The sequence below is a fragment of the Nansenia antarctica genome (genome assembly GCF_963989245.1).
Source record: "Nansenia antarctica genome assembly, chromosome: 7".
Classification (NCBI taxonomy): Eukaryota; Metazoa; Chordata; class Actinopteri; order Argentiniformes; family Microstomatidae; genus Nansenia; species Nansenia antarctica.
The window spans coordinates 2303526-2364473 of NC_137677.1; the positions used below are offsets into that span (position 1 = coordinate 2303526).

Sequence of the window (60948 nt, forward strand, 5' to 3'; positions counted from 1 at the left end):
CTCCCCTGGTGCTAGGAAGAAAAAACTAAAAACAAGAAGGGAAAAGAGCTGGTTTACATAAATAAAGGCTATGTACACTATCCACTATACTATACTATACAAATAAAACACTGTGCTGTACTCTATGCTATGCTATACCTATTCTAACATTTCCTATCTCTGAACCTTATGTACCCGAGGGTTGTCATATTGCACATGAATGAATGAATGAATGGACTTTATTGTCATTGCTACAGTACAGGTACCAAACAACGAAATTTAGGAGGGGTAACTCCCCTGGTGTTAGGAAAGGGAAAAAAAAAAAAACTTTTAAAAAAATCACAAGAAGGGAAGGAGCTGGTTTACATAAATAAAGGCTATGTACACAATCCACTGTACTATACTGTACAGATAGTCGACTAGGGTTGTCATATTGCACAATAGTATTTTTTCACGTTATTTAAAGTGTCACAGTTTGCAGGCTTGAAATGTACATGTTTGTGCCTCAGCACTACACCTGATTTTTTCAGTCCAGCAGCTGCCATACAATCCGTCCAGACTGTCCAGGGCCCAGAACTTAGGTCTTTGCTGTGTTCAGGGCCTGGACGGCCCTGTGGTAGAAGCAGTTCTTCAGTCTGTTTGTCTTAGCGGCCAGGGTCCTGAACCTCCTTTTCGAGGGCAGCCTGGTAAAGTGTACGTGCCCAGGGTGGGTCGGGTCCCTGGAGATCTTTGAGGCCTTCCTGAGACAGCGTGTGTTGTACAGCTCTTCCAGAGAGGGGAGGGGGGCACATAGTGTTATTGCACATTCATTAAAGTGTCGCAGTTTGCAGGTTTGAAATGTTCACAGTTGTGTTTCAGTGTTGCACTTGATTTCAATCTAGTAGCTGCCATCAAATTGTCTAGATTGTCCAGGGCCTAGAACCTAGGTCTTTGCTGTGTTCAGGGCCTGAATGGCCCTGGGGTAGAAGCTGAGCTTCTACCCCAGAGCGCTTTTCCTGCAAACGTTGCAGCTCAAAGTGCTTTAATCATTATATAATTATATATATATATTATATAGTCATTTAAAGGCAATACTAAAAAGATGGGGTTTTATCATCTTAATTTAATTATTTTGTAATTTAAATGCAATATTAAAAGGATGGGTTTTTATAATTATAATTTAATTATTTAGTAATTTAAAGGCAATATTAAAAAGATGGGTTTTTAGTCTTGACTTGAACATATTTTGCATCCCTAATGTAAACTGGCAGTGCATTCCACAATCTGGCTGCATAAAATGAGAATGCAGCCTCACCAAATCTCTTCTTTTGTACATGTGGTACACAGAGAAAACCAGCGTCAGAAGACCTGAGAGCTCTATTGGGCTGATATGCTAGCAGAAGACCTGAGAGCTCTATTGGGCTGATATGCTAGCAGAAGACCTGAGAGCTCTATTGGGCTGATATGCTAGCAGAAGACCTGAGAGCTCTATTGGGCTGATATGCTAGCAGAAGACCTGAGAGCTCTATTGGGCTGATATGCTAGCAGAAGACCTGAGAGCTCTATTGGGCTGATATGCTAGCAGAAGACCTGAGAGCTCTATTGGGCTGATATGCTAGCAGAAGACCTGAGAGCTCTATTAGGCTGATATGCTAGCAGAAGACCTGAGAGCTCTATTGGGCTGATATGCTAGCAGAAGACCTGAGAGCTCTATTGGGCTGATATGCTAGCAGAAGACCTGAGAGCTCTATTGGGCTGATATGCTAGCAGAAGACCTGAGAGCTCTATTGGGCTGATATGCTAGCAGAAGACCTGAGAGCTCTATTGGGCTGATATGCTAGCAGAAGACCTGAGAGCTCTATTGGGCTGATATGCTAGCAGAAGACCTGAGAGCTCTATTGGGCTGATATGCTAGCAGAAGACCTGAGAGCTCTATTGGGCTGATATGCTAGCAAAAGATCTTTCAGATATTCTGGTGCTATGCCAGTGGAGAAATCTCAATTTGGAGTGTAATAATATCTCAAAATTATAACCCTGATAGCATGCATACTGTGTTAACATCATGTCATTCAATGTCTGCTTAGTGTTGCAGAAGTGATGGAACTGTTATTTCCAATTAATTGAATAGCATCACCACAGAGCTGTCTGTCACACAACAACGTATGAAATCAATCAATGTATCAGGAAAACAACAGGCTGACAGCGTTATGCAGTGTTTATTGTGCGTCAAGTCTATACAATGGACTGCACTTATATAGCGCCTTTTTTGCTGCTCCAAAGCGCTTTACAACGGCCTCTCATTCACCCATTCACACACCCATTCACACACCAATGGCGGCAAGCTACCATGCAAGGCGCCGGCCCGCTCACTGGGAGCAATTTTGGGGTTCAGTGTCTTGCCCAAGGACACTTCGACATGTGGCCAGCCGGGGCTCGAACCGCCGATCTGCCAACCTTGTGATCATTAGACGGCAGCTCTACCTCCTGCGCCACAGCCGCCCCAATGTCAGAGTAATATTTTTTACAATTGCAATAAAAAACAACAACAACAGTGTTTGTCAGTCTGTCGCTTTGATGTTCATCAGTGTACAACAGCGGCCGTCACGAAACCAAGAGATGAGACAGTTAGAGGTGGATGTTGAGAGGTTGCCAGGGTGGAGCAGAGGAGGGTGGATGATCTTCTCTGTGTTCAGCACTGCTCAAAGCCCGCCATCAGAGACAGGGCCAGGGACTCCACTGTGAGACAGACAAACAGAAAGAAAAAAAACGTAAACGCACACATCAGAAAATCACATCCTATGCTCGCCATCAAGAGGCCCGTGACTTCAGAAACAGATGGGCTCAAGGGTTCAAGGGTACTTTATTTGTCACGTGCACAGAAATACAAAGTAAAACATGCAGTGAAATGAAATGGGACTAGACACTCAACACTGTACACTGTGCCAGAGAAGAAAGAGACAATAGTAACAATAAAAGACACAGGACATAAGGGACATAAAGTACTGAACACAAAGTGCTGTGCAAGTAGCAATAGTGTCCTGCGCTAAATAAAAAGACACATTTTAAAAAGGCAGTAGCCTAGCGCAGTACAAGGGAACCAATTAAATACTAGTTAATAAATAGGTGTGCTTTAAGAGATAAATAGGTGTGCTTTAAGAGATAAATAGGTGTGCTTTAAGAGATAAATAGGTGTGCTTTAAGAGATAAATAAATAGGTGTGCTTTAATAAATAAATAAATAGGTGTGCCGCGGTCCTTCTACCTCTAATGTCTTTCGTTTAGCATGCGGACGGCCTGGGGGAAGAAACTATTTTGTTGTTCTTGCTTGAGATCAAAAGAGGCCTTCATTCTACTTACGATGGGGAAAGGAGCCACGGCAGACAGCCTTGTTCAGGATGGTCACCAGGAACATGTGGCAGTTTTTGAAATCGGATTCCATCTTATCAATGGATTCAATCCTGAAGATGAAAAGGAAAATTCCAATAGTTAGTGCCAAAACATCCATATTACATCCAAACTGAGGACTTGAACTCATAAAATAGCTTATAACATGTTTTCTGTTTATCCTCACTCACTTCCAAGCTCCAAACCCAGCTTGCCATCGATCAGAGAAGATGAGGACCAGATTGAGAACCTTCATTATCGCCTCCTTCACAAAGCTGACCTGAAGAGAAACGATCATCAATTTAAACAGGAATATGAAAGTTTTCACTTTCACTGTATTCAAGTAAATAAAAGAGGATTTATTTCTCTCTCTAAATCTCTCCTGGGGCTTCAGGAGAGAACCTCCGTCCCACTGGAGACGGCCCAAGCCCCCAGGGGAGGAGTGTCATAATGGCCTGTCCTAATCACAAGCTGTCTATTCGGTTGTTAAGTCGTGACGTGTTTCCGGGTCCAACGCAGTAATAATAATAATTCATTATATTTGTATAGCGCTTTTCCGAGGCTCAGAGACCCTGACAATATGGGGAAAACGGGAAAGTGCTGTGTCCCTTGTTGTATGAATAGATCCCAGTCTAAAAAACGATTGAACTGTCATTCTACCGCTTCAGTACACTGGTACTATGGTGCGGGGAATTTTTCTGGTTTGGACCCGGAAATTGCTAAACGTCACGTTTGACGTCAGACTTAACAACCGAATACCGCCAGTCTCAGGAGGAATTGTCCCTCTCCTAGAATAGTCAACAAGCCCTCACAAGGTAGGACTTATGTCTGAAGGGAAAGGGGCTACCCACCTTCTCCCTCAGCAGGCAGCGGTCGTGGATGGTGGACAGGTAGCGGTAGTGGATCTTGATCAGCTGGTCCAGATCTTTGGCCTCCTGTACTTGGTGCTGGAACTCCAGTCCAGTGCTGTGCAGAATCTAAACATGATGAACAAAAACGTTTACAGAGCATAACTACCACGGCTGCTTACTGTCTGTCCCATGCATGCCTGTTTGACTTCCTGTGTCTGTCCACATGTGCATACTGTATGTATTGCTAATTCTCTAATGCTGTTTGTGTGCTTTCTGTGTGCTTAATGTTGTGCAGGTTTATGTGGATGTGTGACGCTGTCCCTTTAACTTGATGCTGTGACTGTAAGTGGAGGAGGTGTGGAGATGTACGTATGTTTTTACTCTTTTAACTGTGCTGGAATGTTGGATGTGTGCCGCTGTCTGTCGTGTGTGTTCTTTGTTTTTAACATATAACCTGATTTATTGTCAGCCCCCCCACCCCCCAAGAGGCTTTTGTCTTTTGCCAGACCGCCAATGTAAATAAGAATTAGTTCTTATTGGCCTGCCTGGTTAAATAAAGGTTAAATAAAAATAAATAAAATAAAAATACCAACTATCATAAATCAATGCAAATTCATACTTATACCGAATACAGAATACACAACACAGATGAGAGATGGGGAACTTGTGGACTGAGCTACTAGTGAAGTTTCACTAATTGGCTTCTTGCTACTAATGTAGCAATACAATGAATACATCATTACATCATTACATCACTAGTCTCACCCTGGTGGTGATGTAGTTGTGTAGGCTGTTCACAAAGTGCATCAGTTTGACTCGTAGCAGGAACATGCGGTGGATCTGTTGGTTGACATCTGTTGGCTCTTTGGCCGTCACCTCTTCAGCTACCCCTCCGGTCACTCTCTTGGCAGCTACTGTCAAATCTGAAAAATACATTATAACATGCGTTGGTATAACATGCGTTTTCATGGTGTTCTGGAAACAATGACTGTCATGTCGTGAGCTTAGAATGATAAGGTTCTATCTCCGTTTAGGGCAGTTCAGAGATATTGAGCGTCAAAGTTTTACATTCCATTATGTTTTGTGAGATGGAACCTTTCTATTTTATTAATTACTAACTAAAACATTTCAACATTTTACAAATAACACCACACAGGCATTAATAAACACCTAATGGTTCAGATTATGTAAAAAACTCAATTTTGACAAAAATGGAGATAGAACCTAATTCTAACGTCACGATGTGTTGAGAGTAAAAGTAACCCTGCACACTCATACCACTGAATTTTAGCATGTCCAGACTGTATTTGGCCCATTTGATCTGCAGTAGGAGGAGAAACACCTGGTTGTAGATCTTCTGACACTCAGAGCTGATCACAATGTCAACAGGCCAGGGAACCTGGAGGACAACAGACAGAGACACGTGTGAATGACTGGTTATGCATCTCAGAGTGAATCATACAACACAAAGACAAAACATCATCAGTCATCTTTCTGGATAAATGGTAAATGGACTGCACTTATATAGCACCTTTTTTGCTGCTCCAAAGCTGCTCCAAAGCGCTTTACAACGGCCTCTCATTCACCCATTCACACACACATTCACACACCAATGGCGGCAAGCTGCCATGCAAGGCGCCGGCCCGCTCACTGGGAGCAATTTGGGGGTTCAGTGTCTTGCCCAAGGACACTTCGACATGTGGCCAGCCGGGGCTCGAACCGCCGATCTGCCAACCTTGTGATAAGAGGTTCATACCTTGTAACTGAGGGTAAGGGCATCAAGCTTATTCACAGGTTGCTTTTTCCTGGCAGGGTCGACGGCTTCCAGGAAAATTGATAATCTGTAAAAACACCAGCAAGACATAATGAAAATGAAAGCAAACAGCTTTTACAATCGACATCACAGATGTTGTTTATATTACATATGAAAGAACATGCTGTTAGATTGGCTTATTTCACTACGATTGTTCTAAATCTTTTTAGAAAATTGTGTATGCAGTACCTGCTGCTGTCCTCCGGGCAGCACTGTCCCACTGCCTCCTGCAGCTGCATGTTGAGAAAAGACAGCTGTAGCTCCTCCTCCGCCTTCTCCTTCTCGAGCACCTTGTCGAAGATGGCCGTATAGAAGTCGTACATGGTGTCTCCGGCCTCCATGAGGAAGTAGTTCCTCATTGCCTGTAGATACTCCAACAACCTGTAGAACGTACACATGAACAGAGCCTTGTTATCTGGGTTAAACAGTGAAAACCAAAAGTAAGATGTCAGAAGAGGGACGTACCTCTGGCCACCAAAACATCCCGTTTCAAAAACAGTTTTTTTCCCTCTGCTATAAGGACTCTCAACACCTGACTCACTGCACTAACCCTGCCACATGTACGGCACTTTATAAGTTGTAAATATTGACTATGTTCTTGTCTTGTGGTTATGTGTGTACATGTACATGTTGATAGTTATGTGTAATACCTACCTTTCTGCCCGATGGATATGATTTTGTTTGTGGTTTCTTTTCTCTTATTGACATGCATTAAGTGTTCCTTGATGTTTATTTGAAACATAGATATTGACGGGAGTGGAACTATGTACAAGCCTTCTGGGCTTCGTTCCCTCCTTGCACAATCTCTTGTGTGCTAAATAAATAAACTAAACTAAACTAAACTAATGTGTGTATGTTTTTGACACTGCTGTATTGAGCTGTTCCACCTGTACCGAAAACAAATTCCACCGACCTAGGTCGTGTGGTCATTAAACAATTCATTCATAAACAAATCATTAATTCATTCATACCTGTAGTCTTTCTTCAGGGTCCTCATGAGGTTCCCGCAGCACTCGATGTACCTCTTCTCTATGTGGGGGTACAGGCAGGAGCGCAGGGTCAGCTCAAACGTCTGGCAGGTCACAGACTCAGAGGAGCGGTCCACGATGACGTCACCTCCAGAGAATCTCTCATGGAAGTCACTCTGCTCCAGGTACAGCCTTAGGGGAAGAGAGGGTACAGCACGTCAATGACCAAAAAATGGGTTTGGCTCTCTCAAGCCACTAAACAGGTCCGGTTAGGGTACCAACAATGTCATTAATTAAGAAATATCACACGAGAGGGAGTGCTGTTATACTGAATATCAGCACGGCTGTGATTCGGTCGTACGAGGCCGCAATTTATTAGTTAACAGTAAAAAGTGACAACAGATTATGATTTGTTTGTTTATTTAATCATTTATTTTGGCTCCGTCCCAAAAAAATTGTTCTGCAACTGGACTGTTGCCTAGTAACCTGAACACAAACATCTGCAGGCTAGCTACTTTGTATTAACGGTCATTTCAGAGTGATACATTAGTTAGTTAAAAGTCCCAGTGCTGTTATACTGTATATCGGCACTCATGGAATGCCTCTTGTCCAATCAAATTACTTGGTCGGAACTAACTGTTGTATAAATTACAATCAAATAATTCAATGCTTGAAATTCGGACTGGCTTTTCTCAAAAGATGTCTTTTAGGCTTCCTTTGAGAAAGTATTGATCAGATCAACTTCTCAGTGCTAACATGGCTTCACTGCCTGTGGTGCACTGCTGTGCTTACCTTGCAAAGTTGATAGCCAGGAGAGGGTCGTGGATGTCGTCCATCTGCAGATGTTGAGCCACGATAGACTGCATCTTGATGATGCTCCTCTTAGTGGCCTGTTGCTCGGTGACCGTATCCACGGGCGACTCCTCTCTGCGGCGGAGACGTGACTGCACCGACTCCAGGAACAGCGTGTACAGGTTCTTCCTCTCGGCATCTGCAACATACCAGTCAGACCTGAACCCATCAGAACTCAGAGTCTTAGGGTGTGTTCTCACTAGAACATTAGGGTGTGTTCTCACTAGAACATTAGGGTGTGTTCTCACTAGAACATTAGGGGGTGTTCTCACTAGAACATTAGGGGGTGTTCTCACTAGAACATTAGGGGGTGTTCTCACTAGAACATTTGCTTCACTCGGAATCAGAGTTTAGGATGAAATTCGCTTTGCTCTGCGTCGTTTGGAGCTGTGAGAACGCGCATTCGAAGTCGCTCCCGGAGCAAAGAACCAACGGATGCTCCGCTTGAAAAGGGTGGTTTCGCTCCGGTTAGGAACGACGCATCGAGGCTGTCCATAGGAAAACAACAGTGCATAGTTGATCTGGATAAGAGCGGGACGAACGGGCAATTTAAAACATTTCTGACCAATCAACTACCACGTCTGTTGCTTCGATGGCATATGTTACTTCGTTTACATGAAGGGCTGTGAGAACGCAAAGCAGAGAAATAATTTATGCAACAATGTTGCAAAGTCATCCACTTGCTCCGGGTCTCGATTCAGACTTTCAATTGAGAACATGACCTCAATTCTACTTGCCATGTGCTAAAGGTTTTACTCAGTGCACTCAAATCATAAATAATAAATGAACAGCATAAACATATTCTCTCTCTGCGGTGGGTGAACACATAAAAAAGCCTCATATAATAGTACTCAAAACACCTCTGGCGTCAAACACACATCTTGACTGCTGCTGAGAGGAAGCTGCCCTGCTTTCCCCTTCAGGAACAATGGACACACACAGCGTGACGTTAGAATTATACGTTTTTGTCAAAATTGAGTTTTTTACATAATCTGATCCATTAGGTGTTTATTAATGCCTGTGTGGTGTTCTTTTTAAAATGTTGCATAATGGAATGTAAAAACTTTGACGCTCAATATCTCTGAACTGCCCTAAATGGAGATAGAACCTTATCATTCTAAACGGAGATAGAACCGTATCATTCTAAACGGAGATAGAACCTCATCATTCTAAACGGAGATAGAACCTTATCATTCTAAACGGAGATAGAACCTCATCATTCTAAACGGAGATAGAACCTTATCATTCTAAACGGAGATAGAACCTTATCATTCTAAACGGAGATAGAACCTCATCATTCTAAACGGAGATAGAACCTTATCGTTCTAAACAGAGATAGAACCTTATCATTCTACACGGAGATAGAACCTTATCATTCTAAACGGAGATAGAACCTTATCATTCTAAACAGAGATAGAACCTTATCATTCTAAACGGAGATAGAACCTTATCATTCTAAACGGAGATAGAACCTTCTCATTCTAAACGGAGATAGAACCGTATCATTCTAAACAGAGATAGAACCGTATCATTCTAAACGGAGATAGAACCTTATCATCATTCTAAGCTCACGACAGCTCAACACTGACCTCTAGAGGAGTTGTCTGTCTGCTCCGCCTCTTTGCAGTCCAGGTTCTTGAGCAGCTGCATAGACTTCCCCGCCATGATGATCTGCTTCAGGACGGGCTTGAGGAAGGACACCATGGTGAGCTGCTTACAGCCGGAGCCGCCCTGCTCCCCGCCAGAGCTGCCGCTGGCCGCGTCGTTCACCTTCTCCTCGTTCTCCACCGCCTCCGACACGCTGTACAGGGTGTAGGTGGCGTACCAGAAGTCCCTGTGGTTGACTGGCACGTCCTTGTTCCTAAAGCAATGGGACACAGCGAACGTTTAGTCCTGGTTAAGTCAATAACATGTAAAACAATATATGCTCTTGACAGATCATTGTTCATGCAGGGTATATACAGGAATCTTGAGGTTAATTTGAAAGTGACAGTTGGATCTAAGTGACAGTTGGATCTAAGTGACAGTTGGATCTAAGTGACAGTTGGATCTAAGTGACAGTTGACACTAGAACAGCCGTGTCTATGTTACCTACTCAGGGTATATACAGGAATCTTGAGGTTAATTTCAATACCTTTCTAAGACTTTTTAAAGACCTTGTCAATATTTTTCCAGACCTCACTGACACTTGGAGCTGTAACCGTTTACATCAGTGACACCTTTAACTTAACAGTTTTAGTTTGCGATAGACTAGACCACTAACAGAATTTCCGGTTCATCTTTGTTTTTTAATAAAACGAATAAATTCACGAACTTTTACTAACTCTTTGGACAGAGTTTAATTCAGAAACATACGTCTACAAAATTCAAGACCTCATAAAATCGTGATAATTATAATAATAATACTTATTAAGGGTCTTGATTTTCCCAAAATTGATATCAACTTTTAATACTTTTCAAGACACCGCACATACCCTGTCATGAACATTTTTGAGTCAAGATTCTAAAAGAGAATGTTCCATACCGTTGAATAATGAATTCTTTGGCAGGGTCGAACAAGTGACCGTGAACAATCCATTCATCCACTATCTCCAAGTACGGTCTGACTGTGTCTGTCCACAGCGAGAATAAAAGAGCCACCTGAGATAGAGGTCAGAATAATATTAAGATTCAAGATAGCTTTATTGTCCGTCACACAGTGACAGAAATTCTCCTTCGACAGGCAGAAGTGCAGCTCAAGAATACAGTTCCACATTAAAAACACACATAGGTCACATACATTAAATACATACAATAAAAACAGACAGACATAGCAGTGTTTATAAAATGTAGTGCCTATTTAAAAAGTCCAGTCATTTAAAGATAATAATAAGAAACAGTGTTATGGTTTAAAAAGCAAAAATGTTGTCGTTTAAAAAGAAAAACAATGCGGTTTCTACTTTAAAAATGTATTATAACTAAGCCATTTGGAGTAATACACTTTCAAAATGTAAAACAATATATGCTCTTGACTCTCAATTGTTCATGAACATTTTTGAGTCAAGATTCAAAGAGAGAATGTTCCATATTCTATAGAATAGAATAGTTCCATAGAATAGAATGTTCTATAGAATTCCATATTCTAAAGAATAGAATGTTCCATGTTCCATTTGGAGTAATAAAACACTTTCAAAAAACACTTAAGAACAAACTGAACATCCTCACCGCCTGCTCTGTTGCTTCCCCCACGCCGTCGTACTCCAGGATGGCCTTGTAGAGCGTGTTGAGCAGGTGGGAGGCCCGCACCACGTTGGGGGTCTCCGGAGGGACCTCGGCCACGCCTGTGATGAAGACCTTGTGCAGCAGTTTGATCTGGGCCAGGTGAGGGGTGAGTCTCACCAGCACGGCTGACAAGGTGACCGTCTCGTCTGGAGAGAAGTTCAATCAGAGAATTGATCAGACAACAAACAGCCAAACCAAAAACTTCTTAAGCCCAATTTATACTTCTCCGTCGAATTTACGTGCGGCTACGCCGTAGCCTACACAAGGGCTCTCCCAATTTATAGTTCTGCGTTGGTCGGTCTGCGTCGCATTGGTTGGTGTACTCATAGCAGCAGCATAATAGCGATTTTATGCTTGTTATGCTTGTTGTAAAGAAAATGTCTATAATGCATTGAAATGACATTAAACTAAGATAATAAGATGGTTATCATAATTTTTCAAATCTTTATTAATAAGTCATTACAGAAAAAGTAAATTACATTTCTGTCATGGCTTCTGCATTTAGGCCTACGAGAGTCGTAATCATGTGCTACCAAGCGGACCAATCACAGTGCTTACGGTCTGCGTAGGCACTGCCGCGTAGTTACATTTTTGGAGAGGTGCGCGTGAGCCTACGGCGTAGGCTACGGCGTAGATTTTACGCAGAATTATAAATTGGGCTTTAGACCAATCAGTTACATAACCATTTCCTTTCCAATGTACAGTACAGTACAACGACGACACTTGCCTTTGCATATGAGATCTTTCTCTATCGTAGTGAGTTCCTCTTTGAAGCTGGCAAAGTACTTGTAGAGCGCCCAGACAAAGGCCTGGTAGGTCCTGAAGGGAGGCTCAGAGCCCTTCTTGGAGGTGTAGGAGCCGCCTGAGCCCGGGGGACACGGCTCACAGCTGCACCCCGTCACCTCGTCAATAAACCTCTGCAGCCGGAACACGGCCTGGCCGTACACGGCAATGTGCTCCAGCACCGAGCGCAGGCAGGTCTGCAGCACAGGGAGACAGAGATTGGGGTCAGAGAGGCACTCAAGCAGAACTAGATCAGACTTTGTTGTATGTTAATGTTCTTAATGATCAACTTACGCCGGTCAGGTGAGTGACCACCACATCGTTCCTTACTCCGACTTTTCCATCATGATGCTGAAATATGAAGTGCTTCTTCACCCCAGAGAGAAGCCTGAAAGCAGATAACCATTAGGTCAGTTATCCTAAAATGTCTTCAGAAGCCCATGTTTTCTCTTCTGAATTTTCCACAATCCAATAAGAAGACTTATTAATTATTATTATTATTAACCTAATTGACAGGAAACATTGCCAACATACAACTCTCCAAAATCAGTAAGATATGTCCCATCTGGGGTGCTTAGGTGGCGTAGCGGACTAAGCGATAACCATGTAACCGCAGGGTTCCCGGTTCGATTCCGGTCGTGGACATATCCTGCATGTCATCCCTTCTCTCTCTCATCCATCCTTCCTGTCTAAATCTTCACTGTATCTATCAATAAAATGAAAAATATGAGTGGGACTGCCCCACTCAGAAAAAAAAAAGATATGTCCCATCTTACCACAATGTCTCCCGTATCACTTGGGTCTCTGTGACAAAGGCCTTCTCCTCAGGCAGATACAGCGGATCTGTGTTGTACAGATGTTGGTCCCTGGAGATCAAATCAAGGCTTTAATAAGCTTTCGCATTAGAATCTTCCTCTTTCTTCTTCTTTCTATCCTGTTAATCATGGTATGTGGCAATCAATTATTTAAAGCCAAAATGGCTGACCTGCACACAACTGGCCAATTAGTAACCCAGCTTGAGGGGTCTTACCCAGTGGTGTAGTCTAGTTGTTTCTAGTGGGTATACTGTGATTCTTCCCTCCCAGCCTCATATCGTTCATTTCGGAACGCCATAACAATAAATCTGCGCTCCCTGTCTAACGTTATATATAAATTAAATGTTATAAGGCTGATCTGCGCATGATAGTGCTGCATTTTGACATATTTCATGTCGCATCTCCCACCGTTGATGGTATATGACGCTATAGCCAGTCCCAATGGTCCAAAAGTCAAGTGCTTCGTAACACAGACGGGGTGAATTTTATGAATGAAAGTGTGAAAGTTCTGTCACAAAACGCCGTTACGTATCCGCACACATTTTTAAGTGGGTATATGGAAATCCTTGGCCTTTCCTAGTGGGTATACGGCGTAGCGCTGCGTATCACCTAGACTACACCACTGGTCTTACCAGACGTTGAGCAGGTTGGAGTGGAGGTGGAGACTGTGGGGGAAGCGGGGGGCGTGCGCCACCCAGTATGGCGTCACCACGTGCTGCTCTAGCCAAGCACGCGCCTCAGGCTCCCCCACTGTGATGTCACAAAACAATCGAACAAATTATTACTCCAAAGAGAATGTTAAGACATTCCATTGAGAAAAGCACAAAAACAACATTCCATGAAATGTAGCAAATGTCTAAAAAACATTAAGAAATGTCTGATCGGTGTAGGATATTGTTTTGGTGGTTTATTCGAGATTGCATTATCTTTATAAACTCCTCAAAAACAATTCTGAAACGTTATTTTGGTAGATTATTCCTCCCCTTTAATAATACCAATTGGTATTGTATTTTATATTGTTGGAAAGCCTGATTACTCACCTTTACAACGAGGTACAACTTGTAAAGATCATGCATTCGTGGAATGAGCAACACAGCTAAACGTGTGGGTAGCGGCCCAAACATATTTGCCAAAATCCCCTATTTTTTTTTTTTGTTTACAATATTGTTTATAATGAACCACCTGTCCATGTGAGCGGGGCGGTCTGGGTGTGGTCCTGCTCCTCCTGGGGGGTTCTGTCCACCTGTATCCCAGAATCCTCTCTGCTGAGGGGCTGCTGGCTGTCCTCCTCCTCACTCTCCTCTTCAGACCACTCCTGGGAGAGGAAGACCAATGAGAGGCTTAGAATTTGCATTATACAACAGTTAGTTCCGAACAAGTAATTTGATTGGACAAGAGGCATTCCATGAGTGCTGATATACAGTATAACAGCACTGGGACTTTTAACTAATATGTATCACTCCGAAATGACCGTTAATACAAAGTAGCTAGCCTGCAGATGTTTGTGTTCAGGTTACTAGGCAACAGTCCAGTTGCGGAACTATTTTTTGTTGACAGAGCCAAAATAAATGATTAAATGTATAAAAGCAATATCACACTTGAGGTCGTACTGTTATACTGAATATCAGCACGGCTGTGGTTGTCTTCGGTATTCGGCCTGCGGCCTCGTACCTACGACCCAATCACTACGACCCAATCACAGCCGTGCTGATATTCAGTATAACAGCACTCCCTCTCGTGTGATATTGCTTAAATCAAGGTCAGCATGCAGTGCAATCTATACATGAAATAGAAATGGTCAAATACTGAAAGTCTGAATGAAAAAAAACTAAAAACAAGATTTACTCACTGGGGTGTCTGGAAATGGTCCCGTGTCAATATCCTCTCCTTCCCTGAGATATCTACCCCAGTCAAAGTCATCCTCTTTTTCTGCACAACACAAGGGAAGCCATGTATCATTTAATAGTGGACAGACAGACTAGAGTAGAGAGGACCAGGTAGAGGTGGAGGGGAGATTGTAGAGGATCTGTGTTGTCGTACTAACCAGGTTCCCGCAGTCTGGGGATCTCACTGTAGTCTGAGTTAATGGGAGAGTCTGACAGCAGGAGCAACAAGGACAATACACTGTGATGAACCTCGGTCTGAAACACACAAAGGGCACACTGACTCAAGAGACCTTCACAAGCACAGCCAGGTGAACAGGGATAGATACATCATATATATTGTGTTATTATAGTAGCTTACTGTCTGTCATACCTTCGTTCCATCAGTGTTGGGCAGAGGGGAGTTCAGGAATTGTTCCGTCAGTCTTGTCCAGCTCTCTGCTTTCTTTAGGTCTGAGTGAATCATGAGTTTCTCATAGATCCTAAAGAGACATTCAGATTGTATTATACCATGCCAGGCATCCACAGAACAAAAACACACACTAAAAAACACCTTTTACAAAGGAAACGATAACCTAACTACTTACCCACGTATGCTGCGCTGGACCTTGTGACTGTCAACATCCAGGTAGCGGTGGAACCTGACAGCAGATGGAGAAACACATCAGCTATCATTCATGGCAGAAGTAAGTAAGTAAAGCTATTTATATAGCACCTTTCATACAAGAAATGCAGCTCAAAGTGCTTTACAACAGGAATAAGAACATCAAGTGAATATAAAAACATATATAAGCATAGAATGAATATAAAAGCAAGTGGGAAAACAGTAAAAAGAAAAGGTAAAGATCTAACTTTCCATATCCCTTTCATCTCCCTATCTCACACTTTAAACGAATGTGCAATAACACTATGTGCAATATGACAACCCTCGTGTACATAAGGTTCAGAGATTGCAAATGTTAGGATATTTATAGCATAGCATAGAGTACAGCACAGTGTTTTATTTGTATAGTATAGTATAGTGGATAGTGTACATAGCCTTTATTTATGTAAACCAGCTCTTTTCCCTTCTTGTTTTTAGTCTTTTTTCCTAGCACCAGGGGAGCCCCCCCTCCTAAATGTCGTTGTATGGTACCTGTACTGTATTAATGACAATAAAGACCATTCATTCATTCATTCATTCATTCATTCACATCCCTTTCATCTCCCTATCATACACAGTAGCTAGCTAGACACACATTCATCCCCTCCTGGCCTTAATCTTCTTACCTGAAATTCGACTGAATAAACTTCAGCGCAGATTGGAAGTTCTGGTCTTCCTCGTCTTGAATCCCACAGATGCATCTGACCAGGGTCTTCGTCTCTCTCTCTGTCTCTCTCTCAAAGTCGGTCCAGTGCGCCTGGGACATGGTTGTTGTGGCTAGTAAATGCTAGCGCATGTAGCTAGCCAGGGGGGTATTCCATCAACGTCGCTAAAGGAAAATCCTGGCTAACTCTCGCGAGACTTATCAGAATAATGCCTGGATATTTTTAAGAACTCTCGCGAGACTTATCAGACTAAACCTGGGTTTTCCTTTAGCGATGTTGATGGAATACCCCCCAGGCTAATAACACTAGTACTCGTGTTGTTGTTGTTGGATAGTAATTGCTGTATCCGGATGCTGCTAAGTTTGTGCTTGCAAAATCAAACTATGTCAACTAAATAAACTCGTTAGGTCCATTGAGACTAATGCACATTGCTGTGTTCTCTGTGTTGATCCATTTATTCCATGTTTGCTGGTCTGAGTTCTGCTGTTCAGATACCGTTGGGTTGGCTGCTGTCATCCACGTGACTCCCTCCCGCCCCTTCCTGACTGAAATCTGTCCTGGCCAATCAAATCACGAGAGAGCCTCCTTACGGGCCAATCAAATCACCAGAGAGCTGAAATCTGTTGGCCAATCAAATCACCCAGAGAGCCTCCTTCTTACGGGTCAATCTCAATCCTTGAAAGTGGCCTCCTCCTCTAATATCCTTTCTCTGATCTAATATCGACCTACGTTGATCTGAGAACACAGGAGAGATGTGAAAGCTCTTGGTGGACATACACATACCGTTTGCCTCCTTCCACACCAGCCATTTTCAGCATTTTCTTTTTTAGATTAACCCCAGGGAAAATCATTTGATTCAGTAATCCTTATTGACGTTCAGTTATGTTCAGTTCGTCTCCTAAATTGAATCTTCTCATTTCAATTCCATCCAATAATAATAATATCACACACAAATAGGACTAGGAAGTACAAATTCATAGAAGAAAAAAAAAATCCAAACTTTTATTTTGACGGTCTAAACTGCCGTGGGGGGCGTGGCTTAGTTTTTTAATCTTCGAAACTTTCCTGCGTGTGTTTTGTGTGTAATAATTATATTAATAATAGTAATAATAATATTACACACAAAATAGGAAGTACAAATTCATAGAAACCCAAAAAAAAACTTCCAAACTTTTATTTTGACGATCTAAACTGCAGTGGGGGGGAGGCGTGGCTAGGGGGCGTGGCTTCGTTTTTGTTTTGTTTTTTGTTTTAATCTTCGAAACTTTCCTGCGGGCGGCCTCGCGCCCCGGCCACAAGGCGCGTCACAGTCACACACACACAGCTCGAGCTCTCTCTGAAGGCACGGACATGAAGAGGAGGCTGCAGAAGAAATACCTGATTTTAATTCTAGGCTATTCTGTGTTGCTGCTGTTGATTCCGTACATATTCGATTACAGGAGTAGTAAGACGGTGCATGCAAAACATGGACAGCAACAACAGCCGAGATGTCCTGATTTGGAGAACACGATGGCACTGTGGAATAACGGGGACAAACTCAGCAACGCCACCGATACGATGGAGGATGTTCTCAACAGGAACTCAACATCTAAAATACACATTTACCTGCATGCAACTTGGAGGACAGGGTCTTCCTTTCTAGGGGAATTGTTCAATCAACACCCCGACGTGTTCTATCTGTACGAGCCCATGTGGCACATATGGCAAGCCCTGTACCCGGGGGATGCTGCCAGTCTGCAAGGGGCCGTGCGGGACATGATGCACGCGCTGTTCCTCTGCGACTTCTCCGTGCTGAAGCTGTACGCAGGGAGTCAAAACATCTCCACCTCCTTCATCTTCGGCTGGAAGATGAACAAAGTGATCTGCTCGGAGCCTCTGTGCAGCAATGCACACATTAAGAGGCACGAAGTGGGATTAGTGCAAGAGGCGGTGTGCGGGAAGTGTCCACGCAGGGACATCAGAGAGCTGGAGAGAGAGTGCAAGAAGTACCGCGTCGTGGTGATCAAAGGCGTGCGGGTGTTGGACCTGGGGGTCCTGATCCCCCTGGTGAGAGACGCATCTCTGAACCTGCAGATCATTCAGCTGTTCCGGGACCCCCGAGCGGTGCACAACTCACGTCTGAAGTCCAAACAGGCGCTGGTCAAGGAGAGCATCCAGGTGAATGAATGAATGAATGAATGAATGGTCTTTATTGTCATTAATACAGTACAGGTACCATACAACGACATTTGGGAGGGGGGGCTCCCCTGGTGCTAGGAAAAAAAATCAAGAAGAGAAAAGAGCTGGTTTACATAAATAAAGGCTATGTACACTATCCACTATACTATACTGTACAAATAAAACACTGCTGTACTCTATGCTATGCTATACCTATTCTAACTTTTCCTATCTCTGAACCTTATGTACCCGAGTGTTGTCATATTGCACATAGTGTTATTGCACTTTTTTTTTTTTTTACTAAAAACAAGGAGGGAAAAGAGCTGGTTTACATAAGTAAAGGCTATATACACTATCCACTATACTATACAATAAAACACTGTGCTGTACTCTATGCTATAAATATCCTAACATTTCCTATCTCTGAATCAAAGGTGCTGAGGAGTAAGAAGCAGAGTGAGAAGTATAAACGTCTGCTGGTGCCCAACAACAGGATGAACCGTGCAGAGAACTACGTCTCCAGCGCCATGGAGCTGATCTGTGACAACTGGCTGAACGACCTGATGCTGGTCCTGAACGCACCGCCCTGGGTGAAGAGGAATTACATGAGGATACGCTACGAGGATCTAGTCCTGCACCCCATGGAGGAATTGCAGAGGCTGTATAATTTCTCCAAACTCACATCCTTCCCCGCCCTGGATAAATTCGTGTTGAATATGACACACGGGCACGGGTACTCCTCTGACAAGCCTTTCCTCATATCTTCGAGAGATGCAAAAGAAGCCATATATGCATGGAGGGAGAGGTTGAACGTTGAGCAGATAACTCAAGTAGAGGCTTATTGTAGTGAAGTCATGCGGCACTTGGGTTATCAGAAAAACAGCTTGGACAAAACATAACACAACCACAACACCAGGATCTGATCCAGATCAAGGTAGGTAGGATGAGGGTCTATGGATGAACTGTCACAATGTGATTATCTAAGTAGCCTAGATAACACTACTATTTTGACATTTGCATTTCGCGTGTGCAAATGTGCCTTTGTTTGAAACAAATACTGTTGGTGAATGAATATTTAATCATATTTAATAATGTAGAGATTCATTAAATCTATACCGAAGGTCTCAGATCCACTCATTCAAAATGCATAAGCCTGTTCAAAGTTACTCCAAGCCCTTGTTTTTTTTTCCACATTCCTTTGAATTATTGGATAATAATTAACTTTGCTCATAATGCATACATGAAATGCATACTACTGTTTAATGTAGTGATTTGCAGCTCCCACAAGCCATTGCATATCAGAAGTTGACTGTATTACTATGTAGCTGATGTATCACTTTTTCATTAATAATTAATATTTATGTTATTGTGTGGACCCTGAAACGTGTGGTGTTGTACAGCTTAAATGTTAACCAACAGATTCCACAGGTTATGACATTGGGTCGGTTTCAGACAAGGCTAGTCCTGGACTAAACCACACTTTCGATGTCAAATCTCAATTGAACATGCTTTTTCGTCTAGGATTAGGCCTAGGTTTAAGCCTTGTCTGTGAATCCAGACCCATTGTAGGCCTATATTAGGCTTTAGATATCACTCTGATATCAATACTGAAACTCTTGAAAGTTCAGTAGTGCAATCACACACACACAGGACTGATCATGTGAGTTGTTATCCTGGCAAATATCTCATGTCCGACTTTAGAAATGAACTAGGCCAGTAGGAGTCAAGCGAACAAGTTATGTCCTTACTTGGTGGGATTTGTCCAACTGATTGTGTAATCACAACCTCAATAACACCTCAAATCATAATGTCATAACATCAGAGGTCTATGGAGCACCAGAGTACTATAGCCTATAACACCTCGACAGCTGAACCATTTAGCCTATCATCACAGAGCACCTCTGGTATGGTACGGTACAGGACAGAGTTCGCTCTCTCTGTTAGCATCCCCCCTCTGACAGGAAACGGCTGGGAAATATTTCTCCCGCTCTTAAAGAGAGTGACTGATCCCGGGGTCTGATAGAGGGTTCGTTGTTTTCAAACCCTGGCAGTGATGGGCCTCTCCTCTCGTGGGTAACTGGGCTCTGGCAGAGTGAGTCTGAGTCACAAGCCCCTAGGCTGCTGCTCCGTGAAACAGGGGGGAACATTGTATATGTTTGTCCATGAACGGACAGACAGTGCTCCCATGGTTCCAGCCCGTCACCAGCGACCATGACAAGCAGATCCTACAGGGCCCCGGGAGAGAGGTCCAACTGGCAGCAGGCTGCTAACAGGCACCAGGCACAGGGTGGAGTCACTGAGGCCTTTAGTGCCTCTCCATTGATTTCTCATTGTTATAGTTCACCACCAGCAGACAAACACAAACCTGTTGATGGAGAGGTGCCGATGCCGATACCTCGGGCGCTGTTGCAGCAGTCCCTTAGAGAGACGGCGGAGAGTTGTTATTCTAACGTTTTTCCATATCAAGTCAGTTCCACAGAGAATAGCTTACAGCTAGCTAACCTTACAGATAGATCATCACTGAGCTGTTTTTTTCTGTGTTCCAGGTTGCCTGATGTTCAGGAGAGAGAGGGGGAACGAGAAACCACGACGGCAGGGGTTGAAAACTGGCGGCTCGGAAGGGGAAGAGGGATTCAGAGGCAAGGCTGTTTTGGTCTCCCCCCCCCCCCCAGTAAAAACTTGTTTGATGAACTGGAGAGGAATCACATGGCAGGAGCCACCAGCGAGAGAGAGAGAAATGGGTTGAAATGGAGAGCCTTATCCTAACCTGAAGTTGGGTATGAAAGACGTGGGTTAGCTCAGAGAGAGGGCGAGTTGGTTAGTGCCGTTATGCCGCAGGCCTGGCTGTGTAGGCCCGTCCGTCCGTCCTGGTGTCATCAGCACTAATCCCTCCTCAACCCCCAGCCGGCCTGGGACGTAAGCAGCCTCTCATTGGGAGGTGACAGCCAGGTGACCCGCCAGGATCCACAGTGTAGCATTTCGTGACGTTAGAATTATAAGGTTCTATCTCCATTTTTGGTCAAAATTTAGTTTTTTACATAATCTGATCCATTAGGTGTTTATTAATGCCTGTTTGGTGTTATTTTTAATGTTTACATTTTTTTGTTAGTAATTAATAAAATACAAAGGTTCCATCTCACAAAACATAACGGAATGTAAAAACTTTGACGCTCAATATCTCTGAACTGCCCGAAACGGAGATAGAACCTTATCATTCTAAGCTCACGATTCGCATCACATCAACAAGTCATCCTGACTTACGACCCCATGCCCTGACCTAGTCCAGCCAATGAGTGAGTTCCTTAAGGTGTGTTGGGAGTCATTGTGAGCGTTGATACTTTACTTTAGTCTGCTGGGCCCCATAGGAGAGGGAAGGAGAAGAGCTAACCATTCTAATTCACAGCTTTGTAAAAATTGTATTGAGTGAAAAAACCTGTCTGGAAAACTGTAGTCCCGTCCTCCCGTCCCGCCCAAGCAGGAATCCAGACAGCTGCGCCTCTCTACTGTTACTGACGACACACTCAGGCTAGTGTGAAATTCCCTAATATCCCATGGAAATGCCGGAGAGGCGGCCCTCCCTCCCTTCTGCCAAGACTGGACTGTATGTGCAGGCGAACACGTTACAGCTGACCACAACGTTACGCCTCGAGTAGCTAATTAAAATGAACACTTATTCAGGGGTGCAAACTTGTCACGTTTTAGCCGTTTTAGCCGTTTTTTACCTCAAAATAGGTCAACAGTTTTCATAAATGTTCTTTGTTTTCAGGCAAAAGAAATGTTTGTCACCTTTTTGGGCCATTAACAGTTTGCATCCCTGTTTTTACAATTCCCAGATTTATTTGGGGTTATTCATATTATAATATAGTTCTGTTATGGCCTTCTCTGTTCAGTGTTGACTAAAGTGAGCTAATGATATCAGTATTTGTCATGTAAAGCAACAACATTTTGTGTGACATGGTTCGAGTCATGGATACCTAAACAAAACACCCTTGAATTCTCTGTGAAAGAAAAAAAACTTCGTAAATATTACAAACTCATAAAGTCAATAAAGTTGGTAATGAGTCTCGAAGATTCATTCAGACCGTGTGTGTTTTTTCTTTTAAACAAATATTAGTGTGAAAAACATATTCTTTATAATTTGGATTTATTGACAGATTTTAAACAGGTATTTGACAGATATTGACATGCAAAAACATTGCAGGTAAAACTTGGCAGCCAATTGTTGCTACTGGAGACAGATGCACTATAATGTTATTTACACAGCTACAGCTCCATACTTCTCTGGGGGCAGACAAGACAGCCTGTATGGATAGTTGGACCTACAAACCAGGTGAAAGTGAAACATACGGAGCCCCCCTGGGGTCACATGGTAGACAAAAATGATTTGATGTGTGAATCCGTTCCCTCGGTTTAGTAATTCGTTCCCTCGGTTTAGTAATTCGTTAGGGTTAGGCCCTACGAGCCAGAACGATCGCAAGGGTTAGGGTTAGAACCCTTGCGATCGTTCTGGCTCGTAGGGCCTAACCCTATCCCTAACGAATTACTAAACCGAGGGAACAAATTACTAAACCGAGGGAACGGATTCACACATCAAATAATGTTTTTCTACCATGTGACCCCAGGGGGGCTCCGTAGAAACAGTCTGCAGAGGAGGAGTGTCTCCAGTTTGGCGCCAAACAGAACTCCACTGTCACCATGGCACCCACAAGACATCCATGGTTGCAACTGATAAAGTGCAGTCTCAAAATCTCCAAGAAAACTCACCTTTTACACCGCAGCGCACCCCTGTCTTACTGGGCCTTGTCTGTTACAAGTTACAATCCAACGTTCGTATACGTATCTGTTACTTCATCACTTTTCAAAACACACATTCAAGGGGAAATAAATGTCTCCAGCAGTATACAAACAAGTATTAAATGAATATGAATATACATTTTTCACAGTTTTGCCTCCTATGTTTTTCCACAACCCCAAAACGTACTGAAATATTGACATTTCTGATGGGAGGACAGGCATTTTGAGGCATACAGTAATGCACTGCCACCAACACTGACTAACTAACTGATGTCAGAATCACAGGCAGATGAGAGCGAGCGTCATGTTCCGTTAGCGTCGGTTGGCCGCAGATATTGACTGACGGCTAATCACAAAAGGCTCTTTGAGACCGAGTGGTAAATGAGTCGGTAAGTTAACACAGAGGGGGGGGGGGGGGGGCCTCCATACACAGGCATGCCTTCACCACAGGTTGTGGCCCCAAAGTGTTATGTTAAACAGTTCCTCCCACATTTCCATACTGGGGTTTAAATGCCCTATAGTCTGTCCAGCTGTTGGGGGGGTGGATTGCATAACTAGATTCCATTTCCCCCCCCCCATTGAAATTCCTGCCGTGCAAAAAACACTTGTGCAGAGTTCCTCCATGTGTGACCATCCATCTGACAGATTCCAGAGTACAGCCAGACAATTGTGGCATTCACACACACACACTGCAACCTCTGCGTTCCACATCAGACCTCCTATAGATATAGATATACATACACGCAGGATCCTTTGTGAACCTTCTGTGCATTCTAGGGAGAACACAAAATAATCTGACACACACAACAGAGAAATGGGTTGCGTGAATTTGAAGAAAGGGGGGGGGGATCAGTTAAATGTGTACGTTTCCAAAGGAGTATATTAAACATTACGTATAAAGTAGATGGCGCACACACACCTGTGCTGACCTGACCAAACCCCCCCCCCCCCCACCCAGGACATGCTTGTTCAAACCGACCACAGCTCCTCAACTGAGCTAAAGTGCTTGGCTATGTCTCCTGGGGGCACAGCTGGACAGACCCACGAAGGAGGCAAACGCAGCTGCCTGATATATTTGCATTGCTACTATTTACAATTGTTGGAGAGGAGCCCAGGACGACAACTGCTCCTAAAGAAACAAAGCTTTATGCAGGGATGCAAGAAAGAGACCAACAACTGGCTTCAATATATCACAGGAGGGAAGTCCTAAGGATGCTCTACATACAAAGATAAGACACCTTAGGCCGAAGGGTCTACACAACATCGATGCTACTTTATAAAACATGAATTAAAGCTTTCTATAGTTCACATAGGTGCAATCTTGTGGAGTCGTGTAAATACATTGTTTGGACAATGCGTTACTGAGCTATATAGGGTCCTGGAGCGCTTCAGAATGGTGTGGAAAGTGATAGGGAGTGATGTGTGTGTGGCGCAGTGTTAATTTTGGCGGGCTTTTTAGTCACTTAGTCTTTGGTGTTTAGATGAAGATGCACACCAGTTCTAGTCACACCAAGTCACCTCCATGTTTCTTAGTTCCAGTCCAGTTCCAGTTGATGACAACTGAAAACATTCCAGTGCAGTCTCAGTCCACAAAAACCCCAAAACATTTTTTGTTGAGTTTTCGTCGCTGACTACGGCTAGACTAAAAATGTTTTCGGGTTTTTTGTGGACTGAAACTGCACTGGAATGTTTTCAGTTTTCATCGACTGGAACTGGACTGGAACTAAGAAACATGGAGGTGACTTGGTGTGACTAGAACTGGTGTGCATCTTCATCTAAACACCAAAGACTAAGTGACTAAAAAGCCCGCCAAAATGAACACTGGTGTGGCGCAGACATCTGAACATCGAAGAGGGTCATCATTACTTACACTATATAACCTCTCAGCTGTCAACTAAAACATACTGCACAGCACAGTACACAGTGAACCGATGTTTGAGACAGTCCCTTACATACGAATAGGGATCAATAGAGATGATTGGCAGGTCTAATGGCATAGTTGGCTAGCAGCCCAGTGGATCAATGCCCTTGTGGAAAGATTTTTTTCTGTACATTTCAAAACAAGAGCTAGGGCCAAACACAAACATCTGTGTACATGTGACTCTTGCATCACATGCACACGGAGGGCAATCTTCACTGTCAGGAGATTTATTGATGCGTTGAAAAGCGTGACAGTTGGACAAAGATGGGCATTGTATCGGTCGTTCGTTCGTTCGTCCGTCCGTCAGTTACATCAGCGTGCGTCTTCCACTGACGGCGGTGGCGGTAATTAAAAACATTGTCCGAGCTACCCTACTCGCTCGAAGGAGTGCCTTCACTGTAACTTGGCTCCACTACACAGTACACACTGAGCTGTCATACAGTAGTGCATGAAACAGAATAGACCTTACTAAACTGCATTCCCTCACACCTACCAGGACCGCGACCTAGATCTAGAATACTGACATTCAGAATCCCCATCGAGATGTATAGAGTATGAGGTATGAGGATACCTTTCTGGGGTGTGATTGCATGGGTCGCCGAGCAGGCGTGGTGGATGGCCATTGGCTCTACGTGAGAGCCAGTCAGCCCTCAGCAATGATTGACACACTGAGACCTACAGAGATATCGCTGGATGCAGACACTCTACGACAGCACAGTGACTGACAATATCTGACTTTTCAACTTCCTGTTATAATAACAACAAACAAAATGCAGCACATCAAAAGTGCAGATTGCAATTCCCAAGAGGGGTAGGTCTGTGTCCCCTCAATTTATATCCTGAATAGCGGTGGTTTCCCTCTCCCTCTTTCAGCAGGGGAGAAAAGAAACAGTAAAATGGAGTCACAGTATCATTCACAGCATGGGGGTGTTGTTAACTCTGAGGGACTAGGTAACACAAGTCTCCTCCAGTTCAGTAATGACAATGAAATGCTCCTTCTCCTTTTCCTTCTTCTTCTTCTTCTTCTTCTCAGCTCCTTGGGGGTCAAGGAGCTCAGTCAAGTCTGCCGGTGACGAGATGAGTCTCTAAACCCAACCTTCAGACCCCGTCTGTCCATCCCCCCCCTCTCTCTTTCTCTTTCTCTCTCTCTCTCTCTCTCTCTCTCTCTCTCTCTGTCCCCCATCGTCTGATCTCTGTTGGAGGGTCTGTCTGTCTCCCCCTGCAGGGTTGAGGTGTGGGTGGGGCTGAGGGTGAAGCAGACTTGGGGGGTATGTGGGGTCGTGGTCGTGGTGGTGGGGGGTCAGGCGTGGTCCTCGATGGGGAAGACGAGGCGCGTGCCGCGGCTCAGAAGCTCCTGCTCGCGGGAGTCGAGCTCCCGTTCCAGGGCCTCCTCTGACGTGCTCTGGCTCCGCTTGCCGTTGACGCCCCAGCCGGACCCCCCGGACGCCTCCCCGCCGCCGGACGCCCCGTTGGCCGTGATGGCCGTGTCGCCGTAGGTGAGCGTCAGGTCGCCGTCGTTGAGGATGAGGTCGGAGTCGTTGTCTCTCAACTGTTCTTGGACCTGCGAACACAGCAACAGTGAGACATGGGGGAGGGGGGAGGGGGGGGTGGGGGGAAAGACGACAACACACACACACACTCGCACACACACATTCTCGCACACGGACATTGACAGCACAGAGGTTCATGAGGGACACTGGAGTCACAGGGGAAGAAGAGACCTCCACTTAGTTTCTCTGTGTTCAAGTGATGTGGATTATCAGACAGCTGCTCGTGAGTTTAGAATGATAAGGTTCTATCTCCGTTTAGGGCAGTTCAGAGATATTGAGCGTCAACGTTTTTACATTCCGTTATGTTTTGCGAGATGGAACCTTTGTATTTTATTAATTACTAACTCAAAAATGTCAACATTTTAAAAATAACACCACACAGGCATTAATAAACACCTAATGGATCAGATTATGTAAAAAAAACTCAATTTTGACCAGAAATTGAGATGGAACCTTATAATTCTAACGTCACGAGCTGTGACAGGATGGATCAGACTCACACCAGATACATAGAACTAGAACAGGTCCTCTACTAGCAGCAGTGTCTTGGAGGTTTTAGTTGTTATGAGAATGGTTCTGACATACAGTAACACTCAGTCTAGGGACATGGAATATCAATATTCCCTCCACCATAGTGGGAGATTGTACAGCTCTAATAAGGTTTGACTGGGAGTCGATACGCAGCCAGATTTCCCCAGGGTGTTGGAGCGTCAGTCAGTACACATGATGAGTTTCCAGAGGGTCAACTCAGGGATTACACCCTGATGAGATGGATCAAACTAAGTAAAATCACCATTATGTAACGACACCCACAGACAGAAAATCTATTGGGCTTTCAAAAGCAAAAACGGGATGGAAATGGAGGATAATAAATAATAATAACTTTATTTGTATAGCGCTTTTCCTGCAAACGTTGCAGCTTTAATCATTATATAATCTTAATTGAATTATTTAGTCATTTAAAGGCAATATTAAAAAGATGGGTTTTTAGTCTTGACATGAACATATTTGCTGAGGTTGCATCCCTGATGCAAACTGGCAGTGCATTCCACAATCTGGGTGCATAAAATGAGAATGCAGCCTCACCAAATCTCTTCTTTTGTACATGTGGTACACAGAGAAAACCAGCGTCAGAAGACCTGAGAGCTCTATTGGGCTGATATGCTACAAAAGGTCTTTCAGATATTCTGGTGCTATGCCAGTGAGAGCTTTATAAACAAGCAGAAGGATCTTGAAATCTATTTGTTGAATGTGCTTGCATTTCCTAATTATTCTGAAGGATCTTGAAATCTATTTGTTGAATGTGCTTGCATTTCCTAATAATTCTGAAAGTGCAGAAAAGAAGTGATTGTAGGTGGTGATTTGTGATCCAGCAGATATCACAAAGACAAACCACCAATAATCGAGCTCTTGGGTGTCATGAATGAATGAATGCATGCCATAACATTGGAACAGGGTAAATGAATAACAATAGAATAGTATAGAGTTTCTGTTTCTACTAGGGGGTACATCAGCCACTAAAGCAGCGTAATCTATAGGGGAGGCCATCTTTACCGCCTCTGGCGTTACCACTCATTTCATAACAGCCACTGTGAGCAAGTGGACAAAGAACTCCATTTAATCCTCCTTCTCTCCACTTGCCAACACAAACCATTGGACTGTCCTGATCATGTTAACAATGAGCTGAATTCATGGGGCTGTAGTCTGCCAAACCTATGCTGGCTCACACACAGACACCACAATCACCATTAGAAGACAATGTTCAACAGAGAATGGGAGACGAGAGAGAGAGAGAGAGAGAGAGACAGAGAGAGAGACAGAGAGAGAGAGAGAGAGAGAGAGAGAGAGAGAGAGAGAGAGAGACAGAGAGAGAAATAAAGAGAGAGAGTGGGTGATGGGACAAGAAAGTGGAGAAACAGAAGAATGATTGTCAGAGTGAACTTTTCTGGAAAGGATTTTTTCCAGTGTGTCCGAATATTTAATTAGCATTTTTTTAAAATATCGAGTCTATAATGAATGTCCTCTCTGCAAAGCATTCTGGGACAAATTATATAGGTATAAGAAATAAATAATTTTAAAATGGTGAAGAGAAGTAGGTTATTTGGGTAACTGACTGTGTAGGGACGATATAATGGGCAATTGTGTTACAAGAGGAATATCAAACCCATGTGACCATGTGACGGTGTTTGAAATGAATTGGGGGCATTTTCCAAAGTTAATCCGAGCGTGACCATCTCTAGTGAATGGGTGTTCTCTGTCTCTGTGTTTCAAAATGGGAACACAATGTCTCCTCAGAGCAGCGATCGCCATTGAAGTATCAGAGTGCGGACCCTTTTGTACCAACTAATGTAAGACGCTTCCTTCATTTGCTGTCCTGCTAAACGCCTCAAGGCTTTTCTGTTTCCCATTGCAGGAATTCAGAATATTCTCTCAGACGGACGGTCATTACGCTGCAAAGCGACACAGACGAGAATACTCCCAATTGCGGAAGGTACGGTTATGTGGAAGTCATTCAATTATTACTGTAAATGACGCAAACATGTCACCTTCCCTGCGGTAATGTTGCGGGGGTCATAGGATATCTTTCTACACCTTAGAGCTGTGAACTAGTTGGTTATAAGTAATTCAGGCACTTGTTATAAGTAATTCAGGTACTCAGACACTTATAAAGGAGCTGAGGGATACACACAGCCCTACAGACACAACATGCAAGCCTATTATGCTTCAGGAAACTTGAGTTGCTTTGAGTTGCTTTCATCTTCAAATGAAAAGATGAAAGCAACTCACGTGTCCTGAAGCACAGGCTAGCATGTTGTGTCTGTAGGCCTGTGTATCCTTGTGTGTCTGTAGGCCTGTGTCTCCTTGTGTATAAAGTGAAATTCAGCCCAGTGGTGATTTCAACAGTCACTTGAGATCTCGGGGGAAGTGAAACATGCAGAGTTCAGCACAGATGTGTGAATTCCAGGTTCCTCTATTTACAAGGAAGTGTTAAACCTTGACAACCTGTTTCCTTGACAACCTGTTTCCTTGAGAACAGGAGACTTATATCCAACATTTTATAAGCTGTGAGACTGTGCATGTTAATGCTTTTGTGATTCTTTTGTATACGAGTGTGTATGTGTGTGTGTGTGTGTGTGTGTGTATGTGTGTATGTGTGTGTGTGTGTGTGTGTGTGTGTGTGTATGTGTGTGTGGAGGAGAAGGTGTTACCTGTACCCTTAGACTCAGACTGAAACACATTGAGCAACCGAGTGTCCTATGTTGATGCAGCCACTAATGTTTGTGTTCAAGAATTTTATTGTAAAATGTGAACGCAAATAAAGATACTAAAATGTTTGTGTGTGTGTATGTGTGTGTGTGTGTGTGTGTGTGTGTGTGTGTGCGCAGTACTCACCTCGTAGGCCTGCGGGCTGGTGAGGCAGCGCGCCAGGGGTCCGCAGCAGGCCGGCAGGGTGGTGGTGAGGGGGGGGCCGCTGTGCGTCAGGATGGGCTTCAGGTAGCTGGGACACCGTTAAGGGAAACTCCCTTTTTTATTCCAAACAGAACACATGACAGCAAACACCCTTTTTGTGGGGGATCCCAACTTAAGAGATCATCATTATAGCAACACAGTGCTGATATCACGGCCTCAGTGGTTAATCATCTCATTAGCTGCCTCGTTTAGGGGTGGGCATCGACGATCGATAATTGATCGATAAGGATCTTGGTCGATCACAAAATAAAACATTTGGTCGATCACAAAAAAAAAAAAAAATTTTTTTTTTTTTGTGATCGACCAAATGTTTTATTTTGTGATCGACCAAGATCCTTATCGATCAATTATCGATCAATTATCGATCGTCGATGCCCACCCCTAGCCCTCGTTCATGCCTCAGAAGAGACACAGACGACAACAACAACTACTGGATGGCAGTCAGAACATCAGAACACTGGGCCAAGCTGTCATATACTGACAAGCTGTCAAGAGGATGACATATCTGGGGGGTGGAGAGAGTAAGGGTGTGTTCTCACTAGAACATTTGCTTCACTCGAAAGTTCACTTGAGTTTAGGATCAAATTCGCTTTGCTCTGCGTCGTTTGGAGCTGTGAGAACGCGCATTCGAAGTCGCTCCCGGAGCAAAGAACCAACGGACGCTCCGCTTGAAAAGGGTGGTTTCGCTCCGGTTAGAAACGACGCATCGAGGCCGTCCATAGGAAAACAACAGCGCACGCGTGTTGATCTGGATAAGAGCGGGATGAACGGGCAATTAAAAAAAAAATCCGACCAATCAACTACCACGTCTGTTGCTTCGATTGCGTATGTTACTTCGTTTACATGAAGGGCTGTGAGAACGCAAATCAGAGAAATAATTTAGGCAACAATGTTGCGAACTCATCCGCTTGCTCCGGGTCCTGATTCGGACTTTCATGTGAGAACATGACCTAAGAGAGGCACACTAGGGAAAAACAATCAGGCAACTGTTTGTCTCCATGTTGGACAGCCCAAGTATGGCAGCTAGCTTGGAACAGGCCACTACCCTCTGCCCACTGCCTCCCACGGGGTTGGAGGGGAAGACTTTGAGTTCAGACGCAAGTCTGTTGATTTGACATTTACATTTACATTTTTGGCATTTAGCAGACGCCTTATTCCAAAGCGACTTACAATCAATACATTTGACTAAGCAAGTGAATCATCAATCCACCAGTCGTAGCAGGAAGAGTAATCTAGCTCAGGCCCGGGGCCATTGGCAGTCTCAGTGATGGAAGGAAAGCTTTATGCAGCTTTATGCACCAGCGGGGAGCCAGTGTAGCGAAGAGACGTGATCGGGCAGCGTGACTGCCATGTAGGTGTAGAGGTGGTGGGGCCAATCGGCCGGCAGAGGAGGAGGAGCGGAGGGAACGGGCTGAAGTTTGGGGGGTGACCATTACCTGTAGGTAGGCAGGAGCTGTCCCTTTAGCTGCCTGGTAGGCAAGCACTAGGGTCTTGAATCTGATGCGAGCTGCTATCGGAAGCCAGTGCAGGGTGCGAAGGAGAGGGGTGACATGAGAACATTTGGGGAGATTGAACACCAGACGGGCAGCAGCGTTCTGGATGAGCTGCAGAGGTCTGATGGCGGAGGCGGGGAGCCCGGCCAGGAGTGCGTTGCAGTAGTCAAGGCGGGAGATGACCAGTGACCGGGTCAAGAGTTGCGCTGCATCTCTGGTGAGGAACGGACGTATCCTTCTGATGTTGTAAAGGAAGAATCTGCAGGAGCGAGCCGTTGCTGCAATGTTCTCCGCACAGGATAAAGTCGGTTGTCCAGGATCACTCCAAGGTTCTTGGCTGTCAGGGAGGAGGTTGCAGTAGAGTTCTCAACTGTGATAGAGAAGTCTTGGAGAGGGCAGGCTTTCCCGGGGATGAAGAGTAGCTCAGTCTTGTTAAGGTGGAGCTTGAGATGGTGGTCAGCCATCCATGTTGAGATGTCAGCGAGACACGCAGAGACACGTGTCGCCATGTGTAGGTCAGAGGGGCGGGGAAGGACAGGAAGAGTTGAGTGTCGTCTGCGTAGCTGTGGTAGGAGAACCCATGTGAGGAGATTACCGAGCCAAGAGACTCGGTGTAGATAAGATAAGAAAGTGTTCAATGTCCAGACAAAGGGCAACAGCTTGTGTCTTTAGAGCAGTGTGATTAGAGCAGAGAGAGTTACCTGCGTGCTCACCAGGTAATGTCAGCACGCCCAGACAGCGCAAACTTCTCAAAGTGTATTTGGGGCCCGACGGTCTGATGCCCAGGGACAAGGAGCCTTACAACACCTCCGACGCCTGCCTAAGGTATAACATTCACCCTCACCTTCTCCCTTCTCACACAGGAACATTAGATGCCCCCCCCCCACCCCTCGTCACACACAAACACACACACACACACAAACACGCACACACACACACACATCAGCTGTGGCTGGCACGTGTCACCATGGAGAGAGTCCCCTGTGGAAACCAACAGCTGTCCACTCTTGTCGACCTGCTAGAGACAGTCACCACCCGGGGGGGGGAGGCCATTGTTCAGCTGTGGAGGAGGGAGGGAGAGAGGGAGGAGAAGCAGTCGCAGAAACACTTTCACCTGAGACTGTTATTTTCAGCATCTGACTCTGATAGTTACAGCCAGGATCCCCGTCCCCTGTCCACACTCACAGTAGCCAAGCAGTGAACCTTCACAAGTCACTTCATATGGGTGTCGTAAAAGACCTGCACAATAATAATAATAATACTAATAATAACTTTATTTGTATAGCGCTTTTCCTGCAAACGTTGCAGCTCAATTTTTTTTAGTAGAAGGCGATAATAGGGAGAAGGTTTTTCCTTCTATCAGTGGCCCCGGGCCCGAGCTAGAGTACTCTTCCTGCAACGAATAGTGGACTGATGATTCACATGCTTAGCATTCAAATGTATTGATTGTAAGTCGCTTTGGAATAAGGCGTCTGCTAAATGCCAAAAATGTAAATGTAAATGTAAAGTGCTTTAATCATTATATAATCTTAATTTAATTATTTTGTCATTTAAAGGCAATATTAAAAAGATGGGTTTTTAGTCTTGACTTGAACATATTTGCTGAGGTTGCATCCCTAATGTAAACTGGCAGTGAGACACAATCTGGAGCATAAAATGAGAATGCAGCCTCACCAAATCAAGAGGGTTTCCTGCTTGAACAACGTGAGAAGACGTCCTGCTCCAAATACATAATCTACTGTGTCTGCATGTTCATAGAAGAGGCGCAACACTCAATAGAAACATATATGATTTTATTTAGCTTAATTTAAAATCGTGCCTCTTCTACAAACATGTATACAGTAGTAGAAGTTCATAAAGTAGTGATTGTTGAAAGTTTACAACATAACGGGGCTTAAATAAAAAGCAAGTGGGTACTCATTTCATTCGGTATTTCATTCATTTCACAGGCAGGCTCCATTTAACTACTTCATTGAGAACGAGACCAGAGCAAGGAAACTAAATTCAGGGGTGCAAACTGGTGATGGCCTAAAAAGGTGACACATTTTTTTGTGGCTAACCTTAGTGGGGGGGAATAGTGCTAGCACTAATGGTGTTAAATAGATACCGCTAGCACTAACGGTGGTCTAACCATGTAAGTAGCGGCAGCCCAGACCTTAACACCTGCAGAATTACTTTGAAAACAGTTTACTGTGACTGTGTTTCTCCACGCTGTCTGGAATTGTACCTAGCTGCATGATGCTAAAAGTTATTTCAACAGCAGCGGAGTTTAGCAAACAGGGAGATTAGCTAGCTCGTGCATCATGTGACTTGAAAATATTGCAGATCTACACAATTCACATGGATGACATTTTGAGATAAAAACAGCTAATTTAGCAGAACGGTGACAAGTTTGCACCCCTGTTAAATTAATGACAGCCAATGGTTTCCCACGTTGGTTGGGTTAGGGTTATGGCGTACTGAAAGGATACTTGTGGTCGAAGGTGTACCAGAGTCTGAAGAGCCAGGCGCTCTCCTGCTTGGTCTTACTCTGTCCCTCCGGCTGGGGTCCGTCCTAGAGAGACAGAGACAGCTCACTTATCACGTCCTCACACACTCCAGGACCCTCATCCATCTCAACACATCTCAACACATCTCTCCCACCATCAACTCAGTCTAGGGGCATGCAACATCCATCCAATCTGTGTATGCTTTTGGGGAAGTGTGAGGGTAATTCCGTGGTACTTTCTTTTTTGCATTACAATGTCTCAGTGACTCCTGAATAGGAGACCACCCAGTGTCACAGGTCCTCTCTGTGGAAAACTACTTAGCAGTGGATAAATACACTGGGGGGGGGGGGGGGGGGGGGGAGATGACAGACTGGTTTGTGTTAAAGCCCCTGTAAGTAAACACAACAGTGTGAGCAGTAACATCTCCCTCTGATGGCATGGTCACCAACGCCCCCCCCCTCCCCTCCCCCTCCCCCACTCTCCTTCAGTAGTGTGTCTGAACCCTGCCGTAGGCTTAGCGCAGCTCGTCAATAAACCAGCCAGTCCATGGTACATTGGTACAGTGGGCTGGGTTAAGAGAGACAGTACACGATCGGCGGAGTCCTGCCCACACTTTCCACACAGCGTGAGCTTAGAATGATAAGGTTCCATCTCCGTTTAGGGCAGTTCAGAGATATTGAGCGTCAAAGTTTTTACATTCCATTATGTTCTGTGAGACGGAACCTTTGTATTTTATTAATTACTAACTCAAAAATGTCAACAATTTAAAAAATAACACCACACAGGCATTAATAAACACCTAATGGATCAGATTATGTAAAAAAATAACTCAATTGTGACAAATTGAGATAGAACCTTATAATTCTAACGTCACGACAGATTGGAATTTACATTCAGCAGCTTAGAGCACTGAATGCATAACAATAAAGTTGGACATATTTTTCCATGTAAATGACTACATTGAATGTTGTGCTGCACATTTCATTGGAAGCTCCCAGCACCCAGCACAACAGAACAGAGAGAAGGACGTCCTTGTGAGACAACATGTTAATGATGGGAGAGAGGGGAGAGTCATTAGGGGAGAGAGTGGATCCTCCATAGACTGGTGAGTAGAGACTTACCGACTGGAGGACCATGAAGCTGTCTCCACAGGGCTGAAGATCTTGATCTGGGTCCACTCCAACCCTACACAGAGAGAGAGGCAGAGCACGGTGAGAGGCCTGACCTGTGTGTGTGTGTGTGTGTGTGTGTGTGTGTGTGTGTGTCACAGCTCAGAAGTAGCAAGCACAAGATAAATCTACACCTCCTGCACCGTGATTATAATTAACTTGGTATGAGGGCTGTAGTGTGTGAGGTGTTCAACTATCAGTTAGCTTGGAGTTATTCCTGGCTGAAACAGATGGAAAATATTACCGGTATGCAAAACCATACAGACTTCCTCTACCTACCGTAATAACACAACCTGTGACAGAGTCACGTTCTCTCTCAAAGCAACTGAGGATCATTTTAGATGAAAGCAGGCTAGAAGAAAGTACTTCGTTCTAAATCAAATCAAGTTTTATTTGTATAGCGCATTTCTCACAAAATGTAACCCGATGCGTTTCACAGAGAGCAGAGAAGATAAAGCAACAACTAAGATGGACGTTTAAACCTACAAGATGACAGAACACGCAAGCAAGTAAGGGTGAAAAAACCTGTAAACCTGTACACTGTCTGTGCATCCAGGAACACTCCCTTGCAGCCCTTGTGCCTACCAGCACACAGCACACAGCCCCCATACCCCCCACCCCACCCCACCCCAGGGACCCCCAGCCGCTCCACACACTGGGCCCGCCCCACCACCAGCACACCCGACCCAACCAACCAAGCGCAGACCAGACCATGATCGCCCTGGGAGATTAGACTACGGTTTCATCCAGCGTTCTCAATCACGATTTGCTTTTCTGTAATTTCACTTAAATGTCTTTTTTTACCCAAATGGACGAGGAGGATTAGACTGAACACAAGCCGATCCAGAGGAAAAGGTAACAGCACTTTCAACCACAGAGCCTCTATTATACACACTGGGACAACAGTTCATTTTGAGTAAAGGTTAGCAGAACAAAACCTGGAACCGGTCCAAATGGACAGGGGCCAATGTACCAGGAGTGGAAGTGACTTATCTACCATACTCATATTTTAAGGTTCAAGGTTCCGTTACCGGGACTGAGTTATCTGATATAGAAACATCGTGAGCTTAGAACGATAAGGTTCTATCTCCGTTTAGAATGATAAGGTTCTATCTCCGTTTAGAATGATAAGGTTCTATCTCCGTTTAGGGCAGTTCAGAGATATTGAGCGTCAAAGTTTTACATTCCATTATGTTTTGTGAGATGGAACCTTTGTATTTGATTAATTACTAACTCAAAAATGTCAACATTTTAAAAATAACACCACACAGGCATTAATAAACACCTAATGGGTCACATTATGTAAAAAACTCAATTTTGACCAAAAATGGAGATAGAACCTTATCATTCTAAACTCACGATTTTCTATTTTCCACACCAGCAGTTAGACGAGAGGCCAACTGTCCAAACACAACCCTGGAGGACCACCCTGGACATGCTGCTCTCTCCACTACAGGGCCTCCGCCAGTGTGTGTGTGTGTGTGTATGTATGTATGTAGTATGTATGTGGGGAGAGAGGAGATGGGGGGGGGGGGGGGGCGGGATGGGGGGGTAAGAGGCCTGGCAAAACAAAGAGGTGCACAGTGGCGGGTCTCGGGCCGCCTCAGTCAGGAAGGATCTGGAAGCAGCCTCAGATTAAGGCCCAGTAACCCCCCCCACAGTAACCCCCACCACAGTAACCCCCACCACAGTAACCTCCCTCCCCCCCACTACTGCTGGGGAGAGCGCTGCACTGAGAGGACCAGAGGCCAACACACCACTTCCTCTGATAAGAGACTGGCCACAGGATCTGCTCTGTGAGGGGTTTTATATCCTTTATTTAAATGCATGCACAGACATTGCGCGCACTTACACGCGCGCACACAGACACTTACACAAAAACAGACACACAGACACAGAGACACACACACACACACACACACACACACACACACAGACACACACACAGACACACACACACACACACACACACACACCACGTTGTTTGTTAACGCAGTTAGTGGTGCGTGCTTCATTCCCATGCCGCCGCCCCGTCCTCCTGGTGGGGCTCCCCCAACACACACAGACACACACACACACACAGACACACACACACAGACACACAGACAGACACACACAGACACAGACACTCACACTCACACTCACACTCACACTCACACTCACACTCACACTCACACACTCACGCACTCACAGACACAGACACACACACCACACACCACACACACCTCCTCCTGCTGGGGCTCCCCCCCCCCCCCTCCCCAGCTCTGTTCACACCCCTGCGTGGACCAGTCTTCCAGGGAACACAGTGTGTGATTCCTCCCTGACGCACTGCTGTGAAACCCAGAGGGACAGCCCAGAGAAAAGCACCGCCTAGCTGTCACAAGGATTCTCCACCGTGGCTGCAGCCGCCCCCCGCCCCCCCACCCCGGCCCCCCACCCCCATCCCAGCAGCCCCCCCGCCCCAACAGGCATGAGAAAGCAGCTTGTAAAGCATCTGTGACACATCACCAGCTAACACACACCCACCTCAATCTGGGCTGCTGTACTTGTGCGGATTATTATTTATTATCATAAACCTTTGCAGCATGAGGCCTCTGTCTGTAGCACCATTTCATCTGTTTAAAAATTACGCTTGAGGATCAAAACACACAGTAATATCTTGGCGAGTGCCGTGGGAGTTTTTCCTGACCAGAATCAACACACACCCACGGCACCCCTAACCCACTCCCCCACTGAAGAAAAGAAGTGACCACACCAGTGCAAAGTGACCAGATCGAACATCGTGAAAAGTGACATCCAACCAGCGTGCATGCACCCGCATCCAGACAGATAGTGCCTCATCCACCACATCCAACCAACCGCCAATCTTCCCCGTCACCATATAGGACACAGACATGTCACCTGGCGTACTGCCACAGTTTAGGCCGCTGTTCCCGCCGGGATGCTGTGTTCTCCCCAACTCTGTCTTGGCACAAGAGAGGCACACGGATTAATAATTAATAATTCATTAAGTACCAATTACTGGGCAGAGGCCAGCACAAAAAAAAAGCAGTGGCACTAGACTCTTGTGTAGAAACTAGAAAGACAACAGGTTTCTTCACTCGTCGCGATGTTAATCTTCTACCCCAGAGAGAAACAAAGCAGATGTCTTTTGGCAGGATCATAAGTTCACGCTGCCGCTAATGGATCTGCTCCCAATGACTGGACACGTTAGTCCTCCGTCACTTCAGGAACGAAACTCTCGTCCGTTCGCCTGTCTGACACCTTGTTTGTAATCAGAATCATTAATTACGGTGCTTACTCACTCACTCAGATCTGGTTGTTTAGTCCTGTTCCAAGGCAAGACCATGGAGATCATGATGTGTTTATTAGGGGAACCCAGATGGAGATGACATGTTTACATGAACACAGATGCCATAGCTCACTAAGACGCATGCCACGTAATCACAGGGTCCCCTGGTTCGATTCCGGTCATTGACATATCCTGCCATGTCATCCCTCCTCTCTCTCTCTCACCCATCCTTCCTGTCAAATCTCTACTATCTCTATCCTCCTCTCTCTCACCTATCCTTCATGTCAATCTCTACTGTCTCTATCCTCCTCTCTCTCTCTCTCTCTCTCTCTCTCTCTCACCCATCCTTCCTGTCAATCTCTACTGTCTCTATCCTCCTCTCTCTCTCTCTCTCTCTCTCACCCATCCTTCCTGTCAATCTCTACTGTCTATCCTCCTCTCTCTCACCCATCCTTCCTGTCAGTCTCTACTGTCTATCCTCCTCTCTCTCACCCATCCTTCCTGTCAATCTCTACTGTCTCTGTCCCAATAAAGCAGAAATGCCCTAATAACATATTTTTAAAAAAGAACAAATTAAAAAAATAATCCCTACAGGGTTCATCCGTCACACCAAACCATTAACACATGATCAGACAAATCTCTCCTTTAGGCGCCAAGTGCAGAACCTGTTACATTTACATGTTTGGCATTTAGCAGACGCCTTATTCCAAAGCGACTTACAATCAATACATTTGACTAAGCAAGTGAATCATCAGTCCACCAGTCGTAGCAGGAAGAATAATCCAGCTCAGGCCCGGGGCCATTGGCAGTCTCTGTGCAAGAAGGAAAAATCTACTTCTATCACCATCTTCTAAACCTAGACCTTTATTATTTTATTTTTTATATAGACACTGGAGAAACAGAGAAACAGTACAAGGGGGGCAATAGAAGTTTTAGGGGACACAGTAAAGGGGATAAAACGGGTGTCTTCAGGAGACGCAGTGCTGGGGGGCAGTAGAAGTCTCAGGAGGAGCAGTTAGCAGCACTGTGAGACTGAGGTGTCTGTAGGTTGGCAGTGTTTGGGACTTTATCAAACTTACCACAGCTGTACTGCCTTGGTGAACAAATAAACAGAGTCCAATAATCACTCAGGCTTTTAAAAGCTCAGTCTCAGGCCCAGACTAAATCCCCTATTTTGGGAACGTGCGCTGATCCCCTACACTGGCAGAGAACCCCAGCAGATGTTCTGGGTTAAACAAAGAGTCGGGACAGTCTGGGAGTTCAGCAAGGGGCTGTCTTGACACCGCGTTCGTTTCAGTTGACTTAAAGCCATGCTTACACACAGACATCCTGTCTGCACTGTCAGCCAAAAAAGCCCCATTTATCTAGTTTATAGAATTGTATTTATAAGCTATGTTAAAGAAGGGAGTTTGAGGAGCCAGTACTCCGTGTTTAATTGTGAAACATTCCCCTAAATAACGTTACATAACAATATCATCAAAGCCCTAACGCTTCATTCACTTCATAACGGCCCCGAGCCCCACCGAGTGACAAAAACACAAAACCATTTGGGATAATGGCACAGGAAATTAACTAAGTGCTACTGTAGTGTAGTCGGGGTCCTGGCGGTGGAGCTTTCCCGGCACGGCTCACGGATGGATGGCTGCGCTGTGAGTTAGTGTGACGAGAGGCAGGAGGCCTGGAGTCATAGAGACTGTCAAACAATGGCCAGAAAAAAAACGGTGGGGTTTTCAATCACACAACTACCGGTACACACTAGAGTGTGTCTCACTCCCCTTGGAGTCAGGCTTTCAGCCGTGCCAACCTGTTCACTTGCTTATAGTGCCTTGACTGTTGACTCCAGGGGAATAACATTGTCTGGGCATGTTAGTTACGGTACAGGCATTGAAGTTTGGATTGTTGGTATGCAATTGTATTTTAATTACCAAAAAGAATTAGGATGTGGGTATAGCTCCTAATTCTTTGGTATAGCTCCTAAATCTTTGGTATAGCTCCTAAATGTTTGTCGTTCAGTTTCTCTTGCTCATCCCTTCGTGTTACATTTGAACTTGTGTTATTTGCCATCATGCGTTAGTCTCGACAGCCCTCACTTGTTCTCTGCTTTTACCGTCTGAACTTCCATGGCTGTTTTTGTCTTCTCTTTAGTTTTTTCTCTCTCTCTCTCTGTTTTGATTCAATTTTTCTTTGGCAGCCATTGTATATTGGCACTTAGCGCTGGGTAGGTGGGGGAGGTAAGAGACTGCTGCCTAGTCTACCTTATCAGACAATAACAAAACCCTATAATATACTGCAGCCAGGACTGACAAAATAAGATAACACTGTCAATGAACCACGCAGATCTTACAGCCTTACATGGCCCCCTGCAGTCTAACATTAGACTGACTCTCAGACGTTGAGGTTAGCCTATCAGATGTGTGGGTCGGGCGGGCCTCACATAGCTCAAGCTGCTCCTGGGTTCACTGCGGTAATAAGTAGCTGTCCGTCTACAGATTCTGACCTCAGTTAAACCCCCAGTTTTAATACAAGTAATGAGGCAGCATTACAGATATTAAACTGAGCCCTTTAGCCACAGGCAGCTGCTGGTATACACATTACACTACTCGCTATAATCCTCTTTATTCAGATAAATAGCAGCTCTGGACGTGGACATCCAGGTCGGAGGCTAGACAAGAGACAGACACGAACGTTAGCTATGTTAGCGAATGTTAGCTAAGCTCCTCCATGTCAGCCAGTCCTGCTAGGGTTAGAGAGTGACATCAGAGGTAGCCTAGCTACTAGTGTGGCTTTCGCTCTTGTATTATGTTTTATTGTGTGTGTGTGTGTGTGTGTGTCTGTGTGTGTGTGTGTGTGTGTGTGTGTCAAATCCCAGAGCAGGTGTCTATCTGGCACTTCAGATTCAGGAATGATCACGATTTCAAGTGGAGGCACTACAGTACAACTGGAGGACGTCTAACAACAGTTGCCGTGGTTACAGACGGGAGGGAGCTAGCAGACAGTTAGAATGAGGCATAAACATGCAGGGCCATGGCCAGGGGGCCAAGCTGTAGCAGGGCTCTCTGGCCCCCCCTTCTGGACAACATCAAGTAAGTAAGTAAGTAGAATGTATTTATAGAGCACCTTTACCAGACCAAGGGTCACAAAGAAGTGCTTTACATAACAAGGAAAAAGACACAATAAAACATAATACAAGAGCGAGAGCCACAGCAGGTTAAAACAGGCGAAACAAGTGAAAATAAAAACAAGTAACAGACAACAGGTGTACAACAGCATCAGCAGGACACAGAAAGACAGGCCCTTGGGGCTATCCAAAAGCCTGTCTATACAATACAGTCTTCAGCTCGACCGACATCAATAACTGATCAACAAGGTCAGGTGAGTTTACTATCAACATCTTAAAGAACTGTTACACAGTTACAAAGAGGTAGACAAACATTGATATGAAACGTGACACCTCCTAACTTAATACTCATTCAGAATATATTACCAGTAACATGTTGATTGAAACACCTCTGGACTTCTTATTTTCTCCCTTTTTTCTTACTTTTTTTCTTTTCCTTTTAACTTTTTCCCCCCTCTGTTTAGGGGTTATTCCATGTTTCTTTACTCTTTGTTTTATCATAAGATGTAGATATGATGTTCTGTCCATGTCTATGCTGAAACCCAATAAAAACTCAAGTGATAAAAATAAAATAAAAGAGGTAGACAGAGAAACACAGAGAGACGAGAGGCATAATGACCTGATGTGTAGCCAGGACAGCATCGGGGTGGTGCCGCCACCGAACACCCACACCGTGAAGAAGACGATGAGCAGCGTGGTGGTGAACATCATCTGGCGGGCGTAGGTGGCCGTGTCCCGGATGGCCAGGGCGAACGCCATCGCCCCCCGCAGGCCTGGATGGCGTACAAACACATAAGGACAGAGCTCAATCAATATCAAGACAGCAAAGTATTGATATGATGATATGATGAAAGAGCATGGGCGATATGAGCATTATGGCTTTCCCCCCACGCACCCGCAAACATCATCATGTGCTGGAAGTTCCCTCTGATCTTGTGCCTCCGGCCGAGGTTGAGCAGGAAGGAGAGGGGGTAGATGTTGGAGGCCCTTCCTATAAAGATGGCAAGCTGATTGACGGCACATGGTTAAGGGAAGGAATACTCTGTCTGGAATAATGTTCTGTAGTATAGCGTTTGTTATGGACGCTGAATGGACACAAAAACCCCAAAACATTTCAGTCGAGCTTTAAATGTTTTGGGGTTTTTGTGGACTGAGACTGCACTGGAATGTTTTCAGTTTTCATCAACTGGAACTGGACTGGAACTAAGAAACATGGAGGTGACTTGGTGTGACTAGAACTGGTGTGCATCTTCATCTAAACACCAAAGACTAAGTGACTAAAAAGGCTAAATTAACCCTGCCATCAACAGAACATGAAAGTGTAACAGCACAGCAACAGGATTTCCCAGCATGCAATGGGTGTGGGTTGTCTGTTCATCCCTGCTGGCTGGCTGGCTACCACGGTGAGTCTGAGGTAAACAAAGCTAGGACCCAGGCTCAGGGGATTTAAAAGGACTTTGAGTTCAGGCTTAAGTGCTAAATTCAGCTGTGGTCAGGAGCATTGTACGGCAGGTGCAGTGGGCCTAGCAGGCAGGCAGGCAGACAGGCAGATAGACAGACAGGCAGATTATCGTGACGTTAGAATTATAAGGTTCTATCTCAATTTTTGGTCAAAATTGAGTTTTTTACATAATCTGATCCATTAGGTGTTTATTAATGCCTGTGTGGTGTTATTTTTAAAATGTTGACCTTTTTTGAGTTAGTAATTCATAAAATACAAAGGTTCCATCTCACAAAACATAATGGAATGTAAAAACTTTGACGCTCAATATCTCTGAACTGCCCTAAACGGAGATAGAACCTTATCATTCTAAACGGAGATAGAACTTATCATTCTAAACGGCGATAGAACCTTATCATTCTAAACGGAGATAGAACCTTCTCATTCTAAACGGAGATAGAACCTTATCATTCTAAACGGAGATAGAACCTTATCATTCTAAACGGAGATAGAACCTTATCATTCTAAGCTCACGATATATCAGCACAGGCTCTCTCTCTCTCTCCATGCTGGCGACACCTGTGACGTAACAACAGTGCCATATCTCTGTTGAAAGGATACGAAAGCTCCCACGATGAAGATGGGGCTGAAGACGTGGTTCTGGAAGGTGAAGAGAGCCAAGCCCATGTAGGAGAAGATGAAGTTCTCTGCCAGGAAGTGGAGCACTTCAAAGAGCTGGGGGGGAAAAAAGAAAGTTATAATTTTTATAATTTTGCCATTTAGCAGACGCTTTTAATCCAAAGCGATTTACAATTACGAATTACAGGGACATTCCCCCCTGGAGTAGCTGAGGGCTAAGTGTCTTACTCAAGGGCACACTAGTAGTGGTGTGGCTTCAGGCGGGATTTGAACTCACAACCTTCCGATCACAAGTCCAACTCACTATCCACTAGACCACCACTACCCCAAGTTATACTAATACCCTGAAGCAGACAATTACAAAACAACGAGACAACAAAACGTAACATATTATCCATGTACACAAGTCATGCTAACGAGGCTAGTGGTGATGTTGAATCGCCTTCGATCTCCTTCAGCACAATGTTAAAAGGCTCTTAATGACGTTCAATCAATACACCCTCCTCTCCTCAACTCAAGGGAGCTTTGCTGACTGCCAATCATTCACACTGAGGCATGGGGAAACATTGTGTTCCTGCCCCCCCTTGAGGCCCTGTTTAAAAGTAGGGCTTTGGGGAGGGCCAGGAAGATCATGGCTGCCCCCGCACACCCAGGACACGGTCTCTTCGCCCCGCTCCCCTCAGGCAGGAGGCTGCGGTCACTAAAGACTGTGAAGGCCCGACAAGCACACAGCTTTTTCCCCACGGCCTTCCGGCTCCTAAATGCTGCTGGTGTGTCTGTCTGTGTTACCAGGACATCTTAGGCCACAGTGCCACAACACTCACAGAATGAAAAGCACATAGGGGACCGGGAGTTCTTTTAACTCAGCTTGCCATCCCACCCTCATTTCCTCTCCTACATTTCCAATAACACTGTAGTGTACCACACAGCCTGCTCTCTCTAGCTGATCTCTCTGAGTTGTCTGTCATAGCGTCCCCAGACAGCCCTGATTAAGGTCACAGCAGGCTGATCAATTCACCATCTGACCTATTATAGCGCTACAATTCAGAACAGTATAAGACCAGGGCGAGGGACCAGTGATGTAGAGAGAGGGGGAGTCTTCAGAACCCATCCTCCTACCTGCTTGGTGCGCTTCGTGGACTCCTCCGAGAGGTTGTTGTAGGTGTAGTGGGCTTGAGTGATCCCACAGAACAGGACCGACACGACACCTAGGAGAGGAGAACACAGAGACGGTCTGAGCATAGCACACTAGCAACACGTCGGAAAGTACACAGTGGTGGCTACCCATCACAAAGAGACCCAGAACCACGGACACAGGACACGGGACACGGGACACGCACGCACGTGTTTGTATTGCTTTGGTGACGGTTGTGTGCTTTTCTTTTTTTGCTGCATTTCTGGAATACCCCAAAACTGTTTTACTGACTCCCTAAATGCAGCTGGATCAGCTGAAATGATGATCGCATATTATTCACAATTGACATGTTGTATTTCTCAATACTCAATACTCACCCTCCACCCTGACCATTCATCAACCCCCCCCCCCCCCCCTCCACACACACACACACGCGCCCCCCCCCCTCCACACATACACACACACACACAAACGCCACCCCCCCCCCTCCACACACACACAAATGCCCCCCCCCCACAACAGCCACTTCCCCCTGCCGGACCTGTGAAACCGCATGCCTCAGCCAATAGGAAGGTGCTCCACGACATCAGGAAGAACAGGGCCGTCTCCAGCAGGGGGAAGCAGTGCAGCTTAGTGAACTTGGTGACGTGGAGCAGAGTTAAGGAGCGACGCCGTTATACACACCAGCAGACACACACACACACATAGGCACACAAGAACAAACAACAGCTAGATAGCCACAGATTCAGATGACATCTCCTCTCCAGATTATTCCAGTTGCCATATCCTTTAAACGGACTGCACTTATATAGCGCCTTTATCCAAAGCGCTTTACAACAGCCTCTCATTCACCCATTCACACACACATTCACACACACATGGTGGCAAGCTCACTGACAAGGCGCCGGCCCGCTCACTGGGAGCAATTTGGGGTTCAGTGTCTTGCCCAAGGACACTTCGACATGTGGCCAGCCGGGGCTCGAACCGCCGATCTGCAAAACCTTGTGATCATTAGACGCCGGCGGCTCTACCTCCTGAGCCACAGCCGACCCGTTAAAAATGTAAAAACAACTAGGATGGAGACTTTAGCTGCCGGTGTCTGAGGCTGTCAGGGAAGGATATGAGGGCGGTGACCACGCCAGTCACAGCTCCCATGGCGAAGGAGCCGCTGAAGATCCCCAGGAACACGCCCACCGACTTGAAGAAGGCCGCGGCGTCAAACGTGTGCGTGTTCGCTCCGGCGGGCTGGTAGGACACGATAGACCTGAAACAGAAGGAAACGTCGTGACGTTAGAATTATACGGTTCTATCTCCATTTTTGGTCAAAATTTAGTTTTTAGTTTTTTACATAATCTGATCCATTAGGTGTTTATTAATGCCTGTGTGGTGTTATTTTTAAAATGTAGATTTTTTGGGGGGGGGTTAGTAATTAATAAAATACAAAGGTTCCATCTCACAAAACATAACGGAATGTAAAAACTTTGACGCTCAATATCTCTGAACTGCCCTAAACAGAGATAGAACCTTATCATTCTAAGCTCACGATGTGTCCAAACATCTTTAGTTTACCATCCCCCCCTCTAGACATATATCCCACAGGTTTCATGGAAACATGACTCACTGAAAAACTGTAACTCCATAAGATTTATATTTGAAACATTAAATCTGTTTTATCCTAACTAGAACCCAGACTTTTACAAGATAGATTTCCAGTCTCAGATGTGTTCACAAAGTGTCCAGTAGATGGCAGCAGAGCGTCATTCCTCTGCTGCACCTGATGAACAACATCAGTGATGCAACACTGTGCTTCTCTGTCTCGCACTTCAGTGCAGAATTTCAACATGACAAGGGAGGGAAAGAAAAAAGAGGAGGAAGAACTGGGAATCTTTCCCAGAAACCCAGAAATCTTGCTGACGCAGAGAGAACGACGGGATTCTGACTGTTAGTCTGACTAAGCTGCAGGCAGAGGTTCTGACAGGAGACAGCAGATACATGGGATCACACAAGACATTCTGGGTTACAGATTTCCTATGAACCACAAGCTGCTCTGTCTGTGTAACTACACAGAGAATGAGAGAGTGTTGAGACAGAGTGTTGAGATAGAGTGTTGAGATAGAATCTTGAGATAGAATCTTGAGATAGAATCTTGAGATAGAATCTTGAGATAGAGTCGTGAGATAGAGTCGTGAGATAGAGCCTTGAGATAGAGTCGTGAGATAGAGTCGTGAGATAGAGTCGTGAGATAGAGTCGTGAGATAGAGTCGTGAGATAGAGCCTTGAGATAGAATCTTGAGATAGAGTCGTGAGATAGAGTCGTGAGATAGAATCTTGAGATAGAATCTTGAGATAGAATCTTGAGATAGAATCGTGAGATAGAATCGTGAGATAGAATCTTGAGATAGAATCTTGAGATAGAGCCTTGAGATAGAGTCGTGAGATAGAATCGTGAGATAGAGTCGTGAGATAGAGTCGTGAGATAGAATCTTGAGATAGAATCTTGAGATAGAATCTTGAGATAGAATCTTGAGATAGAATCTTGAGATAGAATCTTGAGATAGAGTCTTGAGATAGAGCCTTGAGATAGAGCCTTGAGATAGAGTCTTGAGATAGAGTCGTGAGATAGAATCTTGAGATAGAGCCTTGAGATAGAGTCTTGAGATAGAGTCTTGAGATAGAGTCTTGAGATAGAGTCTTGAGACAGAATCTTGAGATAGAGTCTTGAGATAGAGTCTTGAGATAGAGTCTTGAGATAGAGTCTTGAGATAGAGTCTTGAGATAGAGTCTTGAGATAGAGTCTTGAGATAGAGTCTTGAGATAGAGTCTTGAGATAGAATCTTGAGATAGAGCCTTGAGATAGAATCTTGAGATAGAGTCGTGAGATAGAGTCGTGAGATAGAGTCGTGAGATAGAGTCGTGAGATAGAGTCGTGAGATAGAGTCGTGAGATAGAATCGTGAGATAGAATCTTGAGATAGAATCTTGAGATAGAGCCTTGAGATAGAGTCTTGAGAGAGAATCTTGAGATAGAGTCTTGAGATAGAGTCTTGAGATAGAGTCGTGAGATAGAGCCTTGAGATAGAGTCGTGAGATAGAGTCGTGAGATAGAATCTTGAGATAGAGCCTTGAGAGAGAGTCTTGAGATAGCGTCTTGAGATAGAGTCTTGAGATAGCGTCTTGAGATAGAGCCTTGAGATAGCGTCTTGAGATAGCGTCTTGAGATAGCGTCTTGAGATAGAGTCTTGAGATAGCGTCTTGAGATAGCGTCTTGAGATAGAGCCTTGAGATAGAGCCTTGAGATAGAGCCTTGAGATAGAGTCGTGAGATAGAGTCTTGAGATGGAGTCGTGAGATAGAGCTTTGAGATAGAGCCTTGAGATAGAGCCTTGAGATGGAGTCGTGAGATAGAGTCGTGAGATAGAGTCGTGAGATAGAGTCGTGAGATAGAGTCGTGAGATAGAATCTTGAGATAGAGTCGTGAGATAGAGTCTCGAGATAGAGTCGTGAGATAGAATCTTGAGATAGAGTCGTGAGATAGAGCCTTGAGACAGAATCTTGAGATAGAATCTTGAGATAGAGTCTTGAGATAGCGTCTTGAGATAGAGTCTTGAGATAGCGTCTTGAGATAGAGCCTTGAGATAGAGCCTTGAGATAGAGCCTTGAGATAGAGCCTTGAGTTAGAGTCTTGAGATAGCGTCTTGAGATAGAATCTTGAGATAGAGCCGTGAGATAGACTCTTGAGATAGAGTCTTGAGAGAGAGTCTTGAGATAGAGCCTTGAGAGAGAGTCTTGAGATAGAATCTTGAGATAGAATCTTGAGATAGAGCCTTGAGATAGAGCCTTGAGATAGAGCCTTGAGATAGCGTCTTGAGATAGAGTCGTGAGATAGAATCTTGAGATAGAATCTTGAGATAGAATCTTGAGACAGAGTCGTGAGATAGAATCTTGAGATAGAATCTTGAGATAGAGTCTTGAGATAGAATCTTGAGATAGAGCCGTGAGATAGAGTCGTGAGATAGAGTCTTGAGATAGAATCTTGAGATAGAGTCTTGAGATAGAGCCTTGAGATAGTCGTGAGATAGAGCCTTGAGATAGAGTCGTGAGATAGAGTCGTGAGATAGAGTCGTGAGATAGAGTCGTGAGATAGAGTCGTGAGATAGAGCCTTGAGAGAGAATCTTGAGATAGAATCTTGAGATAGAATCTGGAGATAGCGTCTTGAGATAGAATCTTGAGATAGAATCTGGAGATAGCGTCTTGAGATAGAATCTTGAGATAGAATCTGGAGATAGCGTCTTGAGAGAGAGCCTTGAGATAGAGTCGTGAGACAGAGTCGTGAGATAGAGCCTCGAGATAGAGCCTCGAGATAGAGTCTCGAGATAGAGATAGACTCTTATCTATTTAAGATACTCGTGGTTGCGGGGAAAAAGGCTATCACTAGGAAATGGGGTACGGAGGACTTACCTACTCAGGCCCAATGGGTAGACACAGTGGGGGAAATCCATGTTATGGAAAGACTGACTCACAGGTTACGACTTTTAGGACCACCGATGGACAGTAAATGGATGAAAAGGACTTGATGGCAATTGACACAGATTTGAGACATGACAGCAGTAGCTTTTTCTTTTGGTTGTTTTTGTTGATAATGACTTATAGCTTGCAGGTGGAAGTCACCCCATTTCTTGACCACGCAGAGGTGGATATTAGACTATATAGACATAGCCAGCATGGAACACTGGATAGCCAACAGGCATCAGGCAATATTTCTTGCTGGGATCAAACTATAACCATTCTCAAGACACTACTATAGGCTAATCTATTTGCTCCTTCCATAGGGTCCTGTAGGTTAGGGGGTGGGGGGCTGGGGGGCTGTGATTGGGCGGGTGGGTTGGAGGTATTTGGCGGGAGGGACATTTGTGGGAGGAGAGGGAGGTGGGGAACTGTTGGGGTAAAGGTAGATTGGGAAGGGGAAGGGGAAGGGGGGGGTGGAAGGTTTATGGGAATTTTGTATTTCTCCTGGATTTTTGTTATTCTATTTCTTTTCTGTTCATTTATATGTTACCACTCCCATGTACCATTCCCTGAAGAAATAATAATAAAAAATCGATCACAAAAAAAGACAGAAGACAGCCGGGACTTACGAGGAGAGGACGATGGCCACGGCGTCGTTCATGACGCTCTCTCCAAACAGCAGTGCGTACAGGTCCACGTCGGCATGGAGCTCATTGAAGATGGCCAGCACCGTCACTAGAATCACACACACAGACACAGACACACACACACACACACACACACACACACACACAATCATGTGTTCCAAGTTAGAATATTATAGGAAACCAGATTCATTAAATGTTGCTGTTTAATTTAGTGGCAGATGATTCCAGCTGCACTAGAGGCCTAGAGAGGAGGGACTCTGGGATGAGGTGGGTGTTGTGGTGGTGGCGGGGTCAGACGCTGTACTGTACCTGGGTCGGTGGCGGAGATGATCGCTCCAAAGAAAAGACAGTCGGTGTAGTAGAACTTGTCAGTGAGCTGCCCTACGAACTGCATCAGTTTAACCACTCCATACATGAGGTTCCTGAGGAGACGCGGGAGTCACAATCAATACAAACAATATTTCACAATATTTTTATTATCATTTTTATATACCAACATCAAAGACAAAACAACAAAAGACAAAGAAAGAGAAACATACAATAACAAAGTTCACAAACATAGACACACACAACTTGCATCAATTTTGGATTGAATAAAAAAACAATACAAAAACAAAACTCTCCTCCACTATTGTAAAGTATTCTATCCTACATGTTCTTCATGTATGGTTCCCACAGCTTGTCAAAGTCTTTCGCTTGCCTTTAATAATGTAGGTTAGTCTTTCCAGACCAATACATTCCAAGAACCCCCTTTTCCTCAATACAAACATCTAATCAAACCAATCTGCCCAGTAGGGAACATTTTAATGGATGGCAACAGAAAAAAATACTGCCCTTTTGAAGTCTGTGTATGACCGTGCATAAATCAACATCTGAAGCTAACTCACCCAATGACAAAGCATGATATGGCAGTTCCTAGGAAGGCATACGTTATGATGGAGCCCAGATTTCTGAAGAAGTGTCTCTGGAAGAAGAAGAGAGGGGACATAATAATACATAAGACATATAGCTCATATCTCATAGTAATAGTTATGGTATAAAGTATAAACGTTGTGCCATTTGGATCCTCTACAAACTGCACCACAGTATCAGAGAACAAGTCAGAAGTGAAGGTCCACACTGAGAGAGATAGCTTCCCTTTTAGTTATTCAGTAATTCCTCTAATTGTGCTTGTAGGACATAATGGTCGTCTACTCATTGACCCTTCACGTCTCAACGGGAGCGCGTCCCCTGGGTCTCCTGCAGACACGGGTGGCCGAGTCACTAAACAAACACACCCTCAGCCTCATGGGACAATGACAAGTCATTTAAGAAAACAGAATGACTCATGGGAGCTAGTGCAGAACCCTAACCCGCACTCTGTTCAGCTCCACGTCTCATGCTCTCTCTGTGGTTCATAACTCATAACTGTTCACTTATGTGAACAGAAGTGGAGGCAAGAAATATTAGTAGGCTCAGATTAATTATTCAATGAATACATTTCTCTTCTTTAGTGTGAGCCCTAACCACCGGGCAACCATACCAGTTACCACAAAGGCAGAATAAAATAAAACACACAACAGTAGGCTAACAGTAGGCTAAAGTAAACACCGCTAGTGACAAATCACATCACATGACCACACCAGAGGGAGAAAACAACGTACTGCATTTCTCTTTTGGGCGGACATGATTCCCCCCCCCTCCCCCGTTTCCTGAGGGCCCATTACTGACTCAGCAGTTGTGTAATTCGACATGAAATCTCTGGAATCCATCAGGCTCTGTCTCTTCACTTCTACACATAGATAGAAAGCAATATGCACCTACTATACAAACAAACTGTCAAGCCAAGACAAGCCTACAAAGGTTAAACTTTGTTGATAGTGAGACATCGTGAGCACTTGGAGGGGGTAGCAGAATCTCAAGGGGCCCGAAACACAATTAGTTTGATTGTTACCAACTGAAAAAACGTACAGACGTTTAAATCCTCCAAACTATGCGTTATCCACATGCACCATTCCTGGTCCTGTGACATAACGTGCTTTTCTCAGGGCTCTATTACAACTCTATACAGAGGATAGAATCATGCGTTCTCTCTCTTAGCCACTGGTCAGAACTCACAGACAGACAGGGACAAGTCAAGTCAAGAGTCAAGAGTCACTTTATTGTCCCATCACTGGGAAATTTGTATTGGGCTTACACCCCACAGCAGCCAACAAAGAGCAACAGACAATACAGGATATTAGCACACAAACAGAAGGCAGACCTGATTAAAACAAGAGTGGAAATAAAATGATAAGCAAGATAAGTTACATTCATCTGGTGCAGTTTAAAAGTTTAACAGAAACGGGAATAAAAGAATTTTTAAATCTATTTAATCTAGCGCGGGGGACTCTGAACCTCCTCCCAGAGGGCAGCAGTTCATACTCTGCATGTAGGACATGGGAGGGATTCATGAGAATTCTACTAGCCTGTCTGAGAGTAGCCTGTTCAAAAATAGACTGCAGGGATGAGTGGTCTTTCACCCCTATGATCTTCCATGCAGTCTGTATCAGTCGGACCAGTTTGGACCTTAGTTTTACAGATAGGTTACCAAACCAAGATGTAATGCCGTATCTGATAATACGTATTATCAACTTCTCGTACCATCCCTAATTTCAGGGTCAAGATAAGCCAATAAGCAATAAATACACACCTAAACACTGGGCTGTCAATCTCCCAGCCGTGTGTAATGGTGGGAGCGGTGGCAGTGGTGTAGTGTAGTTGTTTCTAGTGGGTATACTGTGATTTTCCCCTCCCAGCCTCATATCGTTCATTTTGGAACCCCATAAAAATAAATCTGCGCTCCCTGTCTAACGTTATATATATATATCTAACATTACATGTTATAAGGCTGATCTGTGCATGATAGTGCTGCATTTTGACATATTTCATGTGGCATCTCCCCCCTTTGATGGTATATGACGCTATAGTCAGTCCCAATGGGTCCAAAATTCAAGTGCTTCGTAACACAGACGGGGTGAATTTTATGAATGAAAGTGTGAAAGTTCTGTCACAAAACGCCGTTACGTATCCTCACACATTCTTAAGTGGGTATATGGAAATCCTTGGCCTTTCCTAGTGGGTATACGGCGTAGTCCTGCGTATCACTAAACTACACCACTGAGCGGTGGTTTGTGAACCAGACATATATGAAGACATATAGCCTACTTCAAACAAACAGTAACTGCAAAACGAAATGCTTTAAAACATTATTCAAAGAACATCATCATGATAACAATAGAACAGAACATTGTTTCAAGATGTATATTCGTAAGTATAAGTCATGTGCTAGGATGGAAGTGTCACAATGAACATATGCATTCACCCCCCACGGTCGTTAACGAAACAATGGCAGCATATTGGCAGTGTACTACGGTAACCTAAGACAGGAAGTGAAATACAACTGGTCTGGCTTTCCTCCCCAAAGAGCTGTTCCTTCTCAGTACAGTCAATGCTCTTACAGCCTGACCAATGAGAGCTTTTCTCAGCCACCCCTCTGTCCAATGAGACGGCTTGTTTTGGCAGCAGACTCACCCAACCCGACCCCACTCATGCACAGCATATGTGACCCAGGCTCAGGTTGCAATTGAGTCATCATGCTAATTATCCTTTTATCATAAAAACAAAACACTGCTTCTATATGGAGAAAGATGCACAGTTGACTTACCTTTTTTAGACTATATCCAGCATGGAAAATGATTGGAGGTAGCAATATATTAAAGAATACTTCAGGGTCAAAGGTAACCTGCGAAATGAATTGAAAGACATGTATGAATATCTTGAGATAAAAAGAAACCATCATAAAAAAATGTAAACCCTAGTAACACAACTAGTGACACACCGGCAACTTATGAAGGTCAAGAAGGAATCCCCACCCTAACAACACTGATAAAGTAGCTGAGTAAAGGTATAATAACAGACATCAGGTAGATTATATACAATACAAGGATATAGAGACTAAAATGATAGCAGTTATACCATATCTCTTCTAATGTCATGCCTTCAGACTAGGGCTCTCACGTTTCGATTTTTATTTTAAAAAATAAATAATAATAATAATAAATGTATTTGATTAAAAACATTATTGAATGACAAAACATAACAGCTAAAAACACATACAACCTGTGTAGGAATGATAATGCAACTATTATAAATAATTTGTTTAACATGTACATTGACCTGTACATTGTTTGATAATTGTTTCTCCAGTCATGTACAGTTTGATGAGAGACCTAGTGTGTCTAGTGTGTCTAGTTCCCACACAACAAATTGTCCAATGAAATAACAGAATACATTTTAGATCAGTTTGTACCAAGGGATATGAACATTGCTAGCTTGCTACTACTGATCAAATGTAAACAAAACACAACGTGTGTGGCCCTCAAGACATTGGAAAAGACCCCTGGGCACCTGGCACCTGGGCCAAAATGACTTTGACACCCCTGGTTTAGACAATATGCAGGTAGATTGGGTTACATGTTTTACAAAAGCCCTGAAAGAGAGAGGTGGCTGGGGGAGAGACTGGTACCTTGCGCAGCATGTCATTCTGCTCCACGTTGTGGATCTCCCGAGAGTTGATCTCCCCTTTCAGCGTGTACTCAAAGAACTTCCCGCTAACGTTGAGCAGCAGCGTGCTGACAGGCCCTTCCTTCAGGACGCAGCTCGGGGGGGTCTTGTTGTGGTAGCTGGTGGCGGGGATGCCGTAACGCAGGATCACGCCCACCAACAACCCTGAGCAACAGGAGAGAGAAACACACACACATTACAGATACTGTGAATTATTATAAGTCTATTTATGCCTGCTTTATGGAAACCTTCTCTGTGCATGACCATATCAATGGCATACAACGTGGAGTACATTTCTATATTGTTCATCTCTGAATTAGAGCAGCATCACGTGACGTTAGAATTATAAGGTTCTATCTCCATTTTTGGTCAAAATTGAGTTTTTTACATAATCTGATCCATTAGGTGTTTAGTAATGCCTGTGTGGTGTTATTTTTTAGTTAGTAATTAATAAAAACACAAAGGTTCCATCTCACAGAACATAACGGAATGTAAAAACTTTGACACTCAATATCTCTGAACTACGCTAAACGGAGATAGAACCTTATCATTCTAAGCTCACGATCAGTTAAATCAACCATAAGGATCTTATACACACACTAGCTCCTCATATCTCACAGCATCTTCCAATCACCAGCACAGGCTGAAACATCAGCCGCCTCTCACTGTCCGCCACCCTTGCTTATGCTACTCTCTGCAAGACTGTCTTGTACACAGTCAAGAGTGTAAAAAAATATATATAATCCACTAGAAATGCTCACAAGAGAAAAGGATCAGGCAGTTCCAAAGCAATGGAGGAGGCAGGGTGGTAGAGCATGAAGGGGGGAGGGGGAGGGAGAGAGAGAGAGAGAGAGAGAGAGAGAGAGAGAGAGAGAGAACAGAGAGAGAGAGAGAACAGAGAGAGAGAGAGAGAGACACACAGAGAGAGAGAGAGAGAGAGAGAGAGAGAGAGAACAGAGAGAGAGAGAGAGAAAGAGAGACAGAGAGAGAGAGAGAGAGAGAGAGAGAGACAGAGACAGAGACAGAGACAGAGACAGAGACAGAGACAGAGACAGAGACAGAGACAGAGACAGAGACAGAGACAGAGACAGAGAAGAGAGAGAGAGAGAGAGAGAGAGAGAGAGAGAGAGAGAGAGAGAGAGAGAGAGAGAGAGAGAGAGAGAGAGAGAGACAGAGCTAAATCTAAGGAAAATGAAAGCCAGTTCCAGAACATAAATCCTCTGGTAAGACAGTAGTCATGTGGAGGAGACGGGCCAGACTGCTGCACCGCATTTACTACAAGCACCATGGGGTAACTGCAGGGACTACAGGACACACACACACACACACACTGTAACACACACACACACACACACACACACACACAAACCCATACTGTAACACACACACACACACACACACACACAAACCCCTACTGTAACACACACACACACACACACACACACAAACCCATACTGTAACACACACACACACACAAACTGTAACACACACACACACACACAAACCCATACTGTAACACACACACACACACACACGGCACATTTAAAGATATGTGTAAATGACGTTATTAGTGCTGACTGACTGGATGCATTGCAAAGGTTTCACCAGTTAACCTTAACCACAGATGACTAGGACACACAGAGTTGAATGATGAATGGCGTGTGGGGGAGGACCGTAGGCTTAAAATCACAAAACAAATACTAGGCTAAATTAAATGTGGAACAAAGAGCAATGTAGTGTCAGGAAAGCACCTGTGAGTACGACCAACCGTCTAACAGCACTATGAAACTAGAGAACGTGCACACACCCATGGAAAAACCCACATGTTTTTTAAAAGTTATTTTTTGATAGAGACTCTATTTATTGATAGAGACAGTAGAGATTTTGACAGGAAGGATGGGTGTGAGAGAGGGTGTGAGAGAGAGAGAGAGAGAGAGAGAGAGAGAGAGAGAGAGAGAGAGAGAGAGAGAGAGAGAGAGAGAGAGAGAGAGAGAGAGTAGAGATGACATGCAAGATATGTCCACGGCCGGATTCGAACCGGGAACCCTGCGGTTACGTGGTCGACGCTTAACCCGTTACGCCACCTAAGCTCCCCTCATAGTTTAATCTTTGCTGTAACTGCAGACAGGTGACTGAGACCAGGTGGACAAGGACAGACAGGCAGACCTGGCAATAGTGACTGGTGGTAACACAAGAAACTAATATTATGTTATTCTATCTCTGGCTACTGCAGGGGTTACAATACTGAACTGACGGGTGACAACAAATGACTGTCTCTCTTAGGCCTTTTCCTGAGGAAATGGAAATGCTGCCTCATCTCATTGACATTTGAAGCCCTTTAAGAGCCCCGCTAACTGAGATTAAGAGTTATCACGCCAACAAATGCCCTCCGCCCACATAATACTTACCCTGTGCTAAATTCATTAATCTTTGAGGTTTGAAAAAACCTATATAATATAAACACTTAGTGTGAGCTGAGAGAGAGCGAGAGAGAGAGATGTACTTTGCCATACACAAAACCAGTAACTTACACTCATTTCCCTGCAGAACACTGTTAACCTTTGGTTTCTTGGTACTTTACAACATAGTCATTTCCCAGCAGCACATTGGAGGCTGCATCCGTCCTCTCAGACGACCAGCTGGAGCTTTGTGTAGCTGTGTGTAGCTGTGTGTAGCTGTGTGTAGCTGTGTGCAGCGCATCTCAAAGAGAGGGAGACACAGAGACTACGCAAAGAAGACAACCTGTTTTATCTGCTTGGTCACTCCCAGCTGGAATCACTTAGCCTACTAAACCAGAGAGGCATGATGGGATACCAGATTAACACTAAACTATCATATCATATACCAGATTAACACTAAACTATCATATTATATACCAGATAGGAACACTAAACTATCACTGAGAATGTGTTAATCATCCTACACAACATCATACATAAATGTATTCAACAGTGTGCTGTCATACTACACAGACGATAGTTTATACACTTGCTTAAAGAATGATGGGGTGGCATTTTGACCAAATACCAGGCAAGATCCATTTGGAGCTGAATTGAGATTTGGTTTTAAAACTGTTTTTTTGGTTTGAGTTCCGTTTAAAAGAGAGCACTAGTTGATTGCTGTCACTGTAAGTGTACATACATAGCATACGAGGCAGCAGAAAAAGCTTTCCATTTGCCTTGATTACGCAGAATACTGGGCTGACTACTATACACCTTGCTGCATGTTATTACATGATCAAAGAAATGGTAAATGGACTGCACTTATATAGCACCTTTTTTTCTGCTCCAAAGCGCTTTACAACGGCCTCTCATTCACCCATTCACACACACATTCACACACCAATGGCGGCAAGCTACCATGCAAGGCGCCGGCCCGCTCACCGTGAGCAATTTTGGGGTTCAGGGTCTTGCCCAAGGACACTTCAACATGTGGCCACTGGCCAGCCGGGTCTCGAACCGCCGATCTGCCAACCTTGTGATCATTAGACGGCGGCTCTACCTCCTGCGCCACAGCCGCCCCAAACATATTATTAAATGATCAAAGCACAGGGTTCCTTCAACAGGGCAGGCTTTCTGCAGTATTGTTGTCTGGACAATATAGCCTATTGGTTGGCCTTTTAAGATCTAGCATGTTGGCCAGAATTGGTCTACATAAAAGTACAAATAAAACAGGCCCAGCTGATAAGAAAAAAACAGTCCAGAAGGGCTGGAGAAAAGCAACGTCTATACCCTCATCACTATTCTCTGGTTAACAAATAAAGACAACATAATGGTAAGACGGGTCGTTCACAGAAGCAGAGAGAATCGTTTGCACAGGGCAGGGAGATGTGGCTTCCTCAAACTTGACCACACACTAGCAGACTTCTCTGTTCTCCTACCTGCCTGGTGTCCTCTCATCTAGCCTGGTGCCATGCCTGATTCTCATTAGAAGAACAAGTGTACAGCTTGAAAACCAAGGAGCAGAGAAGTGAGAAAAGGTAAGTATTACAGAGCCCCCCTGGGGTCACGTGGTAGAAAAAAAATATTTGATGTGTGAATCCGTTCCCTCTGTTTAGTAATTAGTTCCCTCGGTTTAGTAATTTGTTAGGGTTATGGTTACGAGCCAGAACGATCGCAAGGATTGGGGTTAGGGTTAGGGTTAGAATCCTTGCGATCGTTCTGGCTCGTAGGCCTAACCCTAACCCTACCCATAACCCTAACGAATTACTAAACTGAGGGAACGAATTACTAAATTGAGGGAACGGATTCACACATCAAATATTTTTTTGATACCACGTGACCCCAGGGGGGCTCCGTAAAGTATTGTAACATCAGTCTATGTAAGATACCGTAATAACATGAGTCATCGTAGCACTGTCTTGGTTATGTGTCTGCTGTTTTCGAGGAAGAAAAGCCATTTGAACCTCTCAGTCCCCAACAAACATGGTTGTTAAACAGCCAAAAACTTCCAAAGGAACACATTTGTATTCATTAAAAGGTTAAATCAATTAATATAAACCAGGGAAGCGTATCAGGGACTAGATACAAACTATTTCTGCCTTGAGAGCTGTTTGATTCTCTATTAGGCTCCATTACAGGGAAGTCAGTGCTCAGGACAGTAGACTTGTTTATGGGGAGTTCAGACTATGGTTAGACTATGGTTAGACTGGGGGGATTCAGACTATGGTCAGACTATGGTTAGACTGTGGTCAGACTACGGTTAGACTATGGTTCAGACTGTGGTTAGACTATGGTTAGACTATGGTCAGACTATGGTTAGACTAGGGTCAGACTATGGTCAGACTATGGTCAGACTATGGTTAGACTGTGGTTAGACTGTGGTTAGACAGACTATGGTCAGACTACAGTTAGACTACGGTTAGACTATGGTCAGACTACGGTTAGACTGTGGTTAGACTGTGGTTAGACTATGGTTAGACTATGGTTAGACTATGGTTAGACTATGGTTAGACTATGGTTAGACTATGGTCAGACTATGGTTAGACTGTGGTTAGACTATGGTCAGACTATGGTCAGACTATGGTCAGACTATGGTTAGACTATGGTTAGACTATGGTTAGACTATGGTCAGACTATGGTCAGACTATGGTCAGACTATGGTTAGACTATGGTTCAGACTATGGTTCAGACTATGGTCAGACTATGGTCAGACTATGGTCAGACTATGGTCAGACTATGGTTAGACTATGGTTAGACTATGGTTAGACTGGGGAGGTTCAGGCTATGGTTAGACTACGGTTAGACTGTGGTTAACACTAGAACAGCCGTGCCTTTTTACCTACTAAAAGAGCTCTTTACAATGCTCAAGCTGCCATTTACACACAACGACCACTAGTTGGCCACTTGTAAATTAGCCTGCTTCCTACACAGAAAAACAGCAAAATAGCTTCATACTATCTTATCCTGATGTGATTTTTGAAAATGTAAGGATACTGGGAGGTAGAACGCACATATCTAGGACAAGTCATGAAAGGAGGGTCCTGAAATTTGATCGAGTGCAAAGACATAACATTTTTCTTTACTCACAGGGGACCCCAAATTACCCCTCATGGCTGTTCTAGTGTTAAGCTTCATGTTGACTGAAGGTGACATGTCTTGATTGATGTCTCAACATGGCACAGACAGTGAAGGCCCAAAAGCAACCAGGTGACCTAAAGTGTTCACGTGATAGTACAGTACAGTATTGCGCCACACTATTGCCATTTATTGTATCTGCGATCTGCTTTGGAGAATGAATGACTGAACTCCGGTAGGACCTACCATGACATCATAGACTCCTTGTGTAAATCAACAGCAACTATGGAGGCGATTTAGACTGATTTTACCTCCCTGTGTCATGCAATTTCATGACAACATATGAACTGGTTCTATGCAATGTTCTATGTTATGGTATCTTTGCAGGGGAGTGATGGATGATGTCCAATCCAAACACAGTGAATCGCAACAACAGCAAATGACAGAAATGTCACTGACTCCCCCCCCATAACCAATTAGGTGCGCATTTATCGAATCATTTATCGAATCATATTTATGGCGCATTATATATTATAATATAATCACGACGTTGGATCTACACGGGTTGATACCAATGCATATGTCTATGGCTGATGCATGCATGCAGAATTCATACCGTAGCAATGACATGACATCGCCTGCAAAAGAGCTTTGGAATATCTAAGCTTGGATCATTCATATCATAGGGGGATTGCATTGATCTCGGGTTTGTCATGCAATGCGTTGTGTGTCTTGCAGGACAGGTCTCACCGTATATCATGGCCAAGCCGGTCTCGTGGAGGAAACGCACTCTCCTGTGTTTGAAAAGCCAGATAGTGAGAATGGTTAAGGTCAGCAGTAAGATGAACGTCAGCAGATTGACGCTGTCCTGGCGGTGACTTTCTTCAGCCTCCTTCTCGGTGGCCAGTTCCTCCATGCCGCTGTCCTGGGCTTTCATCTTGGAGGCCTGGTTGATCAACAGAACCAGGATAACGGGGAACATCATGCTCTTCTCCAGTAACAGACTCCGGGGTCTGGGTTTGGTGGCCATGTCCATGGTGCAAGATGCTGCCTGCACGGATGTCTCCGCTCCGTGGGACTGCGCAAGGTTTGTCAAAACAAATGAGACGCACGAGCTGAATAAATCGTTGCCTGTGTTAGTTCAGCCTTTTA

The 60948-nt window shown here is 44.4% G+C and overlaps 3 protein-coding genes across 5 annotated transcripts; 1 reads left to right on the forward strand and 2 right to left on the reverse strand.

The window, feature by feature from the left end:
- Nucleotides 1–2258: 2258 nt before the first annotated feature.
- tubgcp5 (tubulin gamma complex component 5) lies at nt 2259–15976 on the reverse strand (the record flags this gene model as incomplete). The annotated part of the gene is made up of 23 exons (XM_080535980.1): nt 2259–2694; nt 3315–3415; nt 3533–3621; nt 4193–4318; nt 4958–5115; nt 5471–5591; nt 5949–6033; nt 6195–6386; nt 6977–7165; nt 7766–7964; nt 9415–9686; nt 10350–10465; nt 11030–11232; nt 11799–12066; nt 12164–12257; nt 12646–12735; nt 13317–13434; nt 13867–13999; nt 14534–14613; nt 14729–14825; nt 14941–15049; nt 15155–15208; nt 15837–15976. The coding sequence occupies 23 exons, from the start codon at nt 15974–15976 to the stop codon at nt 2648–2650; spliced, it is 3081 nt and encodes a 1026-aa protein (XP_080392106.1). The 3' UTR covers nt 2259–2647.
- A 1249-nt stretch (nt 15977–17225) lies between these two features.
- Nucleotides 17226–18931, forward strand: chst7 (carbohydrate (N-acetylglucosamine 6-O) sulfotransferase 7; the record flags this gene model as incomplete). Its single annotated transcript, XM_080537249.1, has 2 exons — nt 17226–18032; nt 18467–18931. 2 exons carry the CDS (start codon nt 17226–17228, stop codon nt 18929–18931), a joined length of 1272 nt encoding a protein of 423 aa, XP_080393375.1.
- A 6974-nt stretch (nt 18932–25905) lies between these two features.
- Nucleotides 25906–60712, reverse strand: slc9a7 (solute carrier family 9 member 7; the record flags this gene model as incomplete). 3 transcript variants are annotated; one of them, XM_080536425.1, is made up of 16 exons in its annotated part: nt 25906–26308; nt 29691–29796; nt 33733–33803; nt 34887–34935; nt 41949–42102; nt 42225–42336; nt 43392–43505; nt 44529–44617; nt 45086–45191; nt 45667–45808; nt 49679–49784; nt 50006–50118; nt 50584–50660; nt 53382–53459; nt 54243–54445; nt 60547–60712. In XM_080536425.1, the coding sequence occupies 16 exons, from the start codon at nt 60710–60712 to the stop codon at nt 26048–26050; spliced, it is 1947 nt and encodes a 648-aa protein (XP_080392551.1). In that variant the 3' UTR covers nt 25906–26047. The 3 variants fall into 3 exon arrangements, with proteins under 3 accessions (XP_080392551.1, XP_080392549.1, XP_080392550.1); XM_080536423.1 differs by having other exon boundaries at nt 33733–33815; nt 34872–34935; XM_080536424.1 differs by lacking the exon at nt 34887–34935 and having other exon boundaries at nt 33733–33815; nt 41924–42102.
- Between the last annotated feature and the right edge of the window lie 236 nt (nt 60713–60948).